The 72089-nt window shown below is 44.8% G+C and overlaps 3 protein-coding genes across 3 annotated transcripts; 2 read left to right on the plus strand and 1 right to left on the minus strand.

Moving 5' to 3' along the window:
• Positions 1-22976: 22976 nt before the first annotated feature.
• On the minus strand, positions 22977-34686 carry LOC109746778 (E3 ubiquitin-protein ligase RSL1). The gene is made up of 3 exons (XM_020305884.4): positions 33734-34686; positions 23641-24377; positions 22977-23485 (listed from the first exon to the last, which is right to left on the minus strand). Exons 1-3 carry the CDS (start codon positions 34571-34573, stop codon positions 23368-23370), a joined length of 1695 nt encoding a protein of 564 aa, XP_020161473.2. The 5' UTR covers positions 34574-34686; the 3' UTR covers positions 22977-23367.
• Positions 34687-44093: 9407 nt separating this feature from the next.
• LOC109746767 (chaperonin-like RBCX protein 1, chloroplastic) lies at positions 44094-46223 on the plus strand. The gene is made up of 6 exons (XM_020305875.4): positions 44094-44335; positions 44682-44776; positions 45208-45325; positions 45627-45643; positions 45727-45789; positions 45882-46223. Exons 1-6 carry the CDS (start codon positions 44113-44115, stop codon positions 45954-45956), a joined length of 591 nt encoding a protein of 196 aa, XP_020161464.1. The 5' UTR covers positions 44094-44112; the 3' UTR covers positions 45957-46223.
• A 10690-nt stretch (positions 46224-56913) lies between these two features.
• Positions 56914-59283, plus strand: LOC109746777 (scarecrow-like protein 34). The gene has a single exon (XM_020305883.4). The coding sequence runs from the start codon at positions 57006-57008 to the stop codon at positions 59193-59195; it is 2190 nt and encodes a 729-aa protein (XP_020161472.1). The 5' UTR covers positions 56914-57005; the 3' UTR covers positions 59196-59283.
• The last annotated feature ends 12806 nt before the right edge of the window (positions 59284-72089 follow it).

Below are 72089 nucleotides of genomic sequence, written 5' to 3' on the forward strand. Positions count from 1 at the left end.
GCATAAAGGAGTGTTTGAAAGGAGTTTTTCAAAGAAAGACCTCGGTGAAGCTGCTTACATATTGAGCATCAAGATCTATAGAGATAGATCAAGACGCTTGATAAGTTTTTTCAATGAGTACATACCTTAACAAGATTTTGAAGTGGTTCAAAATGGAACAGTCAAAGAAAGAGTTTCTTGCCTGTGTTACAAGGTGTGAAATTGAGTAAGACTCAAAGCCTGACCACGGCAGAAGATAGAAAGAGAATGAAAGTCATTCCCTATGCCTTGGCCATAGGTTCTATAAAGTATGCCATGCTGTGTACCAGATCTATTATATACCCTACACTGATTTTGGCAAGGGAGTACAATAATGATCTAGGAGTAGATCACTGGACAGCGGTCAAAATTATCCTTAGTGGAATAAGGAGATGTTTCTCGATTATGGAAGTGACAAAAGGTTCGTCGTAAAGGGTTACGTCGATGCAAGTTTTGACACTAATCTAGATGACTCTAAGTCTCGGTCTAGATACATATTGAAAGTGGGAGCAATTAGCTAGAGTAGCTCCGTGCAGAGCATTGTAGACATAGAAATTTGCAAAATACTTACGGATCTGAATGTGACAGACCCGTTGACTAAAATTATCTCACAAGCAAAACATGATCACACCTTAGTACTCTTTGGGTGTTAATCACATAGCGATGTGAACTAGATTATTGACTCTAGTAAACCCTTTGGGTGTTGGTCACATGACAATGTGAACTATGGGTGTTAATCACATGGTGATGTGAATTATTGATGTTAAATCACATGGCGATGTGAACTAGATTATTGACTCTAGTGCAAGTGGGAGACTGAAGGGAATATGCCCTAGAGGCAATAATAAAGTTATTATTTATTTCCTTATATCATGATAAATGTTTATTATTCATGCTAGAATTGTATTATCCGGAAACATAATACATGTGTGAATACATAGACAAACAGAGTGTCACTAGTATGCCTCTACTTGACTAGCTTGTTGATCAAAGATGGTTATGTTTCCTAGCCATAGACATGAGTTGTCATTTGATTAACGGGATCACATCATTAGGAGAATGATGTGATTGACTTGACCCATTCCGTTAGCTTAGCACTTGATCGTTTAGTATGTTGCTATTGCTTTCTTCATGACTTATACATGTTCCTATGACTATGAGATTATGCAACTCCCGTTTACCGGAGGAACACTTTGTGTGCTACCAAACGTCACAACATAACTGGGTGATTATAAAGGTGCTCTACAGGTGTCTCCAAAGGTACTTGTTGGGTTGGCGTATTTCGAGATTAGGATTTGTCACTCCGATTGTCGGAGAGGTATCTCTGGGCCCACTCGGTAATGCACATCACTATAAGCCTTGCAAGCATTGTAACTAATGAGTTAGTTGCGGGATGATGTATTACGGAACGAATAAAGAGACTTGCCGGTAACGAGATTGAACTAGGTATCGAGATACCGACGATCGAATCTCGGGCAAGTAACATACCGATGACAAAGGAAACAACGTATGTTGTTATGCGGTCTGACCGATAAAGATCTTCGTAGAATATGTGGGAGCCAATATGAGCATCCAGGTTCCGCTATTGGTTATTGACCGGAGAGGTGTCTCGGTCATGTCTACATAGTTCTCGAACCCGTAGGGTCCGCACGCTTAACGTTACGATGACGGTTAAATTATGAGTTTATATGTTTTGATGTACCGAAGGAGGTCGGAGTCCCGGATGAGATCGGGGACATGACGAGGAGTCTCGAAATGGCCGAGATGTAAAGATCGATATATTGGACGACTATATTCGGACATCGGAAAGGTTCCGAGTGATTCGGGTATTTTTCGGAGTACCGGAGAGTTACGGGAATTCGTATTGGGCCTTAATGGGCCATACGGGAAAGGAGAGAAAGGCCCCAAAGGGTGGCCGCACCCCTCCCCATGGACTAGTCCGAATTGGACTAGGGAGGGGGGCGCCCTCTTCCTTCTTTCTCCTTCTCCCTTCCCTTTTCCTACTCCAACAAGGAATGGAGGAGTCCTACTCCCGGTGGGAGTAGGACTCCCCCCTTGGCGCGCCCTCCTCCTAGGCCGGCCGCCTCCCCCTTGCTCCTTTATATACGGGGGCAGGGGGCACCCCATAGACACACAATTGATCATTGATCTTTTAGCCGTGTGCAGTGCCCCCCTCCACCATATTACACCTCGATAATATCGTAGCGGTGCTTAGCCGAAGCCCTGGGTCGGTAGAACATCATCATTGTCACCACGCCATCGTGCTGACGAAACTCTCCCTCAACACTTGGCTGGATCGGAGTTCGAGGGACATCATCGAGCTGAACGTGTGCTGAACTCGGAGGTGCCGTGCGTTCGGTACTTGATCGGTCGGATCGTGAAGACGTACGACTACATCAACCACGTTGTGTTAAACGCTTCCGCTTTCGGTCTACGAGGGTATGTGGACAACACTCTCCCCTCTCGTTGCTATGCATCACCATGATCTTGCGTGTGCGTAGGAATTTTTTTGAAATTACTACGTTCCCCAACAATAATATGAACTCAGAGATAAATAATATCATTTATTATTGCCTCTAGGGCATATCTCCTACAGACTCCCACTTGCACTAGAGTCAATAATCTAGTTAATGCTAATGCACTTTACACCTATGGCATACTGGTGTAAAAAATGCTTCGCATGTGGTATAGCCTGATGTCCATCGGATCTGACAACTTCAGCTCCATGTGTATCTCTGCATATCCTCACATTTTCATGCTTCCACAAAATTCATATTTTGTGTGGACTTGGCTTTGTATATATGTGAATCATTGGTCGAAACCTGATTCCTCAGACTGAGTTATGGAGCAACTATCTGCAATAGTGTCCCATTGACCAAAGCCTTCTTGGAACCATACTAAGTTCATGAATGAACTATATGATTCAACATCTTTGTCTTTGTCGCTTCTAAAGCGGCAACATACTTCGCCTCTGTTATAGGATTCGCCACAGTAACTTGTTTGGAACAATTTCCAACTAACGTGCCACCATATTGTGTATTACACAAAACCCTTAACTTAAATCGAAAATCGCGTGGAGAAAAGATGAAGACTGTATCGATGTAACATTTTACAACGAACTCTTCATGATCTCCGCTTGCGAGAAAACATATCATCAGTACTTACTCTAGTACTCAATGACATCTTTCACTGTTGTCCCATGATCAGTACTTTGATCACATTAGTATCCATACTCATAACACCTTGGGAGTATCGGACGTATCTGGTTGTTTTACATACCATAGAATACATGATTAATCCAAACACAAAAGTGTGTGGAATCTGCATCATGTATTTTGCTCATCAGTGTTTTGGGACATCGAGTCTTGCAAAAAACTCTTCCATGTGACTCCAGCAAGAATCACTCCCTGGCGGTTTTAAATGCTAAAAGGTTTTAGCACCTTGTCAATATGTATTCATTGCTTAGCCCTATTAGGTAAATCTATCTCCATAGATCATTATGCCTAATATTGAGGCTATTTAGCCTAAGCACTTCATCAAAAAACTATTTTCAAATGAAGTCCTAATTCGTGTCAAGAAATTTATTTCCAATTAACAATGTATCAAGCACACAAGGTTTTTAGAAATATTATTACGCTCCCACTTACTTTCTTGAATTACAAGCATCTTCATTACCCATTGATGAAGTCAAACCCCTTTGACCATTTCATCAAAGCACGAAGATTCCAACTCCATTTTGCTCTCTTCTGTCCATCGCTGGAACTCTGAAGTTTGCACCCTTACTAGCATCCTCTGGATAGACAAAATGCCTTGGACTGTAACACATGCAAGTCCTTGGTTTCATTTCCATCAGATGGAAATCCTATTGTCATCCATGTTTCATATCTCATGATTGAAATATGTATTAATTGCTAGTTCAACCCGAACCGACTTTAAGCATCGCTACGATGAAAACAACCTCATCGTAGTCAACTCTTGAACTTGTTATTTCAACAAGTCGAGCTTTATGGATAAAACATTTTTATCCGTATCAGTTTTAAGTTCCATAAATATTCGTTAGACTCTAAGTCTTCCGAAAGGTGTATCAAGGTTTTAATCTTGAATCACTTATATGGAAACTAACTCAGGTTGCATTGGCATTTAGCCAATTCCGGAGTCAGGGCCCATCAACGCTTCCTTGTGTATCGTAGGTATAATGTTGTCTAACAACAATATCTCGTTTGCGCACCTGAGAGGTTTGCACGAGCCTTGCCTACATGGTTCAGCTACAAGTTTGACCGAAGTTCATACATTTTATTGTAGAGACTTCCGTATCAGTCACAGTAGGAAACTCTGGAATTACTTCCAAGGTCTCTTTCCTTTGATCTGATGATGAAGATACTGTTTATCTCGTTGAGTTGCACTATTCTCCCACTCACCTTTTTGAAAGAACCATTCTCTTTAAAAGCACACCGTTTCGCGGCAAAACTATTTGCCTCGGTATAGTGAGGGAGGAATACCCAACATTTTGGTATAACCTACAAAGTAGCACTTGTCTGATTTGGAATAGGTTTGTAACCTTTTACACAAGCCCCATATTCCAAATGTTAAGAAAATATATAACATGGTTGGGCGTACCATACCATGGCTTCATTTCAACAGACCCGGTGTAGCTCTTTTCAGTGTAAAAGCCGCAGTCTCTAAAGCATCACTTTAAAAAGGATAATGGCAAATTTATTTCTGTCATCTTTGACCTTACCATGTCATAAATGGTTAGATTACATCTCCACGGACTTTTCACTTGCAGTGGTGTTCCGGGAGGTGCAAGTTATGAAACCCTTTCACAACTCATCAGACATTCGCTAAACATGTAACTCAAATATTCCTTTGTGCAATCAAATTGCAGAAACATAATTTTCTTGTTACAATAACTTCTACTTCATTTTTGAAAACCTTTCGAATGATTTCAAAAGATCCAGACTTACGTCTCATCAAGCAAATATCCATATATCTACTTGAGTCATTTCTGAAGATATATAAATCCACTACTTGCAACAACATTTATTGAACTACACACATCAAAATGTATGATCACCAATAAGTTTGTTGCTCGTTCCTTATGGCATGTGAACGGTATTTCAGTCACTTCACTTTTCGGAGAAAAGTTGCAAGTGTCAGATGATTCAAAATCAAACGACTTCAAAATCCATCACAATGGAACTTTTCCATCCGGGTTTCTCCAATGTGACCAAATACAGTGCCACACATGTGTGGTATTCTCATAGTCTTGCGACATTTAGCGTCAGTGTTATGGATGTATTATATTACCATCAATATTCATAACATACATCCATCTTGGATGGAAGCATGGCCCTTCATGTTATTCATAATACTTAACAACAATTGTTGTTTTTATGAACAACTCTTTTGCAACAAACATTGTGCAATGGGCTAGAGTGTATGAAACTCTAAAATGAATTATGAAAGTAAACCCAGAGGTATTGTATTATTATCAATATTCATAACATACATCTCATTCATAATGAAAGTATGGCCCTTGTGTTATTCATAACATCGAACATAAAAAGTTCTCTTATGAACAACCTTCTTGCAAGATACCTTATGCAATGGGATAGAGTTTGTAAAACTCTAAATGAATTATGAAAATAAATACAGATGGCAATACACCGATGGAAGGTATAGTAACATTTACTATGTTCCCTATGTATACCTTAACCTCATTTCTGGCTAGCCTTTTAGGCCATAGTAGCTCTTACATTGATTCGTAACAGAATGCAATCGAGTGGGTATCTTTGTGATTAACTCACAATACCCAAGAATTAGTGATTAACATGTTTAACCATAATTCCCAAGAACTATATCTTTGACCAGCCTACTATACATCAAAAACTTGCATGACATTCATACATGAGCTGGATATTCCAGTCATCTTTCTTTCTGCCTTTATACTTCTAACAGTTTAACTTTTAGTATTTCTCCTACTCGCAAACGAAGCACCCAACTTAAGAGTGGCGTTAGCCCCGGACTTCCTAGGCGTGTAAGTCATACTAACACCCTTTGGACACTTCCTTTCTCTTTAAGTTGTTGTTTTATTCACCTTTCATTATATGACAGGCGTTCTTCTGGATCCCTCTCTTATCAGTCTAATGCATAGTAAACACTTTACTAATAATTTGCAATCAAACATTGCTTTGGATATTTCATATCTTTCAGCCTTTGTTTGTATCTGAAAATTAATTTCCAGTTCCATGAATATCACATAACTATCCCAAACTTTCGAAGTTCGAGTTTCATGGAAGCAAACATATTTCACTTGACCATAATAGAATTCTAGCTTTTGGATCGAAGGACGAGAGTCACATGATCCATAGCATTAGCAGGAGGATACGAAAAGCATGCGATAGGACAAAGTCCTTCTCGGCACTTTTGAGGACAATCCTCATATTACGTTACCAATCGTAAAGTTTTAACCAGATATTTAACAGCTATTCAATTTTAATAGGGAAGGTGGAAACGCGAGCCATTATTCTACAACTATTTTGCATATAACACTTAGACAATGTTCATAATTAATTGCACTAAGAATTAAACATGTTAATTCAACAGTGCGCTCCCACTCAAATCAATATCTCTCAAAATTGATTGTGAGTGATACAAGACCCACATTTCAATTGTTCGCCATTGGTGTAACACCACTGATGGCGAAAAATCTCAACCGGTAGGCCAACTTGCCAATCACATCTCTATGTGACTCTTGTTCATCTTTCGATGCGTGTGTTCCGAGCTCATGACGGTCATGCCTGAACGTCAAGACAACCAAGTGATCTCGCTGCGAGGTCTCAACTCACCCGCCTCACACTTCTCTAATTGTCAGTACCCGTGTGACACGGCGCACCCCGAAAAGATAGGTGCCGTGACGGTGCTACACTTGGGAGAACACTAACTACTTGGTACTTTTGTGAGAGATCACCCTAATAAAAAGCGACTACCGCGCAATCAAGAAGGGTGCATCATAAGGGATAAACATCTCAGGCAATTCATAATAGCATGATATGGTATAGCCCTTTCTGACGGAGGAGTATTTCATTTCTTCGTCTTCGGCATTCGTGTTGGTGTTCACCTTCGCGAAGATTGCCACCACCTTGTCGATGCACCAGATAATATTGCTATCTCCATAGCGTATAAAATTAATGCATTACTTAAGGTTGACACACAGGTCATTAAAGTGCAATCATATGGCTCCAGACATCATGCCGAATCATGACACGGAGGTCATGTTAATCAAATTACATCATATAGTCATCTCATACATAATCGAATTAGTATGAGCACTGCTATACCACATCACATGCACATCCTGCAAAACCAAGTTAGATGCCTCTAATCGGTTTATGCAAAATTTATTTTACGTGGCTTCTAAGGTTTTGACTTAAACCGCAGCGACCAACGTTCATCATCAAGTATGATAGTTCATGTCGCTAGATTAACTTTGCAGGGTGTATGAAGCACGAGACAATAAAATCTCGAACCCCATACTAAACTTCGTCATACGCATGACCCCAGTGCAGATCATATCTGCATTGCCCTGTCGTCTGCGAATTTCATCTTTCTTTTAACTACAGCAGAACCTAAAGAACTGATAGCACTTCCATGATCAATCAGGATCACGGATTGCCAGAACTTTGTCAAATTCCACCATGCTGTCTCGAGATTGAGCAAACACAAATTCTAGGGAAGCAACAAGAACATCGGGTAACAGATTTCATCTGTCACCCGCATAAATAATTTTCAGCAATAGATCTCATCTACTACCTAATTATATTATGCAATACCCATACATCTCTATGTATTCTAGATCGCAACCTGCATCTACGCATAGCACGGTTCATGATGCCGCTATAGGGTAACGCAGCAGGAAACAAAAAAATTCCGACCTACGCACCAGCCCAGGACCACTATGGAGACTGCATACAAGGTTTGATCTTTTTCGTTACCGACTCGTAGCGCAGCAGGAAGTAGAGTCGATGACGATCGGCGGTGCAGATCCCCGCAGCTAGGATTTACAACCTCCCAACCACGAGGATGTATACCCTCATCTGCTCCTCAGACAGCCCTCCGGGAGGCGGTCGAACAGCCCCCCGGACGGTGTCGCAAACAGCCCTTCGGGAGGACCTTCGAAACTCGAATGGTCACTCGGACAGCCCTTCGGGAGGACCTTCGAAACTCGGACGGTCACACGGACAGCCCTTCGGGAGGCACTCACGAACTAAGACCGAAACTACGATCTCTCTACAGAGTTGCACACATACGGTGTCATCTATCCGGCAGGGCTTCGCCGTCCAGAACTAGTTCCCACCGGAACCCGGACAGCCTTTCGGCTCTACGAAACTATTTCGCTGGGAGGGAGAGAGAAGCCAGATCATGCATGGCACTTGTATGCGAGAAGGGATGAGTGTGGAGGGCTGCCCCTCCACCTCTAATTATAGGAAATCCCAAGGGGTAGGGTAGTTTAACACAAAAACCCAAAATGCACATGAATGAAGTCCTTCCTCAAGGGCATAAGAGTGAAACCAAGGAACAAGAGGGGCTCCAAGGTGGAGCCCCAAGTGTGGCCGGCCACACCCCTTGGGGGGGGCCCCATGAGGGCCTCCCAATCCATCCATGTCATCCCTAGATCTTTTGAGTAAAGCCCCAAAAGGTGGCTTTCCATAAAATATCCCAAAAAGCACTTTCACTATTCATGACGACATTTTTTAGCGTCCGTTCGAACTAAAAATATTTGTGTGGGCTTAGAACATTTCCAGTACCCACCAAAATTATTTTCAACGCGTTCCAAAACAATTCCGGTTTAGTGATTTTCATCTGCGAAAAGCATCTGAAGTGGTTCCGGCAGCTCCGGAGCATATCCGGTTATTATCCCGGAAAATTCCAGAAAGCTTCCAGAATGATTCTGGCACCCTCCAAGAATTATTAGGCATGTGCCGAAACCAATTTGACTTTATGGTATCCCCTGAAACAACTTTTCAGTTTCATCGAAACTCATTCGATGACCTCTTTCTACGGAACCTTTTCCGCTGTCCGAAACTTTTCCGGTGTCCAAAACTTTTTCGGTGATTTTCTCTCAGACTCCTTGTCTAGTATTTAGTAGATAGATGACCCTTAAGCGTGTGACCCTATAGGTTCGGTGAAGTATAGACATGACTGGAACCCTTTCCGGTCAATGATCAACATCGGAGCCGTGGACACCCATATTGACCCCTATACCCACACGAATAAATATTCGAGTGAACCTCCAGTTGCCGTGTGCTATTCCTGTTGCTTCGCGATATGTTACAAATACCCGAGGTGAGACATGTTGGCATTCCCGTCGATCAACAACTTGTCCACTATGCTAGTTACCTCGTTACCGGTATTGTTTTCTTTTCTCGTTATCGTGTTCCGGCATCCCCATGATCAAATCACAAAGTGTCTGGCCAGACGATGATGGATACCGTAACACTGAGAGGGCCCAGAGATATCTCTCCATTGTCGGAGGAGCAAATCCCAATCTTGAGCTATCAAGTTATTTGACACACTTTTCCATGAACCCGTAAGCCGTCGTAATAGCCACCCATTTACGGATGACGTTTAACAAACCCCAAAGTTCATGAAGCAAGCATGAAGAAACTCGATACTATCATGGTCTAAGGAATCATGCAAATGTTAACCATCTCTGTATTATGTACCATTAACTTGTGATGAATGAATCTCATAGCATAACATCAATCCGGGTCGATTCAACACAAATGTTCTCTTAACATTTTGCCCTCAAAGTTGCTGGCATAGACATGCCCATGATCAGGAAAACAGAACCATCATGCAACACTTGAGCTAGTCTTAGAGGCCAGACTAGGAATACTTCTTACTGTTTATTATTCCACACGTGCATATGAGTCTTCCTCCGAGCCTCGTGGATATTGCAGACTCGAGAATCATTGCAGTTATAGCATGGAACATAAACATAATATGAACTCGGAGATAAATAATATCATTTATTATTGCCTCTAGGGAATATCTCCTACACCGCCTTCGCTCTGTTGGGTTACTTGTGGTTCCTTCAGTGTTGGCCACCCGGGCTCCTGTGTCATCTGCTCGCCTCACTGCTCCACCACTCCTGCCCACTCCTTCAGGGGGGGTGAGCCGTCCTCTTTATGCTGAGAAGAGTACGTCGCGCCGTGACACTTTCTGTGGTTACTGCTCTCGGTCAGGTCACCCAGAGTCTGATTTTCGCCAGAAGAAGCGAGACCAGAGGCGCTCCTCTTCCAGTGGCCCTCCTGCGTCTTCCTTGACTCCGTCACTCATTGACCAGGACATTGTACACCTCAAGCGTCTTCTTGCCTCCTCCGGCTCCTCGTCGACTGGTTCAGCTGCTGCTATGACTGCATCCCCTCCTTCACCATCCCAGGCCTCTACACAGTCAGGTACATCCTCGTGGGTTCTGGATTCTGGAGCCTCCTTTCATATGTATTCTGATTCTTCTGTGCTGTCTTCTCTCCGACCTCCTGATTCACCTGTTAATGTTCTTACTACCGATGGCACACCTCTTCCTGTTGCTAGTCGTGGTCTTCTTTACACTCCATCCTTTTCTGTTCCTAGTGTTTCCCATGTTCCTCGCCTTACCATGAATCTTTTTTCTGCTGCCCAACTCATCGATTCTGGTTGTCGTGTCATTCTTGATATCGACTCTTGCTCCATTCAGGATCGTCGCACCAAGGCTTTGGTTGATGCTGGCCCCCGGCGCCGTGAGTCAGAGGGCCTTTGGGAGGTTGACTGGCTTTGTGTTCCTTCCGCTGCCACCACTTCTGCCAACTCCCATGCTCGTGCTGCCTCTTCGTCTGCGTCATTCCAGCAGTGGCATAATCGTCTTGGTCACATCTGTGGCTCTCGCTTGTCTTTGTTAGTTCGTCAGGGCCTCTTAGGGTCTGTATCTGGAGATGTCTCCTTACATTGTAATGGTTGCAGACTTGGCAAACAGACTCAGTTACCTTATCCTACTAGTGAGTCTGTATCTCAGCGTCCTTTTGACTTAGTTCATTCTGATGTCTGGGGTCCTGCTCCCTTTGATTCGAAAGGTGGCCATCGCTACTATGTTTTGTTTATTGATTATTTCTCTCGCTACACTTGGCTCTACTTCATGAAATATCGTAGCGAGGTTCTCCCTATATACAAACGATTTGTTGCCATGGTTCACACCCAGTTTTCCACACCCATTCGTACCTTTCGTGTTGACTCTGCTGGAGAGTATATCTCTCAGCTGTTGCATGGTTTTCTCGTGGAACAAGGTACTCTTGCCCAGTTCTCATGTCCTGGTGCTCATGCTTAGAATGGCGTTGCCAAACGTAAGCATCGTCATTTTCTTGAGACGGCTCGTGCGCTGATGATTGCTGCTTCCCTTCCACCCCATTTTTGGGCTGAGGCTATTTCTGCATCCACCTATCTCATCAACATTCAGCCATCGACTGCTCTGCAGGGTGATATTCCTCTGGAGTGTCTCACTGGTCGCTCTCCTGACTACTCCGCTCTTCGTATGTTTGGATGTGTGTGCTATGTTCTTCTTGCCCCCCGAGAACGCACCAAACTGACTGCTCAGTCGGTTGAGTGTGTTTTCCTTGGTTACAGTGATGAGCACAAGGGCTATCGATGTTGGGATCCTATGGGTCGTCGCTTGCGCATCTCACGTGATGTGACTTTTGACGAGTCTCGTTCCTACTACCCACGTCCTTCTTCCTCGAGTTTCTCTGTGGACGTTCTTTCTTTCCTTCTGCTTCCCGCTACACCCTGCTATGTGCCTCCTGTGTCACCTCTTCCTCCGGCACCTCTCATTCCTTCTCATTCACCACCGACCCCATCTTCTCCATCCTCCTCCTCCACCTCTCCACCATCATCTCCAGTCTGTCGCCCTCTCTCACCGTTCCCTCTCCACTATTCTCGTCGCCCTCGTCCTGAGGATGTCTCCCCTGACACGCCTTCCACCTCTGGTGCACCTCCCCTCACGCCTTCCCCGGTTCACAACCTCCGGGCGCGGCCTCGCACCCCGCCTGATCTCTACTCTCCTGATCGGTATGGTCTCTCTGTTATTGCTGAGCTCACTTCCTATCGGACTGCCATGACTCAACCTGAATGGCAGCTTGCGATGGCCGAAGAGCTTGCTACCCTTGAGCGCTCTGGCACATGGGAGCTGGTTTCCCTCCTGTCGGGGATATACCTCGCGGTATGACCCGGCCGGAAGTATGACCCGGCCGGACTTGGCATTTCACCGATGACCCGGCCGGACTCATGGGTCCGGCGGCTCATTGGTCAAACAGCTCATGGACCAGACGACTCACTGGAGACCCGGCAGGCGGATCAGACGGACGCCACGGCCCAAGGCCCGGCAGGCTGGCTTATACTCCGGTGGGCCGGCTTAAGATGAAAGGTGTGAGGATTATTTCCTTTACAAGGAAGCAAGACCCGGACTTGTATTCAACTTATAAAGAAAGATAGACTAGTCCTAATCCTACTAGGACTCCGCATGTAACCCGCCCCTCTAACTTATATAAGGAGGGGCAAGGCTCCCCAAAAGGGACGAGTAACAAGAAACAATCTCTAGGGCTAGACACCGAGAGCCAGTTCCCGGCGACTCTCCCGTGATCATACTGAGACCTAGCCCCAAACAGCATGTAGGGTTGTTACCGGATGATGTTTCCCGGGGCCCGAAGCTGTCTAAATCCTTGTCTTGTGTTGCGTCTCTCGATTCCGCTCAACCCCTCTCAAGCTACCACATAGATGCGTTGGCCTCGCGACTAATTCCTGACACTAAGGACATCTGCTGTGACAATTCCACGACAGTTGGCGCCCACCGTGGGGCCTGCGCACGGTGGTGTTGAGTTCTTGAAGGGATCTCTTTAGGGATCGAGAAGCTCGCGAATAGACGGACAAAGAAGAGCCGGCTTTAAGCAATCGCGCAGGGTAACATGAGGCCGGACAACCTTGAGCACAATCGGCGATCAAAATCGTGATTAAACTTCGGAGCCATCGGGTACAAGATTATGATCTTGAGGAAGCTAGGGTTGCGTCGGCTCCGCCACGGCCGTCCAGAAAAGTCGTCGAGACCGAGATTAAAACTTTCCGCTGCAGTTTTTCCTTCTTGGATTAAGGGACGTATACACCGAGGCCGACGCGAAGTCATCCTGTGCTATGGTCAAGTCCATGTAAGCCTCGTTTTCCTCCAATCGATCAATCTAGGGGGAGCAACCAGATCAGATCTTCCTTTGCAAAAATTCATACAGAAAATATACACCAAGAAGACTGAAGCTGTCACGTGGTAAGATAATCCATCATGGTACTAGATGTTATTGCTAATATGCAAGTGGTCAAAGGTCAAAATACCATGAGTCAGCGAGAAAAAAAAAGAGGAAGGCCACGACCCGATCTATTCAATCGGTTACGACTCGGAAGCAACTTCCGCAGCCACGACCTTGCTCAGCCACCGCCGCCGCCGGATTGAGCCGGCCCTACAGCCGCGACCCCGCGGTTGAGCCGCCCTCGTCGGTCCCCGGTCGCTTCAGCTCGTCTTGAGGAGTCTTCCGCGTGTGGTAACTCTGGCGCTTTAGCCGCCCCTTGAATTCGGCCACACCGGCCGTGCTGGCCTCCTGCGCCACCCCATACCATCTCCGCCTCGGACTCGCCAGGCCACACGCGCTTCGCATCATCCGCGGATCCCTCTGTTTCTTCGAGCTGGCCCCGTGTGGTCATGAAGTCTGAAGCCGCTGACCCGGATGAGACTTTCCAACCCGCTGCGCTGGATCGCCCCGTTTTCAACGCCGAGTTCCACTGGTCACCACACCTCGAGCCGCCGTCCGTTTGCAAGTCGCCTCCACGCGTCCGGGCCTCCCTGGTTTCCATGCTCCTCCTGCCGACTCGCCGGCGTGGCCGTGGGTCGTCGTTCTTCGCCCTGCGGTGCTGTGGGTCCTCAACTACAGCTGCGCCTTCGACAGCCACGATCTGACTTGCTCCGGCCGGCGCCGGCTCACAGCTGCTGCTCTTGCTGGCTGCTCCCGTGCCGGTTCATCTCTGCAAGCCTCGCTTTTGAGCTGTCGCACCGGCAAGGGCCAGATGCAGTTTCAGCCTTTTGTTTTAAGATGTCAACGCCTTCCATTCCAACGTCAAGGCCTTTGAGGATTGGGGATAAGGCAAGATTATTCAAAGTTGGATGTATCGTTTCTAGGGAGCTGTTTCAAGCACACGAATGGGTGTCACATCAAACAGAGAAACGAGACTACAAGTTTATAATTATTGGAATATGGCGTTCACCCAACAGAACATCAGCGCTTGTCCGTGCCGTGCTGCTGGACGGATACATGCGCAAGTTGCCGCTCCCGCTACATCAACACACGCGACTGATTCATCGTCTGCGCCCGCGGCCGAGCCGTTTCCAACGCTGCGGGCGACTCTCTCGTCCGCGCCGGCTTACAATGCCGCGGCTGATTCTCTCGTCCGCACCGGCTTACCACGCCCAGGTCGACTCACCCGTCTGCGCCGGTTTACAACATCGCAGACAACTCACCATCCGCCCCCGCGGCCGGTTCACCAGACTGCACCGGGCCGCATCTATGTTGCCTCTGATGATGCGGTCGTTTTTACCGTCCGTCTCTCGCGGCCTGGTTTACATCAACACACTGGGCCGCACCTGTCTGCATGAGCTGTTTGAGCAAGTCACAGCTTGGGTAGCCCGGTTTTCTTTCAACAAAATGGAGGCAAATTATCATATACTATCAACCGTCGTCTGCACTGGGTGGCTCAATGGGAAGGCTCAGAAGTCGCCGCCACTACAGTTTGGTTAACTTCAAAACATCCAGTTGGAAGGAACCATTGGCCGAGTTGCTGCCACGGCTCATACGGGATCATTTATAACCCGCCGCAGTCACTTCAACCTTTTGTGGATTCACATCGCGCTATCAACACCAATGATATACACCTTATGCTATGGTCAATATGGAGAATCTCAAAGCCAACTCCTCGAGTCGTCTTGAGACTCGGGGGCTACAATGATATGACTCGGCATCATTGGTCGATTTCAATGCATTCAAGAACTCCGGGTCATTGGAGGGAAAAATAACCCGATCCCGGAGGCTACCGCCATATTGGTGAAAAGTTTAAAGGCCGTCAGAAAATTTCCGGCTTAAAAAGAAGGATTCCGGTTTAGATCCGGCTCAAGAGACTTGACATCTCCCACAAAGCACTGAAGCTCTTAAATATCCAGTTTAAAATCCGGTTCAAGGGAAATTTACCTGCCACAAAGTTTTGAAGCTCTCAAATCCGGTTCAAAATCCGGTTCAAGGTAAATTTGTTTATCACAAAGCTTTGAAACTTTCAATATCCGGTTTTTCCGGTTCAAAAAGAATTTATCTCTCGCAAAAGTTCGAGTTCTCAGGAAAAATTAAAGGGACCAAAAAGAGTCTGTTACAAAGCACAACCCAACATAGGTACCCTACTTTAAATGACCATTGGGAGCTGATCGTATTCGAATTTAGCTTAACCCTTTTGGTGTGACCCTGATCGTATTCGAATCAGAGTCATTAAATATTCTCATGATCACTAGGGGGCTTCCTGTTCAAACATAGGTCGTATTCGAACCAAAGAGAACATAGCTGTCGATACCCTTTTGATCGGCACACTGCCGAGCTCATTGGGGAGTTTCTTGATCGTATTCGAATCATAGCTCAACCCCTTTTGGGAGCCGACGTGGATCGTATTCGAATCAGCGTCGTTAAACAACTCTCAAGGTCGTTTGGGGGCTTCCTGTTCAAACATAGGTCGTATTCGAACCAAAGAGAACATAGTTGTCGGTGCCCTCTTGATCGGCAACGCCAAAGCCACTGGGGGCTATATGATCGTATTCGAATCTTAGCTTAACCCCTTTGGGACGGTTTTCTGATCGTATTCGAATCAGAAGCCTCAAATTTTTTGAAGTCTCTTTTTGCAAACAATTTTTGGATTTTATTTGAAGCTCTTTTGATCATATCTAAAGTGTATATGAGTGGTTGCTATTTAACCCGGTTTGACTTTGGATGATAAGTATCATAAATATTTGGAAGTCTTGATTTCTAAAGATTGGGTTATCACCCTTACTGCACAGGTCATATAAACCGGCAGTGAAAATTCAATATCACAGGGATCTTGTGATCTAATTATGTGCAGGATAAGACTACATTTGGGTGGTTACCCGCCCTGGTTTTTGACGTTAAGTCGCCAGGGCATATGTTGTTTAAACTCTGCAGGATTTACAGAGCTATGACTTACATAAATGATTAAATTCAAGCCCATCATCATAGATTGAAATTGGTGTCTCAAAAGGGTTATCAATTCTTGATTTTCTCAAAGGCTATAAGCCGCCGGGTTGTACAAATTCCGGCTTACAATGGAGGCGTATTAAATCGCCATCGGCCAAGAGCCGCCGGGTATTTAAACTCCGGATTGACTTATCAGCAGATAAGGTCCCATGTCACTGTCAGCATGCACCATGGCACTTGGGGGCTAATGTAAAGACATTTTTTGCTCAACTTATTGAAGACCTGACTCATCACATTGTAATGAGCCGGCCCTTGGGGGCTACACGTTGCTGGTCAAATTTACATGATCATATTTACAAAGTCCCTGCTCATTATTGCATAATGACCCGGCCCTTGGGGGCTACACTGGTTCAAGTTTTTATGAGCATAAGGCAATTACAAGTCCCAGGTTGCTGCAAGCATGACAACCCGGCACTTGGGGGCTACATATATGGAATATTCAGTTTATGACTAATGATTAAGATGAATAACCCGGATTTCTTCAAGGTTGCATTACTAATATTGAAGCAAGTCTTAAGTTATCACTATGTTCTCCTCTTAAGACTTGGGGGCTACAGGTGATATACATATAAGGGGGAAAATTCTTCAAATTCTCAGTTTTGAGAAGATCAAGTTGACCCGGTGTTTGCAACAATCATGATCCGGTGTCCCCAACAGTTATGACCTAGTGCTATCAATATTTACAAGCCGGCAATTTTGGTTATGATAAACCGGCAAGTTTTACCTCTTCAAGCCGGCTGAAAGTCAAATGAGTATTTCAAAACCAATATCTTTTAAGCCGGTGCTTTGGAAGCCGATTCAAGTGAATTATTTCTTACAATATTTCCCTACAAGAGACCAATGCCAGCAAATTGACTCTGAAGCTGGCCTATTGACCCGGATATTCCAAGAGAAAATGTCAAGGACTTAAGGATGATCAGGTGCCGGATTACAAGAATATTTAACCCGGAGCACAACCTGTCAAATTTGTTCTTCAGTTATTTTGCAGGATCAGTTTAACATGGATAAATCCAAATTAAACTGGGGGCTAATGTCGGGGATATACCCCGCGGTATGACCCGACCGGAAGTATGACCCGGCCGGACTTGGCATTTCACCGATGACCCGGCCGGACTCATGGGTCTGGCGGCTCATTGGTCAAACAGCTCATGGACCAGACGACTCACTGGAGACCCGGCAGGCGGATCAGACGGACGCCACGGCCCAAGGCCCGGCAGGCTGGCTTATACTCCGGTGGGCCGGCTTAAGATGAAAGGTGTGAGGATTATTTCCTTTACAAGGAAGCAAGACCCGGACTTGTATTCAACTTATAAAGAAAGATAGACTAGTCCTAATCCTATTAGGACTCCGCATGTAACCCGCCCCTCTAACTTATATAAGGAGGGGCAAGGCTCCCCAAAAGGGACGAGTAACAAAAAACAATCTCTAGGGCTAGACACCGAGAGCCGGTTCCCGGCGACTCTCCCGTGATCATAATGAGACCTAGCCCCAAACAGCATGTAGGGTTGTTACCGGATGATGTTTCCCGGGGCCCGAAGCTGTCTAAATCCTTGTCTTGTGTTGCGTCTCTCGATTCCGCTCAACCCCTCTCAAGCTACCACATAGATGCGTTGGCCTCGCGACTAAGTCCTGACACTAAGGACATCTGCCGTGACAATTCCACGACACCTCCATCCTGGTGTTCGTCCCATCACCTGCAAGTGGGTCTACAAGATTAAGACTCGCTCCGATGGTTCTCTTGAGCGCTACAAAGCTCGTCTTGTGGCCCATGGTTTCCAGCAGGAGCAGGGACGCGATTATGATGAGACATTCGCTCCTGTGGCTCACATGACCACTGTCCGCACTCTCCTTGTTGTGGCTTCTGTTCGTCAGTGGTCTATCTCTCAACTTGATGTCCAGAACGCCTTTCTCAATGGAGAGTTGCGTGAGGAGGTTTACATGCAGCCACCACCGGGGTACTATGCTCCTGACGGTATGGTCTGTCGACTTTGCCGCTCCCTCTATGGTCTTAAACAGGCCCCTCGCGCCTGGTTTGAGCGCTTCGCCTCTATGGTGACTGCCGCTGGTTTCTTTTTTCTTGCCCAGTGATCATGATCCCGCGTTGTTTGTTCACACGTCTCCTTGTGGTCGGACTCTTCTCCTTCTTTATGTTGATGACATGATCATCACTGGTGAGGACTCTGACTACATTGCCTTTGTTAAGGCCCGCCTTCACGACCAGTTCCTCATGACTGATCTTGGTCCTCTTCGCTATTTTCTTGGAATTGAGATCTCCTTGACCTCTGATGGCTTCTACATCTCTCAAGAGAAATATATTCAGGATCTTCTTGCTTGAGCTGCTCTCAGTGATGACCGCACGGTTGTGACTCCAATGGAGCTCAACGTTCAGCTTCGTGTCTCTGATGGTGACCCTCTTCCTAATCCCACTCGCTATCGTCACCTCGTTGGTAGCCTTGTCTATCTTGCTGTTACGCGTCCTGACATCTCCTATTATGTTCACTGATACGTCTCCAACGTATCTATAATTTATGAAGTATTCATGCTATTATATTATCCTTCTAGGATGTTTTATATGCATTTATATGCTATTTTATATGATTTTTGGGACTAACCTATTAACCTAGAGCCCAGTGCCAGTTTCTGTTTTTTCCTTGTTTTTGAGTTTTACAGAAAAGGAATTCCAAATGGAGTCCAATTGACGTGCCAATTTTTTATGATTTTTTCTGGACCAAAAGAAGCCCCCGGAGTAAAAGAGTTGGGCCAGGAGAGTCCCGAGCTGCCCACGAGGGTGGGGGGCGCGCCCACCCCCCCTGGGCGTGGGCCTTTGCCTCATGGACAACCCGGAGACCCCCCTGACGTGAGACCTACGCCAAAAAATCCTATAAATACTGAAACCTCTAGAAAATAACCTAGATCGGGAGTTCCGCCGCCGCAAGCCTCTGTAGCCACCAAAAACCAATCGGGACCCTGTTCCGGCACCCTGCCGGAGGGGGGATCCCTCACCAATGGCCATCTTCATCATCCCGGCGCTCTCCATGACGAGGAGGGAGTAGTTCACCCTCGGGGCTGAGGGTATGTACCAGTAGCTATGTGTTTGATCTCTCTCTCTCTCTCGTGTTCTTGATTTGGCACGATCTTGATGTATCGCGAGCTTTGCTATTATAGTTGGATCTTATGATGTTTCTCCCCCTCTACTCTCTTTAAATGGATTGAGTTTTCCCTTTGAAGTTCTCTTATCGGATTGAGTCTTTAAGGATTTGAGAACACTTGATGTATGTCTTGCATGTGCTTATCTGCGGTGACAATGGGATATTCACGTGACCCACTTGATGTATGTTTTGGTGATCAACTTGCGAGTTCCGTGACCTCATGAACTTATGCATAGGGGTTGGCACACGTTTTCGTCTTGACTCTCCGGTAGAAACTTTGGGGCACTCTTTGAAGTACTTTGTGTTGGTTTGAATAGATGAATCTGAGATTGTGTGATGCATATCGTATAATCATACCCACGGATACTTGAGGTGACATTGGAGTATCTAGGTGACATTAGGGTTTTGGTTGATATGTGTCTTAAGGTGTTATTCTAGTACGAACTCTTGAATAGATCGATCCGAAAGAATAACTTTGAGGTGGTTTTGTACCCTACCATAATCTCTTCGTTTGTTCTCCGCTATTAGTGACTTTGGAGTGACTCTTTGTTGCATGTTGAGGGATAGTTATATGATCCAATTATGTTATTATTGTTGAGAGAACTTGCACTAGTGAAAGTATGAACCCTAGGCCTTGTTTCAACGCATTGCAATACCGTTTACGCTCACTTTTACCACTTGTTACCTTGCTGTTTTTATATTTTCAGATTACAAAAACCTATATCTACCATCCATATTGCACTTGTATCACCATCTCTTCGCCGAACTAGTGCACCTATACAATTTACCATTGTATTGGGTGTGTTGGGGACACAAGAGACTCTTTGTTATTTGGTTGCAGGGTTGTTTGAGAGAGACCATCTTCATCCTACGCCTCCCACGGATTGATAAACCTTAGGTCATCCACTTGAGGGAAATTTGCTACTGTCCTACAAATCTCTGCACTTGAGGCCCAACAACGTCTACAAGAAGAAGGTTGCGTAGTGGACATCATTCACATCCTGAGTCAGTTTGTTTCAGCCCCCACCTCTGTCCACTATAGTCATCTCCTCCGTGTTCTACGATACCTTCGTGGCACGATCTCTCAGCGTCTTTTCTTTCCCCGCTCCAGCTCTCTTGAGCTCCAGGCCTACTCTGATGCTACCTGGGCTAGTGATCCCTCTGATCGACGCTCGCTCTTTGCTTACTGTGTCTTTCTTGGCGGCTCTCTTATTGCCTGGAAGACAAAGAAACAGACTGCAGTTTCTCGCTCGAGTACAGAGGCTGAGTTGCGGGCCATGGCTATGTTGACGGCTGAGGTGATCTGGTTACGGTGGTTACTTGAGGATTTTGGTGTGTTTGCTACTACCTCGACTCCCTTATTGTCAGACAGTACTGGTGCTATCAGTATTGCGCGTGACCTAGTGAAGCATGAGCTCACCAAGCACATCGGTGTGGATGCCCACTTTGTGCGTGCTGCTGTGCAGGATCAGACTCTCGCTCTTCACTATGTGCCCTCTGAGTTACAGTTGGCTGACTTTTTCACGAAGACACAGACTCGAGCGCGGCATACCTTTTTCCTCTCCAAACTCATCGTTGTTGATCCACCATGAGTTTGAGGGGGGGTTAGATGTGTATAGTCTCTTTTCGGTACATCCCCATTGTATAAGGGGCTTCCTGCACTTTGACATACATGTATATGTAATGGCCTTTGGCCCTCAGTAAAGTTCAGTTGCTGATTATCCAACAGTCGCAACCTCCGCCTCCTCCTCCGCGATGCCGCCGAAGATGACGAGGTCGTCGCCGCCTCCGCCCTCAAGTGCCTCGGCTTCGCGCTCTACCACCCCGTACTCGTCTCCACCATCTCAGGTAGTAGCGCCTCCTGGTAGCCCCTATCTTTTTTTTGAAAGATCCAGCCCTAGCTGGCATTGATTTCATTAGCAGAGAGAAGGCGGGAAACAAGTTTGATCAAGTGATCGATGGGGTGAAATAGAGAAGGTACATGTGGCCAGCCTAGTGGCTATGCTGGCACTGATAGTATCGGGATATCTCTCACGGCATATCCCCGAAGGGGTGCTCTATGCAGGCTGCTCCTGCGATCCTCCATTGCTCCATGTCGCGACGACACGCTTCGATGATGGTGCGAGAGCACGGCATCTTACCGCGGAAGGTGCATGCATTACGCTCAAGCCATATGTGCCAGGCAATGAGTGCAAGAATTGATCTGGTGCCCTTCATGTCGGTTGGGCTTGCCGCGTCCGTCATCAGTCTCACTCTTTCCGTCGTCGTCGTTCCGCAGCTCCAGGTAGCGTGTGCCAGGGAGTGACAGCCCCGCCATGATGCCGCCGTTGTCCAGGCCTGGATAGCAATCGGGCATTCCCAGAAAAGGTGGGAGGAGGACTCCAAGCTTCACAGACAGAGTTGGCAGAAGTAGCTGTTCTCCCAGCCACGCCGCTACAGGCGATCGTTGCACCATAGCCTGTCGAGGTGTAGCATCCAGAGGAACATCTTGAGCTTCCCAGATGCCCAGATACGCCAGACGTTCTTGGAGGGGAAGGGTGCCATTGGCGCCTGGAACTGTGCCGCGTAGGCGGAGCAAGCGGAGTAGTGCCCGGAGGTGGTAGCAGTCCAGCGGATTGTGTCGCTGAGGTCGTCGTTGATGATGTTGCCCGCTCTCCGAATCGCCCTTGCAAGCTGGAGCACAGAGGGCGCAATGCTACTGATTTCCCCGTGGCGGAGATCAAGGATCCGTAGCCCCTATCTCGTCAACTAAATGTGTGGTTTATGTCTGTGCGGAGTTAGGCTTAGGCCCAGTCAAGAAAAATCTTGGTGGAATGTTGGCGACCACCATGTTGTTCTGACAATCTGGCTTCTGTCAGTCCATGCCTTGCACGGCTGTAGGTTTACCTTCCAGTCTTCCACTGATACAATATGGTTAATAAGCCATTGTCTCAGATCCATTTTCCTATCATCTAGCAGTTTCATCCTCACACATTGGCCTTTCAATCAGAGCTGGTAGTTTACATTTTCTTAGGAAAACGTAGAAAATTTTCATTTCATGGCAGGTACTCTGCGTACACATGCTAGAAGTTGGAGAGAGAGAGAGAGCGCTTTGGTGTGAAATATAGCAGAAGTTCATCGTTACATGTTTGAAATTCAAAGTGTGTGTTGATGGAGGTGGAAGGAGAGATTGGGAGCCGGATCTGTTACTAATTGAGGTGGCAAACATGGACCGGGGTTGTGGAGATAGTTGGTGGAGAAAGAAGATGTTGAGTGATTTATTGATAAAAATGTAGATTATATATAGGTATACGTTAACTCAACTAAATCTTCATATTGATTATATATATTGCTTGTGCGGGATGGTTATGAGTTGAGAAATAAATTTTTATTATACTTGCCGAAGTACCATGCAAATGAGCTAAAAACAACATTCCTAACCTTGTACAGGAATACTTAAGTGCATCAAGTATATCTTAGTTTATATTATATGTGGAACATTGCTCTTTATGTATACATCATCAAGTTACATTTGAAGTGAAGTGGATTTTAAAAGAAAAAATTAGTTGTTGCAGCCTATCTTTTCTATACATATGAAATATGATATAAATTATATGCGCAATTAAGTAAAAATCTATATGTGTGAAATTTAATATGCATTGTATTCATAGGTGTAACTAAAAAACCTAAAATAAAAGCCCGTGGCAACGCACGGGCATTCTACTAGTAGACCATAGTCATGGCAATGAACCCCTCCATCACACCGACCATAATCCAGGTTATAATCACAGCTCTCAAGGCCTTGTCCGACATTCAAAAGATTATCATCCTCGTAATCGTCAGTAATGTGATCACCGCCGTCCTCCTCGATCATGGATTATATTGTGTTCATCCCACAGCCGGCAGGAGCAAGTCGCCTTCTTGTCCTTCCATTCTTTCCCACAGGTGTAGCAAAATTCATAGCCGCACCTGCAAGAAGCGGGAACAGATCCAGCAAAGGTTAACAGGAAACAAGTCTTGAGGCTCCAGGTCCAGAATGAGCATTAGCACACAGAAGACATATAAAGTCACTGAACATAGTAAAGATGTGTATGAGAATGGCACAGCCAGAAGTAAATACTTACACGCAAGTTATATGGTAGCAACCCTCTGCGAGTTCAATCATGTGGTTGCATTTGACACACTTGCGCCACGACCGCTGCTGTGCAAGGTTCTGCAGCTTGGCATCTTCTGGACGAACATGAGGATACTTTCTCTTGTAGTCACAGCAACTCATCCCAGCATGCCATGGGACCTTACAGCTGATGCAGAACAAACCCTTGCATTTGATACACTTTCTCAACGTTGGACCTCCAGCAACAGTGTACATTAAGGCCCATGAGCTTATCACTTCTCTCAAAGACATCAAGGCTGAACACTTGGAGTACGGGCAATAGATCTTCTGAGTAGGAGGGATTTGTCCTTCCCTGATACGTTGCACCATGATCTCTAACAGTTGTGGCGACAGGAATATCTTTGAATCCTTCATGGTTAGTTTGGTAGTGCAACCATCTTGTGGACAAGCTGGGAGAGTTCCACCAAGTAGCTTAATTTTCACATGCTCTTTCATGCAGGAGAAGCAAAACCGATGTGCACAACCTTCAACTGCGTAAATCTTAGAAAGATCAGTGTCTTCCAAACAGATGGCGCAGGTCTCTCTCTTCTTGGTACCTACCAACTCTGTTGCTAATTTTGTTGCATAACCGACTTGGCCTCGAGGAATAAGTGAGAATTCACATTGCTTGAATTTCCTCATCAGTGAAAGAGCCTCATTTACCATATCTTCAATCTTATTCTTTGTCTGACGCCAGGTTCCAAGCATCTGGATGAATATGACAACGTAATAAGATCAGTGCAGTTCAAATGAATTCAATCACTTGACCATTAAATCTATCTATTACATAGTTAACGCAATAAAAACAATTGTTCAGATTAATAAGATATCAGTAATAGAAAAAAACAGCTCAAACTAATCTTCTACAACAACTGAATATATATGTCCTGTTGGAGCTTGTGTTCAGCAACCTGACGACAGGAAATACAAAGAGTAATGTAGTGTCCTATAAAAAGACACATCGCACAGAGATGAAAAGATGGAGGAAAAAGGGTCCATGCAAAGCAGACACAAGTACTCGCATAGGTGACGTAAATTGTAGTAAGGCTGCTCCTCTTGTTTACTACTCCCTCCGTCCCAAAATAAGTGTCTCAACTTTGTACTAACTCTAGTACAAATTTGTACTAAGCTCAAGACACTTATTTTGGGACGGAGGGAGTAGATACTAGGCTTATTCCAAGAATTTCTTGACGGGACATTGCTAGCTGAAATCCACATCAAAAAAAGCATGCATACCAAAAAGGAGGAAACGAGAAGCAAAATAATCAAAACTGGCAGAAAACAAGTGTGTACTATGGCCTAAAGTGATTGGTAAGTTTAACTATCCTGATTGTAGAATACACAATCAGTGTGAGATGGTAAATAACTGCTAGGATAAGTGAATAACCTGCACGTAGCTACCATGTTTGATATAAAGAACTGAAAACTCTTAATTAACGGGAAAGATGAGAAAAGACTACAGGTAGGTCAAGATTATAACAACTTTGATTGATTAGACTACATTAATGATATTAAATCGAATATAAATCTTGTTTGAGATTTTTCAAATATATTGGCAACAAATTTTATACTATATACAAAGGGAGTCCATAATTGGTATGCGTGGCATACTCAGTTTGGAATCCGGTGAAGCAAACATAAAAGGCCCTAGCACTATGTGATCTGCGCAAGTATGCTATCCAATTTCCAATGGTTCTTGGCAAAACTGTTAGTTTCAGATGGATTACAAACTCAAACAATGCAAGATCTCTGCTGGCTAACATGCTTAGCACTTTTGTCCCTTAAAGTGATAACGTTTTATTTTTCTTTAAACGCATTTGTTTACAGAAACAGGAGATGAATTTGAATTAATGCCGAAGGTGGTTTTAGACAAGAAAAATAAATAGGACTAGAGTTTGAAGCTCAAGGTTCGAGCTAGCACTACAGATATTACTTATAACAAGCATGGTAGGATACAAGAATGGATCCGAAATTACAATTTAAGGCTCAAGATTCAAACTAAAGCAAGATACTTGAACTGTCATCGGGCTTTACCCTTAGTGGGGGGTGATCTACAATCTAGTCAAAGGTTGGATCTCAAAATCATGAATGTCTTGAGACTAAAATTCTTGCATTAATATGCTATGTAATCAGAATATCAGTCGATAACCAAACTCATGTGTAAAAGGGCAACCCGGTGCATGTAGCTCCCGTTTGCGCAGGGTCCGACCACTTTGGGTCTATTGTACGCAGCCTTTCCCTACATTTCTGCAAGAGGCTGTTTCCAGGACTTGAACCCGTGACCTCATGGTCACAAGACAACAGCTTTACCAAACTCATGTGTATCCAGCTTATACCAAGGTTGGACGTTAGACACGTAGCACTTTAGTCAAGCTTACACAGTGGATGTTGCACACTGATCTCTCCTTGTACTTGTAGTATCATTTGCTTGCAGTCTCATGCGAAATGTCAGAGCATTTCTAAACGTAGGTGCATTTCTGGCGTCTCTTTGGATAGAAACAGAAAATGTACACGAATAGGATAGAAGTGACAGTGCAATCCTATATGATCACAAACAAGAGTAACTGTTCTAAAGATATACGGATGCATCATAGTAATTTTGCATAATTAAGAAGAGAATGCAAGGAAACAATGTTTTGTTTCTTTCAATATGCCTAACCTCAAATAAGAATTCCTTGAAGACTCCCATGGGTTCATAAATTTGGCAGGCACAAAAGTCCTATAAGCTAATTGTGTAACACAGTAATAGGATGACAAACATATAAACCACAACTGATGGTGATCTCATTTATTTTTACAGAAAATTATATAGGAGCATTGCTGTTGACGAAATATTTGCAAAGAAACTGGTCCTAGGACTTGAACTGCGTAGGTATGACACAAAGACACCTCTTCATCAACTAAACTATTATTACAACACATATTTATTAGATAATACGATGTGCGCTTCAATAAAAAAAATCTTAGATAATGATGAATATTAGCATACCAGGTCAAGTTGCACTCTTAACGTCTAGAAGCAAACTCAATTTCTACAAAAGTAACTCAACTGAGATCATATGCATGCAGAGGGGTTGATGAACGATAAGCAAAGAGATCTACAATATACATAAACTTCCCCTAATTTTGTGTGCCTATGAGGTAGGTTCCTCTGTTGATGAAGAGACCTATGATGTGGGGGGGGGGGGGGGGGGGGGGGGTAGTATAGTGGAACGCTTCTCAGGCATAATGTCATGCTACTCAAAGATGCATCGCACTGAATCTTTTTAAGTTCTGCATCATTCATGGAGCAGTGGATAAGTCAAAGCTACAGAAGAGAAGACTTCGTATGGTCTTGCATGCTGGATGACGCCTACTTGCATGCCATCAGTCTTCAACATGGTACATATTGAGCTGATCTTGACTTGTGCTTAGTTGACTATTGACAAAGAACAATGCACGAATAACACAAGTAAAGAAGAAATAAAGCTAATGACAGGAGACTAGCTTTTAGGAAAGTTCTTATAGCTAAAATTAATGGAAGATCGGTGTATTGACGAAATGAAAATTTTCATACAGTAACTTTAATGATGTTTTCTCAAGATGATTTCCAGCTACGATCTTTCTACAATTTTGAAAGTCGATGCAAAGTCACACGAAACATATAAAATATTGTATAATAATCAGTAAAATAGGCTACAATCAAAGAAAGCAAGCTAACAGCCTTGAGAAAAAGGAAACACCACATATGGTAATGCACAATGAATCTAACTGCTTTAATGTGAGGACCAGCTTGCTAGTTTACATGTACATCAAGTATCTCCTCCTGTACGCAAATTGTAGAATGCGAGTGAGCAAGTACTTCTACACCGAACTTAGAACCAAAATTCCCTTCCTACAGATGTCCCATGTTAGTCTTGACCTAGTAAGCATGAAACATGAACTCGAGTACTAGTAACAATTTTGTATGAACATGATAATACAAAAAAGAACATGTGCACCAAACAATGTTGGAAAGACGAATGATCAATAGAGAAGCACCTGCACTAAGAAAATTTCACACAAAACTGATTGGTTACTTCTACTTTTCTTGCAGTGCGATAAGAAAGAACAGCAGATAGTGGAACTGAATGTTTGTACAACTAATTATAATGAGCATTGAAATAGTGCTACAAATTTATGTTTCGCCTACATTTAGCTAGAGATGGGACTATGTGATGATTTAATCATCTCTTTATATAACTCTAGCAGTCTAGAATTCCTTGAACATTGCAAATAAACACCGAAATCTCCATATCGACAATGTTAGACCTTTGAACCTGAGCACTGATAGTTGTGGATGACACTAGGAGAGTTGGGACAATTTTCGTTGGTTTATTTCTCACACAATGCCATGCCAACCTGAGGGGTTGGGGTTACATACTTATAGGCTGCTAGCCAGCCAAGCATATGCTGAGATGCTGCTAAGATGCCAGTCCAAGATGCTAGTCTAAGATGCCAGTCTAAGATGCTATCCTAAATGACAGTCCTTGATGGTCAGGAACTCTATCCTAACTGCCACAAGGACCATGTGCTGCAGCCCCACAACGACCCTAGTACACAGACTTATCCATCATTCTCCCCCTAAGTCTTGTACGTCGTCTTGTGGGAGAGTTGAATCATCCCAATCCTGGAGCAAAGTTCGAGGAACTTGACCCTCCCAAGAGGCTTGGTGAGCAGGTCTGCGAGCTGATCTGTGGTGTTAATGTAGCTCGCCTCGATGCTCCCTTCTTCCACACAGCTGCGGACGAAGTGATACCTCAGTCGGATGTGCTTGCTCCGTTCGTGGAACACGGGGTTCTTTGCCAGGGCCAGGGCGGACTTGCTGTCCACCAGGAGCTGCACCGTTCTGGTGTCTTGAATGAGAAGATCACCAAGCAGTCAAGCGAGCCAGAGCGCCTGAGTGCAGGCGGTGGAGGCCGCGATGTACTCAGCCTCACAGCTGGACAGGGCCACCACCTGCTGCTTGACTGATTGCCAGCTCACGAGACACTTGCCGAGGAAGAAGAGGATCCCGCTCGTGCTCTTGCTGGTGTCGATGTCGCCGGCGTGGTCGCTGTCGCTGTACCCGACGAAGTGTGCCGCCCCCGGACACCTAGGGTAGTGGAGACCGTGGTCGAGGGTCCCTGCTATGTAGCGGACGATCCTCTTCACTGCCTGCTGGTGTTCCGACGTCGGTCGCTCCATGAACCGACTGACATAGCCGACGGAGAATGCCAAGTCCGGCTGTGTGTGGGTGAGGTAGCGAAGGCTCCCCACAAGGCGTCGGTACTGCGTAGCATCCACTTCCTTCGTCGTGCTGTCACGGCTCAGTTTCAGCCTCTCCTCCATTGGAGTGAGAGCTGGATGGCAGTCGGTGAGCCCAGCTAGCTCAACGATGCGCTTGGCGTAGGAGGACTGTCGAAGCGCGATCCCGGAGTGGTCCTGGTGCACCTCAATCCCTAGATAGAAGGAGAGGAGCCCCAGATCACTCATGTGGAAGGTCGCCTTCATGTCTTCCTTGAACGCCGCCACTTCTGCATCTTTGGTGCCGGTGATCACCAAGTCGTCAACATAGACGCCCACCAGCAAGGCATTTCCTCCACTGCCCCGTCGGTAGACGGCAGCCTCATGCGGGCTTTGCTCGAAGCCCATCTTCTTTAGCGTGGAGTCCAGCTTGGCGTTCCACGCCCTAGGTGCCTGCCGTAGGCCATAGAGGGCCTTGCGCAGGCGGAGCACCTTACCCTCCTGGCCGGGAATCGCAAAACCCGGTGGCTGATGCACGTAGACTTCCTCCTTCAAGTCACCGTTGAGGAATGCCGACTTGACATCCATGTGATGGACATGCCAGCCCTCCTGGGCAGCCAGCGCAAGGAGAAGTCGCACGGACTCCATCCGTGCCACGGGGGCGAAGGCGTCGTCGAAGTCGACTCCTTCCTGCTGCAAGAAGCCTCGGGCCACCAGGCGAGCCTTGTGCTTGATGATGGCGCCGGCTCCATCCCTCTTCAGCTTGAACACCCACTTAAGGGTGATTGCGTGGTGACCACGAGGGAGGTCAGCGAGCTCCCAGGTGCTGTTTTGCTCGACCGCATCCATCTCCAACTGCATCGCGGCGCGCCATGCCGCATCTCTCTCGGCCTCTGCAAAGGACCGTGGTTCGCCGTCCTCACACGCAAGTTGTAGCTGCGCCTCCAGGTCACGTGCCATCAGTCCCGGCACCGGCTGGTCGCCGAGTAGATCATCCATCATGCGATACCGCAGCTGTTCGCCTCCATAATACGCGTCGACCCGCTCCTCGTCGTGAGTGAGCGGGGAAGCGAACTTCATCGGGTTGTGCTCTGCGTGAGCTGGTGCTGATGAAGACGAACCCGGAGTGGTGACTGCCGGGGCTGGAGTATGCGGCGTCGCCAGTTGTGGTGCCGTCGGCGTAGCAGGCACCGGAGTCGATGTAGTTTTGGGGGCCGGGGTAGATGTGCCCGGCGAAGAGGAGCTGCTTGCTCCCCCGGCTTCCTTGAAGTGGGCGTACTCGACAATGAAGTCGTCATACGTCGGCGTCGAGCCGTCGTCCACCGCCTTGTCCCATTGCCACCCTCGCCCTTCGTTGAACACGACGTCTCGCGCCGTGCGCACACGCTGTGTCTTTGGGTCGAGGATGCGGTAGGCCTTTGAGCCCTCCGCGTAGCCGATGAAGACTCCCGGAGTGCTCCTGTCGTCGAGCTTGCCGATGTGGCCGAGCTCCTTAGCGAACGCAAGACAGCCAAAGACCCGCAAATGGGAGACCGCCGGCTTCCGCCCATGCCAGGCCTCGTACGGTGTCCTGCCGTCGAGTGCCTTTGTAGGCGAGCGGTTGAGGATGTAGACGGCCGTCAGCACCGCCTCTCCCCAGAAAACAGCCGGCATCCCTCTCTGCTTGAGGAGAGCCCGAGCCATCCCCACAACCGTCTGGTTGCGCCGCTTGACGACTCCGTTTTGCTGCGGGCTGCACGGCGCGGAGTAGTGGCGCTGGATGCCCTCATCGGCGCAGTACGACGCGAATTCAGCCGCCGTGAATTCACCGCCGTTGTCAGTGCGCAACACGCGCAATTTGCGGCCGCTCTCCGCCTCCACACCAACCTGCGCGCGCCTGATGGCGTCCGCCGCTTCTCCCTTGCTGCCGAGAATCATCGCCCACATGTAGCGAGAGAGATCGTCGACGAGCAGCAGGAAGTAGCGTCGACCTCCTGGTGTGGCTGGCGTCACCGGGCCGCACAAGTCTCCGTGCACGAGCTCCAGCTGCTCATTGGCCCGAAAACTCGCCTGTTGGGGAAAGGGGAGTCATCTCTGCTTCGTCAGTACGCAGATGTCGCAGAACTGCTCCACATGGTCGAGGCATGGCAGGCCTCGTACCATCTCCTTGGCACTTAGACGCTTCAGGGCCTCAAAATGAAGGTGCCCAAAGCGCTCATGCCATTGCCACGCCTCGTCGTCCCGACGGACAGCGAGACAGACCGGTTGTGCCACCTGCACATCAAGGACGTAAAGTCGATTTCCACCTCTGGGTACCTTGGCGAGAAGGCGACCCTGGCGATCCCAGATGCGTAGAACCCCATGCTCAATCAGCACGCGTGAGCCATTCTCATCCAGCTGTCCCAAGCTGATGATGGAGTTCCTTAGCGCGGGGATGTAGTAGACACCGGTGAGCAGCCGGTGCTCTCCCGTCTTGGTGGTGAAGATGACGGAGCCGACGCCCTTAATTTCCACAGCGGAGGCATCCCCAAACTTGACGGAGCCTCGCGCATCAGAGTCGAGCTCGGCGAAGAATTCCCTTCGACCGGTCATGTGGTGGGTGGCGCCGGTGTCGAGGCACCACCCCGTAGTCTTGTCCTTCCCGGAGCCATCGCCGAGAAGAGCGTGCGCTTTTGGCTCGTCGAGGTGGATGAGAGCTTTTTGCGACTGGTGTCGCTGAGGATAGCTCAATGCTTGCATGAGCCATGAACAGAGCCGTCTCTTCCTCCTTCGCCTGTGCGACGGGAGCCTGGCCTTGTCGTGGTTGCCGACACTCATTGGCCCAATGGCCAAACCGGCCACGGTTGTGGCAACTGTTGTCTTGTGCCGGCTTGGGCTTGCCAGCGGCGCCGTCCTTGGCGCCTCCGCGGGCGTCACCTTCGGCACGTCCTTGTGCCCTGCCCGGGGGGCCTCTTCGCGTCTTACGCTACTTGCCACGCTTGCGGCCGCCCGTCATGGAAGAAGGCTCCCCCTTCTTCCTGTCACCAAGGCTGGCATCCCACGGCTCCCGAGCTAGGAGCAGCTTCCCGCCGGTGGTGATGGGCCCCGAGGAAGGCTGTGGCTCGTCGGTGTCGACGACCTTGAGGCGACCTATCGCCTCCTCGATTGTCATCGTGGAGAGGTCCAGCAAAGACTCGATCGACCGAGCCATCTGCTTGTACTTCTCGGGGATGCACCGAAAAAGCTTCTCGACAGCTCTCTCCTCGGTGTAGGTGGCATCACCAAACTTCACCAACTTCTGCAGCAGAGTGTTGAGACAGCAGAGTGTTGAGACGGAGAGCAAAGTCATCAACGTCCTCACCTGGCTTGAAAGCCAGGCTCTCCCACTCCTTACGAAGTGCCTGCAGAGTGGACTTGCGAGCACGGTCGCTGCCGATGCGTGCCGCGGCGATGGCGTCCCAAGCTTCCTTGGCAGTCCGCTTGCTGGAAAGCGAGAACTGCATCTCGGGCGGGACTGCGGCGATGAGGGCGTCCAGCGCCCGTCGGTCCTCTTGGTGGTCGACGTTGTTGTCCTGGACTGCCTCCCACATGCGCCGCACCTGGAGCCTGACCTTCATAATCCCGGCCCACTCGACGTAGTTGGTTTTAGTGAGGGTAGGCCACCCAGCACTGGGACCAACATCCCTGACCACAGTCCGGACCACGTAGAGGCCGCGGTCCTGGTCGTTGCAGCCGCCGTCGCGGTGCGCACCTCCACCCGGAGCGCGGGCGTGCTCGGCTGCCCACTGCGCTGTCCGCTCTTGCGCCACTTTGGCGCGGTCTGCGTCCGCAGGCGCGGAGCTGTTGGAGCTGCCGGAGCCGCCGCGGAGTACCTTGGCATCCGACGTAGCCTCACGTGCTGCGTCTGCTGCTGCTGCTGCTTCTACCTCCGCCCTGGCTGCTTCTACCTCCGCTCTGGCTGTTGCCAGCTCTGCTGCAGCCAGCCTCGACACCCTTGCTGCCGCAGCAGCTGCTGCTACAGCTGCTCGCTCACGCTCCTCTGCCACGGCGCGCTCGGCCTCCTGCCGACGCCGTATGCTCGAGGTAGCCGTGTGCTGAGAGCGACCTGCAGACATGGCTTGCTGCAGGGGGGCTGTTGCGTGAAGACGAGGCTGTTGAAGACGAACTGCTGCTCGACAGTTCGGAGGGAGGAAGGTAACCAGAGACAGACGGAGCAGCTGCTGCTACCGACTTAGGCTGCTCACAGGAAATGCTCAGGGTACAAGATAACCTGGCTCTGATACCACTTGTTAGACCTTTGAACCTGAGCATTGATAATTGTGGATGACACTAGGAGAGTTGGGACAATTTTCGTTGGTTTATTTCTCACACAATGCCATGCCAACCTGAGGGGTTGGGGTTACATACTTATAGGCTGCTAGCCAGCCAAGCATATGCTGAGATGCTGCTAAGATGCCAGTCCAAGATGCTAGTCTAAGATGCCAGTCTAAGATGCTATCCTAACTGATAGTCCTTGATGGTCAGGAACTCTATCCTAACTGCCACAAGGACCATGTGCTGCAGCCCCACAACGACCCTAGTACACAGACTTATCCATCAGACAAATCATCCATTATATTTAACATTTCCACTTATGTGACATTTCTAGTAAGACATCGCAGTCGCGGAGAAACTGTCGAGTACACTAAACATGAATACCAAACATGTATACTGCGACAGCAACCTTATAGAAGCAGATCCTCTGACTATATGGACCTGTAATTTCAAGCCCTTCAAATAAACATCTACTTACCTTGAAAGAAGTAATAATGCATTAAGATAGACGACATATGCACAGATCTAGAGGTTTCATTAAGGCATACATATTTGTGCAGCGCCTTGAAGTCGGAGACAATGTTGACGCATCGGATCCCCAGCTCGAGCGCAGCGTGGATGCCTTCCATGAGCGCCAGCACCTCGAGCTCCATGCGCCCGCCCTCAAAACTTTCCACGCGCTTCTGTGTGGTGCGCATCACCTTCCCCCGGGGATCGTACACGGCCACCGCGAGCACCGCGTCGCGGGGGTCCGGGACGCCCCACCTCCCCGCGCCCTCCTTGTTCGACAACCCCTTGTAGAAGACGCGGAAGAGAGGGGTGCGGCTTGGATCCAGAGGTCGCTCGAAGTGGTCTCCGCCGTGGGCCCGTCGGCGATCTGGAGTGTCGGCGAGCTCGCGCGCCAAGAGGGCGCCGCGGGAGACAACGCGGGCAGAGGTGTTTGCCTGGGCGTGGGCGCCGCGGAAGGCATGGGCGTCGCGGCGGTTCTTCTCTTGGCGCGCGATTTCAGCGAATGCAGCTTCGGAGGACCAGAGCGCAGGGGCGGGTTGACATAAGCGGCAAGAGCAGGGTGCGGTGGCGGCGGCGGCGGCGGCGCTGGAAGAGGGCCGATTGGGAGTTGGGACGCGGAGGGAAGCTTGGATGGCCTCGTTGAGCTGGAGTTGGAACGCGAAGTCGTGGTCGGAGGCGAGGGCGACTTGCTGGCGGAGGCATCGGGAGGCGAGGTCGCCGTCGCCGGCCATGATCGGAGCCGGCGGTCGGGCGGTGCCACAGCCCACAGCCCACAAAGACGAGGGTTTTGAGTGTGATGCCAAATGTCGGGATGGAATGGGATCTTTTGTTCGTTTATGGGCGCATTTTGGCCCATCTCGTCTGGGCTTTCCAATCATCTCTCGGGCTTTCTTTGTGACTGTAATTATGGTCCAAATGAGTCGGGAGCAACTAGTTAACGAGCGCTTCTTCGGGAGCCTCGCAATGATCAGCGCCACTTGGCGCGCTCTCAGCCATTCGCCACGTGTCGCGCTCTGGATGCTCCCTTCAGATTTTGTTTTTTTTATTTTTTCGCACGCGTTTTCGGCTTTGTAAACGGTTTTTTTTCCGGTTTTTTCTGACGTTTTGGTTTTTCCCCGGTCTTCCTTAGCGTTTCGACCAAAAAAAATTTTTGCGCGAAAAAACGCGTTTACTTTTTTCTTTCTTTCGTGAAAAGTCACGTTTTTTTCGCGAGAGGCACGGTTGTGCTTTAGCGAGAGTCACGGCCGTGCCTTTCGGAAACGAAAAAAACGTGTTTTCTGTTTTTTTTTCTTTCGCGAGAGTCACGGTTTTACTTCCGCGAGAGGCACGGTTGTGTTTCGTGAGAGTCACGGCCGTGCCTCTCGGAAAGGCAAAAACAAAACGCGTTTTCTGTTTTTTTTTCTTTTGCGAGAGTCACGGTTTTGCTTCCGCGAGAGGCACGGTTGTGCTTTTGCGAGAGTCACGGCCGTGCCTTTCGAAAACGAAAAAAACGCGTTTTCTTTTTTTTCGCGAGAGTCACGGTTTTACTTCCGCGAGAGGCACGGTTGTGCTTTCGTGAGAGTCACGGCCGTGCCTCTCGGAAAGGAAAAAACAAAACGCGTTTTCTTGCGAGAGTCACGGTTTTGCTTCCACGAGAGGAACGGTTGTGCTTTTGCGAGAGTCACGGCCGTGCCTCTTGGAAAGGGAAAAAATATGCGTTTTCTGTTTTTTTTTCTTTCGCGAGAGTCACGGTTTTGCTTTTGCCAGAGGCACGGTTGTGCTTTCGCGAGAGTCACGGGCGTGCCTTTTTCAGAAAGGGAAAAAACACATTTTCTGTTTTTTTTCTTTCCACGAGAGTCACGGTTTTGCTTTCACGAGAGGCACGGTTGTGATTTCGCGAGAGGTACGGGCGTGCCTCTTTCGGAAAGGGAAAAAACCGTGCTCCCGGTTTGGTTTTTCGTCAGGTTTTTTCGTGAAAAGAAAGTTCATCAAAACCTATCAACATGGGATCTAGTTTTGAAGATCTCGACGCGAGGGTGGAAACGATTTAAGATTTGGACGCACGGTTTAAGAGATAAAACGTTTTGAATAAACGAATCTATGAAAAAAAAGGAAAACTCCCAGGTTGCGACAAATGGCGCGCTGCATGGGCGCCACTTGTCGTGACCTGGGAAGATGGAGTGTTCTTTGCAACGAGTACTCCTTAATTAGTGATTTCGAAATAAGTCGCCAGTACGCATAAAGATTTCTCAAAAAGAAAAAGGAAAACCCAATACGCATAAAAATAATCCTACTTGTCAAGAAAATCCTACTTGGTTCTGATTTAATGGTCGCCTCATATTTTGGATCAAAATTTCATCATAGATTTGATCAGGAAAAGGTAAGTTATAGTATATCATAAAATTATGTTGTTTGATTCGTTTTCGAAAAAAGTTTTCAATGGGGCCATTCTTGTAGTCGTCACTAGGTGATCTACGAATTTGGATGTAATTTTCATTATTTTGGTGTTTATTGTACTGTCATGATTGAAAATGAATAGATTGAAAAATGTTCTCACAATTTTTTTATGTGGCATATATCTTTTATTTTGCCAATCAAATTTATGATCAAAATTTAACATAAAATACGTGAGGGGCTAATAAACCCTAGTGGAGGAAGTATTTGCGGAGCGCACATACGAAAGCATCTCGTACCCTGAGCTTTAATGGGTTCAGCCACCACGCCCGAGACAACGGCGACCGGCTAAAATGGAACCGAAGGCAACGCGGTTGACCTTGGAGGGGAGTCACAAATCGAGCCAGAGCTGGAGACGCCGAGGTTGACCGCGATGTCACCATCCATAGAAAGACAAAAATGAGATGAAGATCGAGTTGACATGGCTGGATTGTGTCATCTTTGGCTGATGCGAGAAGGGAACAAGCAGAAGATGACAATGTGGCGAATCGAAGAATGCGGGCGACCGGTGGGGGCTTCGGCTGGCTGCCTTGTGACGACGTCTGGCCAACTGTTTGGCATGTCCGGCAGGGTTCTCGTGTGTCTGTTGGTTGGACACAATGAAATCGAAGTCACTTGCTTGGGGAGAAGTGTCACGATGACAGTCTATGGGCAACCCTGACGGTGTTTCTTTCTTCAATGACGTGTGTGGGTCTTGTGGGTAGCCAGACCAGCTAGTAATGTCATCGGTGGGCATGTTATGATGGTTTTCGCCCTATTTTGTGTAATTAGCTGGGCAATTCTTTTTTCTTAGCTTTAGCTTTTTTAGAAAGGAGTAAAATCTTCGGCCTCTACATCGCAATGATACGTGCATACATACATATTATTAAACGAAGTCTCCAACAAGTATGAGGTGCGGTACAAAATGACGAAAAGAGATACAAAAAAGATGAACAAGGTCACAACCGGCACAAATAAGACTAGATGCCTATACACATATCCTATTGTTGGACCGTCATCCAAATCGGTTGTAAGTATCCCGTGCTATCATCTATCAACGGTTGCAGCCATAAGCCATATGCTCATTGACTTCCGCACCGCTGAGTAACGACCACGTACAGATCCATGAAGTTGCTCTGTATACAACCAGCAAAAACATGTAATTTTTTGTCTGTTAAACATAACGACATTTTGTCAGTTCCATATTGCCCAAAGTAATGCACACACTGTGACTTGAATATGCGCTGCTAGTTTACGCTCTACCCCATTTAGCCATGTCCCAAATAGAATGTCTATGTTATTTGTCGGACTGATATTGAAGGGCATATTCTCTGTGCGCCAAAGTAGTCTGGCTAGTGGGCAGTCTAGAAATAGGTGTTGAATTGATTCATCATGATCGCAGAAACAAAACCTTCTACCCTCCTAACGATGTTTTGTCAGGTTGTTTTTAGTCAGATCATTTTATTTGTTTTAACTTCATGTACACTTTTGAAATTGGCGAACATTATTTAAATTCATGAACAGTTATTTTATTTTAACTTCATGTACACCTAGCGATGCTTAGAGCGGTCAACTTTCTGCATATTATCTCACAAAAAAAAACTGTCTGCATATTGATAATTTGTATGCACGTAGTTGATATGCCTAACATTAAGGGTGCACAATTATGCGCTAGTACAAGAAGATAATCTTACGGTAGAAAGCCTATATAGACTAAACATACGGACTACATTCCACGTCTCCCACAAAACCGGGACAACACTTTGTCTCGCCTATTGCAAGACCGAGTATGTGCTCACCTCAACGCAACCTCTAGTGAGCCGACTCAACAGGACCTGTCGCCATGTTCTTTGTTTTTTTAATAATTTTGTAATATTCTAAATACATATATTTCAGTAATTCATTTCCTAAATCTATAAAAGCATTTGTCGCACATATAAAATGTTCATGACATTCTGAAAAGTATTGGTAGCATTAGAAAGAAATTCATGACATTTTACGTTTGTGACATTTACAAAATATGTTAATACAATGTAAAAAAATTGTCCGCGTAATCTGAAAAAACAAATCCTACCAAGATCAATTTGGATTGGCTCTAGGTCGTTTACAACATGCAGTTCAAAAAACTATTCGTAGAGTATTCATACGTCAAACGAAACTGACCACCCAAACTTTGGTAACTCCAACTTCAACTTCAATTTTATTAATAACTACTTATGAGACCTTTTTTGGCACATACCCGTTATCTCAAGTTTTTGATCAAATGAATCCATTGACACAAATTGTTCATGAGCGAAATGTGAGTTGTTTAGGTCATGAAGGGTTGACCGGGAGAACCGCAAGTTTTTCAGAGCCGAGCTATTCATCCGAGTCACTATGGGCATATTTGTCCAATTGACACGTCTGAAGGAACCAGTGTTGGACTTACTGGATCCTTAGCAATTCATGTGAAAATTGATCACTCGTGGGGATCCTTAGAGAGTCCATTTTATGAAATATCTGCTTAGAAAGCAAAAAAAAGACAGGTGGTTTATCTATCACCAAATAGAGATGAATATTATATGATAGCAGTAGGAAAGTCTTTGTCCTTGAATCAAGGTATTTAGGAAGAACAAGTTGTTCAAGCTAGATACCGTCAAGAATTCTTGGTTGTTGCATGGGAACAGATTCATGTTAGAAGTATTTTTCCTTTCCAATATTTTTCTATGGGGGGTTCTCTCATTCCTTTTATTGAGCACAATGATGCAAATCGAGCTTTAAAATATGTTTGTGACATTAAAAAAAAGAAAAATTCTTCCTTTTCAAGAAATGATCATGACATTCTTTAAAAAAATTATGCAATGTAAAAAATGTTTGTGTAAGTAAAAAAAATGTTTATACCATTCAAAAAATCTATGTGACATTTGAAAAAACTATTCACACATTTAAAAAATATGTCCATAACTTATTTAAAAAAAGATGTTAATATAATGTAAAAAATGTTCGCATATTATAAAGAATATGTTTCATACCATTCAAAAAAAGTTCAATGTGTATTTGAAAATGATTACCATTTATTTAGAAAAATTAATAATTTTATTTGAAAAAATGTCCATCATGTATTTAAAAATATTCAATGCGTATCAGAAAAATGTTACATGCGTATACAAAAAAATGAAAATGTGTAACAAAAATTGTAGACATGTATTTGGTAAAGCAAAAAAAAAGGGAAAAAGAAAACTTGTGAAAAAAATCAGTAAGAAATCAGGTAGAAATAAAAATAAGAAAAAACCATATGAAAAGTTATAAAACCGGCCCGAACCGGTTACAGAACCTTTCTATAGTCGCTTTGATGCGCCGGCCTACTAAGGCGAGGGCGCACTAATCGCCGGAGGCGAGACGTTTGCTTCCCTCTTGCTGCGGGCGAGATATAGCCCTAATGCAAAAAAAAAAAAAACGCCTTCTGATTTCAACTCCTTCCCTGGTGTCATCCCATGTGCTTAATCCATAACAAAATTCCATATGCCCCCCCTAGTGATGTCAAAATCTATTATTTTTACATCTACATTATCTTATTGGAGATGGTCTTAATCCATAAAAATATAGCCGTACGCGCATTATTACTCCTAAATAAATGAGCTAGTGGCTGATCTTTCAACGAAAAAATGTCATATTACAAACTCAAACATTAAGCTTTCCGATCAGGAACAGAAATATGGCCAACACACTCTCCTAGTACTTTTCCTGTACACGTTCTCATTCACCTCCTCTCGCAACACTGCAACATGGTATAGAAATCAACAAAGTTACTTTCGCCTGCGGATGTGAAGTTTCTACACCCAGGCTCAAATGCTCCTGGGTGGACAGTAAATTCGAAAAAATAGAAAAAAAATCTAAAAGATTTTGATTTTTTGTGTGTGGAAACATTCAAGGAATGTTTGGAGTGTATGCAAAAATTAATCACGAAATCACATTGGTGGAAGGCGTGGTAAAAAAATAAAATCGATGCTCTGGGAATTTTACTTTCAAACGCATTCTGGAGCTTTGATTTTGTTTTTTTCACGACTTCCACCAATGGGGTTCCGTGATAAAATGTTGCATGCACAACAAAAAATTCCTAACGTAAGCCACAAAAAAAATCAGATTTTTTTATTTTTTTGATTTTACTGTTCACACAGGGAGCATTTGAGCCCGAATGAGCTACTTTCGCTTGCTGTGGCACTTCATCGAGCACCAAGCAAATCAATCGACGACATCTTAGGGCGCGTTTGGTTGCCCGCATGCAGCCCAACCAGGCCCGTGCGGGATGTGCATGGCCTTTTTGGTTGGTTGGGCTGCATGCGATTCGTGGCCCGTACGTAACTTAAAGCAGGCCTGAGCCCGACGAAAACTGCCGAATCGGCAGTTTCTCGCGAGCCTGGCTCGGCGCGGCCACGCGTGCGAGGAGGCTGCACGCCTCGGGCAGCGCGGGAGATGGAGGGGACGTCTCATAACTCCACCCCCACTCTCCTGTCACCGCCCCGCTCGCACTGTTCCCACCGCTCCTCTCTGCCTCACCGCCCCTCCCTCTCCTCTCCTCCGATGGCTCCGCCTCGCCCACCGTCGCGCCGTTCTCTGACCCCCGTCGACCAGCGCATCGCCAGCATCCAGGAGTGCTGGGTGGCCGGGCTCCAGAACTCGGGCAGGGACCTAGCGTCGGTGCTGCGAGCGCCGTCCCCCATCTACTGCCGGCCACCACGAGGGCCGGCCAATGCGGTGCTGGCCGTTCCTGCTCCGCTGCTGTTTCCGGACCTCGTGGTCGTGGGCTCGGCGCCGACGCCGTCCACGAAGCCGCTGCTTCTTGGGACCCCATTGGGCAGGGGGGTTTTCTTGACCCATGTCCAAGGGTTTTCTCCTGTCGGCGGGCAGTCCTCCTCAACCTCCGGCGTGGCCATGAGCACGGGGCCGATGCCGCCGGCCATCACCAGGGCCGGCTCCTCCTCTGCTCCGCCACCTCTCTCCTTCCCGCCGGGGTTTTCACCCCGACCTTGGTTCGCTGCGACTGCGCAAGCTCCGGTGAGTCAAAGAATCCGCAATGCTTGCTCATAGATGTAGATTAGGGGTTTCTTTCTTAGGCATGTGCTAGTACTTAGTGGATTCGATAAGATTAGATAGGATTCGAGTAGATCCGATTCGATGCGATCCCAATCGAATCGAATCCGACCGATCTGTTCTTGTTTGCTACAGTGTGTGTTCTAGGATAATGTTCTTCTGCTAGTGCTTTCCTAAGATCTGTGTTCATGCTAGAATCCCCAATGCTAGTGTGCTCTGCTAGGATCTGTGTTCATGCTAGGGTCTTTCTAGGATCTGTGTTCATGCAAATGGCATGTTCATGTTCAAGCTAGGATCATGTTCATGTTGATGTTCATGTTGCATGCTCTAGATTGTTATACATGTTCAAGCTAGGGTTTGTGTTGCATGCTCTAGATTGTTATACGTGCATGTAGTAGGACCATTTTAGGATGCTGCCAAATGTGCATGGGTGCACATGGGTGCTATTTTTAGATGTTTCCATGCTTAGGATAGTGCACTGATGAGTGGCAGTTGCAGAAAAGCAGATGCCACTGATCAGTGGAATTTGCTCATGGGCAACTACCACTGATCAGTGCCACTTGCTGTTGGGCAAGTCCCCAATAACAAATGGCACTGATCAGTGGCACTTGCCGAAGAGCAAATGGCACTGATCAGTGGCATTTGCCCAAGAGCAAGTGCCATTGATAAGTGGCATTTGGCAAAGAGTTTGTGCACTGATCAGTGGCATTTTCTCTTGGGCAAATGTCTCTGATCAGTGCCATTTGCTGTAGTGCTAGTGCAACTGATCAGTGGCATTTGCAGAAGAGCTAATGCCACTGATCAGTGGTTGTTCATTTTGCAAGCACCTCTAATACTTGTCATCTTACCTGACAAGATATTGAATAGTGACTGGGACGTAGCGGGTGGAGGAGCTCAGGTGGTGGCCGGAGTTGAGGGCGCCGAGGATCTCATCCCCACGAATAGGTGGCTCAAGAGGGTGGACCTGCCTGGCAGGGTCACCTTCATGAGTCTGCCTCTTGTTCAAGGGGACGATCTCCGAGGACCGGCCACGAGGAGGGGGCCCGGGAACCGCTGCGCTTCTACCAGTAGATCAAGGACAACGAGGACCTCGCCATGCTCGTCATCCCTCGCAAGAACGTGGAGGTGATGAACGAGTGGCTGGTCATCAAGCGACTCCCGCGCGTGGTCAGGCTGTCGGCGAACAAGCGGTGCGCGTTCTGGGTGCAGGTCCAGAACTTCGAGGGGCACATGGTGCTTGGCCGGGGCTGGAACTACTTTTGCTGCCGCCACCGGATCGTCCCCGGCGACCTCGTCGTTATGCGCATCTCAGGACTCGCCCTGAAGGTCCAAATCTACAACCACGACTCCTTGGTCATGTGCAGGTTTCGTTGCACCAGGCACAACTGCGTTGGTAACATTTAGCATGCAATGTAGTTAACTAAGGTGTTAGTGTTGAACTTGTTATGGTCTGTCGCTAGAACTTATGGTACTTATGTTGTGAACTTGATAATATTTTGGCCAGGAGCAGCACCCTGGCGTGGAGCAGGGAAGGAGGATGCCCCTGCTGTTAATCTAAGTAGTTTGCTGTCATTTCCGTTGTTTGCTTTGTTTGATCTCATTTGGTTGCTTGTTTTGTTTGCTGTCAGTGCTTGCCTCTTTGATATGCTGTCAGTTGTGCTTGCTGTTGTGCTGATCATGTGGTGGTAAGGCCACCACATTTGAATGGGGTGAGCAGAACATAAACGTTGTTTGCAACCAAACAGATTAAGTTTGCATCTGCTCACACCCTAAGCACAAAAACGGCAACCAAATAGCAGGGGGTAAATGCCCCTTCATGCGACGCAGGCAACCAAACAGGTTGCATCTACTGCATATGAAGAACCAGGCTAGCTGGAAATGGACATGCAATGGGGGTACTGTAGCAAACTGCAACTAAACACACCCTTATTCTTTTTTTTTGCAAAACGACATCTTATTCTTACCTGAGGAGGAGGCAGGGGAGAAGGTCCGGTCAGGTAGGCCACAGAGAGTTTGCCAGGTACTTCTTCCATCTTGTTTCTCAAATAGATGTATCTAGCATTTCCATTTGAATGACAAACTTTTTTGGACGGAGGGAGTACTAAGACAAATTCTGAGTCCTTCTGGATCAATTGAGTCCTCTGATGCGTGACAGAATTATCTTTATCTTTTGGAGAGCCTGACATTTGAGAAATGATTTGATTTTTGGTAAGGGGAAGGAATCCGTCACAGGCTCCGCTAATTTTGTGGATAATTACGGGTCGTTGTTTGTTGCTTGCCATTCCTATCCACTGGTGGACTCGAAGAATAAAGGTAAATGTACCGCTCCTGGTCTAAGATAGTTCCTAATACCTTGGGAACTCAGGTGGCTTGGCAACCCCCTCCTTCGGATTATATCAAGATAAATGTCGACGCAAGCTTTGTGGAGAGCATTAGCGCTGCAAGTGTGGGTGTGGTGGCTAGGGTCTCCTTTGGAAATGTCATTGTTTCCTCTTGGGATTTCATTGGGCGTTGTAAAAGCGCGGAGGAAGCGGAACTCCGGGCTTGCATTGCTGGTCTCTATATAGGTATTACGCTCCACATCCTATAATTTTAGAGACTGACTGTGTGCTTGTTGCTACGTCTCTTGCAAAGGAAAGTTTTGACATTTGATTTGAAGAAGGAAGCAATGAGTATCTACAAGATGCTACCTATGGTCAAAATTTCAAAGATTAACCGTTCAGTCAATGTGGTGGCTCATCTTATTGCTTAGTTTTGACAATAGGTCAGACGGTATTCTTGTTAATGATGTTTCGGCCTGTGTGGTGAATTTTGTAATGAGTGATTGTAACAAATCTGTTGGTTAATTAATATATGAGGTGGTTTTAAAAAAAAAATCTGAGTCCGAAATGCAGAGACTTGACTTCTCCTCATCAAATACCCAAAATACCCTGGCATGCAAATATCTCCCGCTGGGTGCAACCCGTGGCGCACGTTGGTTACCATTCCAGACGCCATGGTGTCCTCTCGCTGCGCCGTCCTGCCCCACCCTGCCGGAGTGGCCCCTCGTCGCCGGCAACACCTACCCGCACAGGCGTTCTGGGGGACGGAGAGGAGGCGGCGGCGGCGGCTCGTGAGCTTCGAGGCGCCGCCTCGGTGCCACAAGATGTATGTTCCCGGTAATTCTGCACTACTTTGCCTTCATCTTCAATTCTCGAGCCCCCTGTTCCCCGAGGGAAAAGCAATTGGATTGATCCGCTCGGCCATTATATTTCTGTAGCAGCTAAAGCAGAGTAGCCACGTGTAGTTGTGAAAGAGACAAATTTCAACAATTACCAAGCAAATTTCTGTTCTTCCGTGTGCTAAAACCACGAAAATCTTATGGTTCGACATATGCAAATCGGTTTCAAATCTCAGTCAGGAGTTCGAAGCATGCTCAAATTAATTCATTCACTGTAACACTAACAATACTACTGTAAATAGCTTTTGCCAAATGATGTGGACTGAGCCAGTGACATGTTTCAGGCTTTGGAGAGGGCTCACCAGAGAAAAAGGCGGCGATTAGTCTGCTGAACTTCTTCAATTACCTGGCCGTCAGGATTGTGCTGGCACAGCTTGAGGTTACCTACCTTCTAATTCCTCTCATAATCTCCATTGAGAGTCTTAGATTTAGTAAAAGCAACACAATACTTCAGTAGTAGTGATACTCTTTTTCTTTGCAACTTGATTTGGACTGAGACAACACTACCGTATTTGTTATACTCGATGCACAAATTATTACAGCACCACTGAGAGTAGGATTTTCGCAGCCCATTGAGAGAAATAAACATACCCTAATAATACTGTTGGGTACCTGATTCTTTATTTATTTTATACTCCCTCCGTTCGGAATTACTTGTCGCAGAAATGGATGTATCTAGACGTATTTTAGTTCTAGATACATCCATTTCCGAGACAAGTAATTCCGAACGGAGGGAGTATGTTTGAGGGACGTTTTGGTGCCATCTAATAGCTGTCCTTTTTATCTTCCTGTGAACAATTTTACCGTCAGAGTTACAACCGAGAAGCCTATGTTGAGCTCAAGGAGTTCACCAGCCGCAACTCCGTGAACGACGCTGATAGTTTCTGCAAAAACCTGATCCGCGAGTCGCCAAGACACAAGGCATTAGGTAACTTTTCTTACCCCTTTTCCAGATTTAGGATGATATACGGGGTAACCTTTGCCTATCCGAGTACATGCTTATCGCTGAAGAATTGAGTGTCGTAGCAGGTTTATGATGCCTGTTTTGTTGATCAGAACTTAATCTAAGACAAGTATCAGTTCTGAACTAACTGTCATGCACTACAGTGGTGAAGTGTTGGTGCTCTTTTAGTTTTCATTTGATTGTCGGCTTACCATTTCTCATGATGAACATTAGTCTTGGACAAATTTACTGACACCTCATTACCTTTGTTTCACCATGGTGACAGCTATGAGGATTTTGGAGGTAAGCACCTAGAACAATTTAGAAATGGCAATCTTCTGAACTTTGGTCTGGCCCAGGGTTTGCTCATGCATCTGCGACCGCAGGTTCGATCGGCTTATATGAAGAATGATTTCGAGTGGGACAACCTGAAGAAGCTATCGTTCAAGGTTGGTTTTTTCCACCCCGAAGTATTATTATCACCATCAAGAAGAGACCATTCATTGATGTTTATTTCTTGCCTTCCATTGTGCATGGGCAGATGGTTGATGAAGCCAACATAAAGCTCATGAGGGATTATGTCCTGGAGACCAGCCACATAGAAGACGACGAGTGAAGATATCACATGTATCCTCGGCACGTCCGCCGTGCAGGCCTCGATCGATCGACAGCTCTGCACACGCACATGATTTGATTATGTTCTTTATTACCAAGTGCAGTTCAAACTCCGTGTATTTGGGACTGGAAATGATCAGACAACATGACGATGCGCGCTAATGGGTTATACCACGCTGAAACTGAACCAGTGGTTAGGTCATATAGATATCACGGTCTCAGAGGTTGCTTATACGACATCCTGAATCAAGTATTATTCCCGGTGTTTCACAATGTTATTTTTTTTTTCTTTTTCACTAAGAAGGTTGGAACCCCGCCCTCTATATCAATTGATGCACGCAACAATCTTTATTAAAGTTGATGCAACGCAGCAAGGCCAATGTCAGCAACAAGTGGATCAAGTATTATTCCCCCTGTTTCACAATGTAATTCATTTTAGTTTTGTCCCAAGTCAAACTATATTAAAATTGGTCACCTTTATAGAAAATTAATATCCATGTCTACAATACAAAAAATAAACACTATGAAAACATGTTCAATGAAGCCCCCGCAAAACAAAAACATGTTCAATGAAGAATCTAAATGATACTAGTACTAATTGGGTGTGCACATGATGGTATTTTTCCTATAAACTTGGTCAAATTTAAATATCTTTTGACTTTACACAAAATGGAGTTCCTTATATTGCGAATTTTCGTGCGTGATCAAAATTGGACCGGGTTCCACTATCAAGCACGGCAATGGAACAACACAAAAGTAATGGGATCCCAGGTTTTAAAACGTTGCCTAACGCTAACATCATGATAACTAGAAGTTCAACAAGGCTAGAGAAAGTGTCCAGAATCCTGTGGTTGTACAAGCCACCAAAAGGTTTAGTTTTAGGACACCGATATTCACCACACGTCCGTTCTGGGGTTTCCCAGACCGAACGACTCGTTCGCCAGGAGAGGGACGTTCGACCGAACAAAATCGTTCGGTGGAAGAACCCCTACAGCACGAACGACCCCAGCGATCCAAAAAGGCCCAACAACCAATTTTGTCGGGCCTCTTCCCAGACGTGAATAAAAAACAAGGAAAAACAAAAAAGAACAAAAAACAGTAAAAAGAAATGAAGAAGAAAAAGGAACTCCTTGCCATAAAAAAAAGTTTAGTGTAAAATTGCTATGGTTGCTGATCTGTTGGAGAGAAAATAAAACGTCAGCTGCTAATCCATTTTCTTGTCCCCGTTGTCCTCGGTAACATGAAAGAAAAATGCTATGGATTTTGCCATGAGGCCTTAAATGAATATTTGCCATGCTATGAACAAAATAACCTATAGAAAAAGGAAAATGTGAAGAATGTGCCATGTGACAATAATATAATTTGCTGTATGAACAAAAAATGAATTTGCCATGTGACAATAATGGAATTTGCTGTATGAACAAAAAAATGAATTTGCTATGTTATGAAGACGCATAAGAATAATTTGCCACTATACATGGCAAGACTTGTATGAAATCCTATGCAAATGAAGGCAAAAATGCCATGGGTGTAAAAAACTAAAGTGGATCACGAATTTGCCATGGCCAAAATTATCATTAGTTGATGTAGTGTCGTTGCAAAAATTTCCAAAAATTGTCATGGCAACAAAAATATGTTCGGAAAATATCATGGCGAAGAAATACAAATGAATAGAATGAACATTGCACAAAACAAAATTGACAAAATTACCATGGCAGATGCATATTTAAAAATTGACATGCTTATATAAAAGAAATTTGCAATGTATATAAAGTAACACAAAAATATGATTAAAAATTGCCATGACAAATGTATATTAAAATTGTTGTGGCATTTAAACTAAAATGACATGGTTTGTAATGGCATTTTAAGTTAATTTGCCATGCCATCACATATATAGTGAGATTTTGCCATGGCAAATTTTGTATTTATGACATGGCAAAAGTTGTAAGATTTTTTGCCATGGCAAAGTTTGGTATTGATGACATGACAAATGTTTTGATATATTTTGCCATGACTACATTTGCCATGTTATGAAGTATGAATTTTCCATGCCCCGTAAACTACAACCGCCATGCCCCGTAAATAAATAAATTTGCCATGTAATGAAGTATGAATTTGCCATGGTTAAAATAATAAAAATGCCATGGTCAGAAAGATTTGTCTGATTAAAAAATTGTCATGAAAAATGTATATTAAAATTGCCGTGTCATTAAACTAAAATGACATGCTTTGTAATGGCATTTTAAGTTAATTTGCCATGCCATGGCGAATGTAGTGAGATTTTGACATGGCAAAATTCATTTTGGTAGCATGGAAAATTTTGTATTTATGACGTGGCAAAAGTTGTAAGATTTTTTTCATGGCAAAGTTTGGTATTGATGACATGACAAAAGTTTTGATATTTTCCATGACTCCATTTGCCATGTGATGAAGTACGAATTTGCCATGCCTCGTAAACTGCAATTTTCCATGCCCCGTAAAATAAAAAATAAATTTTCCACGACTACATTTGCCATGTTATGATGTATGAATTTGCCATGCTCCGTAAACTACAATTTCCATGCCCCATAAATAAATAAATTTGCCAATTTATGAAGTATGAATTTGCCATGGTTAAAATAATAAAAATCCCATGGTCAGGAAGATTTATTTGCCATGGTTATGAAAGTAAATTTCCATCGCAACACTTTTTTTGCATTGTCTAACTTACATAATTGCCATGTGCAAACAATAACTTTGGCATGGTTGAAGGAAAAAATAGACATTAAAAATCAGTTTTTCATGGTTAAAAGGGAGGTTAAATTGCCATGTTTTCAGAAATAAATATGTCATGGTCTCAGAAAAAACTTTGCCGTGGTTTTAAAAATAATAATTTGCCATGGCAAAAAATATAAATTTTCCATGATGTAACTTCAAAAATTGTCATGTTTAGAAACAATAACTTTGCCATGGCAATAAACATCTTAAGAAACCATGGCAACATACTTCGAATAAAGATATGACAACGACACTATGAAAGTTGCCACCATGGTAACATATGCAAAAAAAATGTATGGCGAACAATGTTTCTCTAGACATATGGAAAAATTTGAAAATGGAGAAAACATCTTACGTTGTAGCGATATCATGCATGTAATCGCCATGGCAAAACAAAATTCATAGGATAAACACTTTTTGCCATGGCAAAACAAATTTGAAATATCAAACTTGTCGTGTTTTCAAAGTAATGTGTAACTGCCATGGCAACATTCTTCGGATGGACATGGCAAAAGACACAATGGATCATGGCAACACGTGATTTTAGTTGCCATGGCAAAAAAAAATACACATATACAAATTTACCAATTTTAGTTGCCATGGCAAAAAAACACATATATAAATTTCACTGATTTTAGTTGCCATGACAAGTGCAGAAACTTTTGATATGTAGGCAATGGCAATTGTATGAAAAAACAACATGGCAAATATACGAAAAACAACATGGAAAATGTATGAAAACAACATGGCAAGTTACTGATTTTTTTTTGCAAAATGAACAGTCGTGGCAAAATGTATCAAAGTCACATGAATTTTGTCGTATATAGCAGTAATCCAATCACAAGTCTCGTGATGGAAAAATTAATCCCAAACGATGGCAAGAAAAGTACATATTATAGCGACATTAGTACCCCTGTATCATGGCAAAATGAATTGATTCTTCTTCCAACTGACTATGAATAATGTCTACCATTCAATTCATACATACATCAACAAAAAGCAAAAAACAGCAGAAAATCTGAGCTGTTGAGAAATAAGGCGGCTCGCAGTAAAAATGGTGTTGTTGGGGCCGAAGGCAGCCACAACACCATTGAACCATCGCCAAGCACCCACTGGACCAGGCTAATGCTCCATGAAGACGATGCACCCTTTTCCCCCTGCACCTCCTCTTCATCCATCAACGGCCCCAACGTGATGTTGCTGCTGCTTGTTCCGCGGGTGGCACTGAGATCATGATTTGGGTAGAAATCTCTATCGGGATGCACTGCAGAAGAGTGGCAACAACAATGCCTACATACTTTAAGCAGTGTAGTTGGCCAGGCGACAAGGCCGGCCTCCCCCGATGCGACACCACGCTGCCGTCACCGTGGCATCGACTACTGCCTGGCCAAGTGATATGTCTCCAACGTATCTATAATTCTTTATTGTTTCATGCTATTATATTATCAATCTTGGATGTTTTATATGCACTATTATGCTATTTTATATCATTTTTGGGGACTAATCTATTAACCTAGTGCCAAGTATTAGTTGTTGTTTTTTCCTTATTTTTGTCTTTGTAGAAAATCAATACCAAACGGAGTCCAAACGAAACGGAATTTTTTGATGATTTTTCTTGGACCACTAGACACCCTGGAAGCTTTGGGAGGAGGCCAGAAGAGCCACGATGTGGCCACAAGCTCAGGGGGCGCGCCCTCCAAGCTTGCCCCCCCACCCCCGTGGAACTTTCAACCCTAATTCTTCTTCTATAAATACATGAATATTCCTCGTAGACCAGAGGGCACACCAAAAATATTTTTTCGCCGCCGCAAGTTTCTGTCTTCGCAAGATCTCATCTGGAGGCCTTTTCCGGTACTCTGCCGAAGAGGGATTCGATCACGGAGGGCTTCTACATCAACCTTGCTGCCTCTCCGATGATGTGTGAGTAGTTTACCATAGACCTACAGGTCCATAGCAAGTAGCTAGATGGTTTCTTCTCTGTCTTTGATCTTCAATACAATGCTCTCCTCGATGTTCTTGGAGATCTATTCGATGTAATCTTCTTTTGCAGTGCGTTTGTTGAGATCCGATGAATTATGGATTTATGACCAGATTATCTATGAATATTATTTAAGTCTTCTCTGAACTCTTTTATGCATGATTAAAATAGCTTTGTATCTCTCTTCAATCTATTGATTTGGTTTGGCCAACTAGATTGATTTTTCTTGCCATGGGAGAGGTGCTTTGTAATGAGTTCAATCTTGCAGTGCTTATTCTCGGTGACAGAAAGGGACATGACATGTATTTGTATTGTTGCCATTAAGGATAAAACGATGGGGTTTATTCATATTGTTTGCATCTATCCCTCTACATTATGTCATCTTGCTTAAGGCGTTACTCCGTTCTTGTTAACTTAATACATTATATGCATGCTGGATAGCGGTCGATGTGTGGAGTAATAGTAGTAGATGCAGGCAGGAGTCGGTCTACTTGTCACGAACGTGATGCCTATATACATGATCATTGCCTTAGATATCGTCATAACTATGTGCTTTTCTATCAATTGCTCAAGAGTGGTTTGTTTACCGACTGTATGCTTTCTTTCAAGAGAGAAGCCTCTAGTGAAAACTATGGGTCTATCTTTTATCATATTATTTTCAGATCTATAAAATAAAAAACACAAAAATACCGTGCTGCAATTTATTTACTTTTATTTTATTTCACACTTTTACTTATCTTTTATATCTATCACTATCAAATCTCATCCTTCCAAGTAATCGTGAAGGGATTGACAACCCCTTTATCGCATTGGGTGCAAGTATTTGTTTGTTTGTGTAGGTGCAATCATTGGTGACTTGTGTGTTCCTTCTACTGGATTGATACCTTGGTTCTCAACTGAGAGAAATACGTATCTCTACTTGCTGCATCACCCTTTTCTCTTCAAGGGAAAAACCAACGCAAGCTCAAGAAGTAGCACTAAGCACAACCACTTCTTCTCCTCCCCGCCATGGCATGCTGGTGCAGGAGCACGTGAAGAGTGTCTGACCACAGGTGCCACCGCATCTGCTTGGATCGGGACCGAGCGCCAGCCATGGCGAGCGGCTGGGTTTAGGAGCTGCAGGCATAAAAATTGCAGGTCGTCCTGCTGGCGTAGGTATCCTGTAGGGGTGGTGACGGTTGCAAGGCGAGCCCCACCTCCGCCGTGTCGGCCCGCATCTGGTGACCTCCTGCCTCTCAAGCCCTCCATCGCGCGCGATGTGGCACCTCTGTCGTCGCGACCTCTTCCCTCGTGTCAGCGGCCTCCTGCCTTTTGGCCGGGATCCGGGGTCCTCCTCCCCTCCTCATCGGGATTCGGCCTCCTGCTGCGAGAGAATAGTAGAGAGAATATTGCAGAGTGAGATGATGAGCGGGTGAGTGTGAGGAGAGAGATGGGGAGAAGCGGAGTGGAGGATGGAGGGGTTGTTTGGTGCGACGGCTCGTGAGCCCGAACACCTGGGGACAAACGTGGCAAATATCGCGCTGGTTTGTTTCAAAATTTGTGTTAACTAGCAAAAGGCGCATGCATTGCAACGGGAAAAAATATACCACACGTCCCAACAGAATAATCATGACTGGAGACCTTAATGGGTCCACGTGCATCACATCTATGTTGCCGCTTACCCTCTTTCCCATTCTTGTCGACGGCGGCCTCAGTTAGGGCTGGAATTCGAGCCGAGTCGAGCTCGACTCTCTAGAGCTCATTTCGTTAACAAGCTAGCTCGACTCGACTCGTTACTATAACGAGCTCAAACCCAAGATTGGCTCGACTCGTATAACTCACGAGCTGGCTCGTTTAGCTTGTTAAGCTCGTTAAAGATATAAACATAAAACCCTCAAATATGATAAAAATGATTATGTATATATTAAACACATATATCACTAAACAATTGTAATTTCCTTGTAACGCATGAGTCTCCTAGGCGGCTGGGCCTTCAATGGTTGGGCCTTGTGTTGTGCGCTTGGGACATAGGGTGCTAAGTGGCTGATCTTTTTTTGTATTGGGAGTGACTGATCTTTTGTACCGAGCCTAACGAGTTACACGAGTACTCGTGAGATTGACTTGTTTAACTTGGTCTATAAACGATCTTAAACTAAAGCTCGGCTCGACTCGTTATTCTTCGAGCTCGAGTCGATTCGAGCCGAGTCACAAGCTACTCGTTTAGCTCGCGAGCTTCGAGTTTTTTTTCCAGCCCTAGCCTCAGTGCTCACAATCACAACTCGCTTGAATGTGATCAATTCTAAGGTGTCTCTCTTTCTCTCCGCATAAGATGAGAAATCTACTTTTTCTAACCTGGAGGTTTTACTGAGTCGTGCATGCGTGGTTATAAATGGTTTCTTTCTTCTCCAAACTAATTTTGCTGAGGTGTTGATTTCTAACCCGTCTACACCGGTACGAAGGAAAGATGAATTGTGCGCTATTTATTATTATTGTCCCCTAAATAGCATTTAAGAAATGTTTACCAGGTAAAAGAACATCATATTCAAATTCTACACATATTTCTAATCAATTTCCATATATAAAATGTCAAAATTGGAGTTAGGGTTTAGAAGATATGAATATTTTTAAAAAAGCATTTGAATCACATTTTTAAAAATATTTAAGAGGTAAAATAACATCATATTTAGTTTCTATAAATTTTTCTAATCAATTTTCATATATGACATGCCAGAATTGAAGTTAGAGTTTAAAAGATATGGATATTTAAAAAAAACACCTCAACCTATCCAAAAATTTTAATAGATGGACGGCGGGTTGATTAACTAAAACATCAGGGGGTTTTCCAAAAAAAGCAAATTGTTTTTTCACTTAAATTTAGGACTACGGGTTGATTAACTAAAAGATCAAGGGGTTTTCTGAAAAACAAAAAAACAAACCATTTTTTCACTTAAAATAGGACCGCGGGTTGAATTCTCAGAAATAGAGGGTCTTTTTTTTGCAAAATTGATGACAACGTACAACCAGAAATGGTAGGTGCTTTATTATTACTAGCAAAAGGGTCCGTGCGTTGCAACGGGAGAAAGAAATCATAATCTCCAATGGCTATGACCACATTTTGTTCACATTTGATCGCATGATTTTGAAAATTTGTTTAGAAATAAAAGAAAATGTTCATTTTTAAAATTTATTCACATATTGAAGCAGTGTTCACATTTTCGAAAAAATATCGTGGTGGTAAAAAACATGGTAATTCAAAGAATTATTTTGAATTTCAAGAAATGGTTTTCAAAAAAACATACTATAATATTCCGATCTACACCCCAATAAATTCTTCAAAATTCACGCGGTATATAGTCACAAAGAATCAGAAGCATTACTACTTAACTACATATCATCGATCATTCGTAAACATTTTTACAAATTTGGGCACATTATTAAGAATCATGAACATTTTTTCTATTTGCGTGGTTGATGCACTTTCTTCTACAACGCGTTATCCGCATCGAAGTTAGCCAGGTTCCTACCGCTTCTTGATATTATGGATTTTGCAATCCCTGAACGCCAATGCTTCTACAACCAACGGATACTATTTAACATAAATAATAAGTAGAAATGGACAAACGAGTGTGGCTACACAGAGTGAGGAAAAAAACATGGTGGTACCAGCATTGCGTATCACTATAATATTCCGATCTACACCCCAATAAATTCTTCAAAATTCACGCGGTATATAGTCACAAAGAATCAGAAGCATTACTATTTAACTACATATCATCGATCATTCGTAAACATTTTTACAAATTTGGGCACATTATGAAGAATCATGAACATTTTTTCTATTTGCAAACATTTTTTATAAAATTGTGAACATTTTTTAAGTTTTTTATTTTGAATCGGCGAACAATTCTAGAATACACGAACATTTTTTTTCAAAATTTGTGGAGTTTTCTAAAATTCATAAACATTTTTTGAATCAGCAAACACTTTATGAATCAATAAACTCTTTTGTAATTCATGCACTGTTTTTAAACATTTAGGACATTTTAAAATTCATGATTTTTTTGAATTCAACACCAAACAAGCTATTTAGTCCACTGTTCAGTTCATTAAACAACAACACAAGTACATTGGTCTGCACTTTTTGATGTAATCAAACAAATCAGAAACACTAAATCTACTTACCTTAGTAGCACATCCTATTAATCTCCTGCCTGTGTCAGTGCCTTCAAAAGCCACAAACTTGTCTGCCCTCTGCCTGTGCAGGATGCACTTTGCCTCAGATTTAGCCACAAGCCCACAAAAACTTGGGTCTATCACAGTGTGAGGGGTTTGCTCCAGCAGCAAAACCAGATATATCAACCACATCAGCTAAAAGATATGAACTTAAATGGAGAAAATCCAAAGTACCTTCAAACCCTAACCCTAACCCTAGCAGAGGAGAGGATAGGAGAGAGTGAGTTGACTTACAAAATACTCCATTTGTATGCTGCTAAACTCGCTCATGTACTCGTTACCATCGAAGCTCTCGTTGTTGTTAGGCCATGACGGCATGGTGGCGGCGCGTCCCCTTCGCCAAAGTGAGAGCAGACTAGTGAGCTCAGGAGAGAAAGTGATGGAGGAGAAGAGTTAGGCGACCGGACGGTTGGACCTGGTCCGACTAGATCATGACGAGCCAACGAGCTAACGGCCATCAGGTGCCAGCTGTTAGGCATCCGCGCCATGTGGCCTTGAAATGTGGGCCACACCTGTCAGTCTTTTGTTTAAACCCAGTAAAATGTCCATCAACCAAAAGTGGTAGTTTTTAAGGACAAATTAAAAAATGGTAGTTTTCGGTCAAAATTTAGACATGGTAGTTCTGTGGGACGGTGACCCCAAAATTGGTAGTTTTTTTCAATTACCCCGTTCCAAAATATAAGTTTTTTTAGAGATATTAATATGGACTACATATAAATGAATATAGACGTATTTTAGAGTCTAGATTCACTTTTTTGTTCTGTATGTAGTCTATATTGCAATATGTAAAAGGACTTATATTTGGAAATGGAGAGAGTAGATTGCAAACATTGTTTGTCCCTTCGATTATTTCGGCCGAGGAGATCACGTACGACTACGAAGGAGCTATCAATTCCCATGTCCCAAGTCTCATGACGAACCTTGTTGTTCATAGTCCTTGCTGCCCGTGGACTTTGACCGGATAAGGTATTTTGTGTGCTTCAACAAAACCGAGAAAAGGAATCTGAGAGAAGAGAGAGGGAAAGGTGAAAGCAACGCTCACGGTCGATCGATATTCCTTGGATGAAATGGCAGTAGATCGATGTCATAGGCTATAGCTTGTGTAAGGTCATGGCACCGTTTGATTGGCCACACCCAGACCACGGACAAATACTCCCTAGAAGAGAAGAGAAGCATCAAGTTACAGAAGAGGTCAAGCACGTGCGGTAATTACAAGTCAAACAATCACCTTGCTTAATTACAAATTATCTGTCTTGTTCTGCAAGGACCAACAAGGAAGTGGAATCTGGCTTGATCCAGACTCCACAGGATTGCTCTCCAAGCACCCGCAGACAAGTTGGCTAGCCAGATCGATCACTCCGGCTGGTCAGTGGGCCAGTGCATCATCTGATGTGGACGCAATTGGTTGCATACAAAACCAGATAGCTTTTCCTCGCAGAACTTTTCTCTGTGTCGCCATTAAAGAACTAGTACATCACATCCGAGTCTACGATGAGGACGATGGTGGTTCACTCGAAGAAATAAGCGGTCCTAGGTTACAATGGCAACATTTGACCCGTTCTGTACTGCCCTCCGCTTTTGTGGTTTGGTCGGATCGGACGGCTCCGGGACGCCCAATAACGACCGAATTTGTCTGTCTCAACTCTGAAGCTCACTGCACTTTCGTGGAAACCAACGCCAACATTGAGCATACCACGAATTAGGTTCCTGGATAGATATTGCATGGAGTGCCAAAAAGATTACTCTACGTGAGTTCATCTCACCATGCATGCTTGTCACTCCGTGGGAGAGACGAGAGTGATCTGGACTGGAGGCCATCGTCTGCGCCGGATCGCATGTCGTCTCCTCCCTCCGTCGCCTCAGCCAGCCAGAGTCGCATTCTAGTCTCCGTGCCGGGCCGCGCCCTTCCTTCCTCGAACCTTCGCTCAGGTTGGACTTTCAAGCCCAGAGCCGCCATTTTTATAGCCCCCAACCCCTGTCCGTCCGTCCCCCAACCCCAGTAACTCCACCCATGTCTCCATCCAGACCAGTCAATCCATAGCTCCATACTCGTCGCACTTAGCACTTAGCACGCCTCGCCTAAGCCAGAGGTTGCCAGCCATGGACGAGGAGTTCTCGCCGCTCTCGCCGTCCCTCTTCCTCGACCTGCCGCCCACCCCGCCCCCCGCCGCCGACGTCGACCTCGACTTCATCTCGCGCATGCTCATGGAGGAGGATATCGACGACAAGTTCTTCTACCAGTACCCCGACCAGCCCGCCATCCTCGACGCCCAGCGCCCCTATGAGCAGATCATATCCGACACCACCACCACCTCCTCCGGCTCGCCGAACGGCACCACCTCCTCCGACGGCAACGCCGCCACGTCCTCCTCCGAGGAGACCAACAACTCGAGCTGGCCCTACGACCCGCTCGAGCTCTCCCAGCTCCTCCGCTCCCCGCCCTACCTCGACGACATGCTGTTCGGCGGCCTCGTCCCCGACTCCCCCGCCGACGAGGATGCCAGGGACTCGTTCCTTGCTGACGCACCGGCTGCGGGGTTCCAGCAGAGTCCGGCGCAATTCAAGGGCGCGGCCGACTGGGCCGGCGCGTTCTCCGGCCAGAACGGCGGTAGCCCGGGCACCCAGAGTTCGGCGGTCTTAAATGGCCCGGCGGAGGAGAAGGGGGCCGAGCGGAAGCCGGCGATGTTTTCCGCTGGCGACGGTGGCCAGGGCGGGCTGCTCTCGGCCTTCTTCAGCAACGGCGGCGACATGGACATGCTCAACTCGGCCTTCCTCAAGGGCATGGAGGAGGCCAACAAGTTCCTGCCGACCAACAACACCCTCCTCGAGGCCATCCCCGGCAAGGAGCGCGGCTTCACGGTGAAGAAGGACGAGGTGGCGAATGGGACACCGACGTCCGGCAATGGCCGGGGCCGCAAGTACAGGTACGACGAGGACGACCTGGAGGCGGAGACCGCCAGGAGCAGCAAGCTGATGATGCCGGACAACGAGGAGACCGGCGCGCGCGAGATGTTCGACGAAATAATGCTGGAGGGGTACGAGACGTGCATGCAGGGGATAGAGGAGCTGCGCCTCGCCATGGACAGCGAGGCCAAGAAGAAAAACGGGAAGGCGGCGCGCGGGAAGAAGAGTGAGGCGGTCGACCTGCGCACCATGCTCATCCACTGCGCTCAGGCCGTGGCCGCAGGCGACCGCCGGGGCGCGACGGAGCTGCTGAGGCAGATCAAGCAGCACTCCGGGCCGACGGGAGACGCCACGCAGAGGCTGGCGCACTGCTTCGCCGAGGGGCTGGAGGCGCGGCTGGCGGGCACGGGGAGCCAGGTCTACCAGTCGCTGGTGGCCAAGCGCACCTCGGTGGTGGAGTTCCTCAAGGCCTACAAGCTGTTCATGGCGGCGTGCTGCTTCAAGAAGGCCAACTTCGGGTTCGCCAACAAGACCATCCTGAACGCCGTGACCGGGAAGCCGCGGCTGCACATCGTGGACTTCGGGGTGCAGTACGGGCTCCAGTGGCCGGGGCTGATGCGGTGGCTGGCGCAGAGGGACGGCGGGCCCCCGGAGGTGAGGATCACGGGCATCGACCTCCCGCAGCCCGGGTTCCGCCCGGCGCGCCAGGTCGAGGAGACAGGCCGCCGGCTCAGCAGCTGCGCCCGCGAGCTGGGCGTGCCGTTCAAGTTCCACGGCGTCGCGGCCAAGTGGGACACCGTGCGCGCCGAGGACCTGCGCATCGACCCGGAGGAGGTGCTCGTCGTGCACTGCCAGTGCGGCCTCCGGAACCTGATGGACGACAGCGTCGCGGTGACCACGAGCAGCTCCAGCCCGAGGGACGTGGTGCTGCGGAACATCCGCGACATGAGGCCCGACGTGTTCGTGGAGTGCGTGGCGAACGGCGGCTACGGCGCGCCCTTCTTCGTGACGCGGTTCAGGGAGGCCATGTTCTTCTACTCGGCGCACTTCGACATGCTGGACGCGACCATCCCGCGGGACAACGACGTGCGGCTGCTGATCGAGCAGGACCTCATCGGGCCGGGCGCGCTGAACGTGATCGCCTGCGAGGGCGCGGACCGGGTGGAGCGCCCGGAGACGTACCGGCAGTGGCAGGCGCGGAACCGCCGGGCGGGGCTCCGGCAGCTGCCGCTGGACCCGGAGGTGGTTGGGATGGTGAGGGAGAAGGTGAGGGAGCACTACCACAAGGACTTCCTCATCGACGTGGATCACCAGTGGCTGCTGCAGGGGTGGAAGGGCAGGGTGCTCTACGCTCTCTCCACATGGGTCGCTGACGATAATAGCTAGTATAAAGTCTTTCTTTTGTGTGTTATTACCAACAGAGATCTATGGTTCAGTGGACTGCCGTTTCAAATAAGTAGAGATGCAACAAGAATACTACTCCCTCCTTTCATTTATATAGGGCCAAATGCGTTTTTCAAAACCAACTTTGACTATTGACAAGATTAATAGTACATCAGATGTATAATGTGAAAATTATATTATTGAAAAATCCTTTCACATATGAATTTGACCGTATACTTCGTGTAAGTTGCATGTCATATATTATTACTCTAACATTTGGTCAAAGTTAGCCTCGAAAATCGCATTAGACCGGAAGGAGGGAGTATGTAAATTAGATGCTTATTAGAGATGTAATAGCATTTGTTTAGGCATTTATTTATGGACATTGCTCCAGAGCTGCGCTAATGTACTGCAAATGAAGAACCCTGGTTTTGTTGTCCTTTTGTATGGCTCCTTGTTGGCGGCGACTTGGTTGGGTCTTCAGGCCGGCCACGGTTACCAGGTTGCGGGCGGCACGGTTTCAGATGCGGCGCGTCGGCAGCTGGGCGGATCTTGGTTCGGTCTTCCGGCCACACTAGGGTACGTCTTTACGGCACGGCTCCGCGCGGATTTAGTCAGCTGCGGGATCAGAGTGGGGAGACTGCCGGTGAAAATCGCACCGACTTTGGTCATGGTGAACGATGGCGGCATCTTTTGCATCATTGTTGTAGTCCGTCTCACCTTGCTCGGGCTGCTATGGGGAAACCCTAGATTTGGGTCTCTCGGATTGGAAGATGACGACGCCTTTGGTGTTGTTCTCCCTCACCAAGGCATCGTTTTTGAGCAGGTGCTAGCTGGAGGGGCCAAGAAGTGGAGTGGTGTTATATCTACCGCATCAACGGCAGCGGGTCTCGACAGCGTGGCACAACGAGATCTCAGCGATGGACGCGCGCAGGATGGTTGTGTGTCTCGCCGCGTGGCACAACGAGATCTCGTCTAAGGATGGCATGTCATCCTGGATAGATAATGCAAGAATAATCATTGAAATGTGCCATTTTTTACCTAGCGACTTCTAACATCAGCTTGATGCAAAACCCCATTTTGTACATTATAACACTACTAATTGTAAATAAAAAAGACAAAGGAGTAGAGGTTTTCCCTATTGTAGTTGATCAAAAAAAAATCAGGGAACAATGGTTATGAGAAACACTATGTACATCTCAATTTATTATCAACCACAAACAATTAATCGAAGAATTATGAAGCCTAACAAACAAATCCTACACAAATAAGAGAGTGATCCCACTACTTCTAATTATCTCAACATGTGTGCTTTGGCATCCTCAAAATTGTTCTAGCCATTAGATTTACTAGGACATATGCCCGTGCATTGTAAGGAGAGAGAATTGTTTTTGTGAGAAGCAACGGGAGAGTAAATTGATGTGTCCGCCAAAAACGGTCTCTGCGGCGAGGAGCCGCAATCTTCTCACGGATCATGTTTGTCCTCTGATATATTGATAATGGCGTGGTTGGTTGGTGTGGCGGCCACCACCCAACTCATGCCTTTTCTTTTCCTCCGGGTCCATCTCCGTCTCGGGGTTCTGGCTGCCCAGCGACCTTCAGGACACGGTTGCTTCGACCACTCTCAACGGCATAATCGGATGAATTACTAACTGTAGCGCACAAATCTTGTTTCATTAGCACAATCAACGCATAACCAGGCATGAACGCCCCTTCTTTATCAGGGTTTATCTCGGCCAGCCCACTGGCCGGCACCGAAACAGCTTGTGTTTGTAAGACACGAGTAAAAATTCAAAAAAAGGCGTGTTGAAGAATCATACTAGCGACCTCAAAGACCCGACACGTGCTGCTAGCCATTTGAACAAACGTGTCCTGCTAATCCAGTGCGAGCACGAATATTTAAGAACATACTGTAGTGTAAGATTGGAAAAAAAAATCTTTTTATTGATTCATTTTGAACTTTTCAAAATAATGATAATAACTATGGATTGTCGAATATTTTTGAAAATGTGAACAAAATTTCTATTCCCGATCATTTATTTCAAATGCGAACAATCTTTTGAAAATTCCGTAGATTTTTTGAAAAATACAAACAAGATTCTAAATGAGAACATTTTTTTAAATTAACGAAAAAAATTTGAAAACAAAAACACGATTTTTTGAATTTGTTAATAATTATTAAAATAGAAACATGTTTTGAACATTCAGAACAATTTTAGAAAATGTTTTCTAATGCAGAAGTTATTTTGAATCTTTTTTTTCACTAAAATAAGAATTTAATCGAATTTGGAAAAAATTAAATGAATTTTGAAAAATTGTAACATTTTTTAAATTTTAACTTTTTTCCAAAATTTAAAACAGTACCTAACATTTTAATAAATTTGGGAATTATGAATAATTTTTGAAAACTTGAATAAAATTTGAAATTGTGAAATATTTTTAAAAATATTTAATTTAGAAAATGGGAAAAATAAAGTTGGAAGGAAAAAATAGAAACAGGAAACAAAAAGATAATGGAACAGAAAAATAAAAAAATAAAAGTGGGTCGGCCCAGTCTTGGGCGACCACGCGAAGCTCTGACTATTTGCCGCATTGTGCGGCAAAATAGGGTTTTCCCAGGTGCGTGGGCAGGAAAATAAGTGGGCTGGCATCACTGGGCCACAACACGCGCGGCCCACATATGAAATTCTGGAGAAAACATTCTATCTTTTGTAACAGACGGACACATAAAAATTTAGTACCACCTCGGATAATTCTTTTTCTTTTCGACGATGAATGACCACAAAATCGGAGAAATACACCTCCCTTTAATATTAGGTATAGGTATAGACTAGGTTCATCCACTAGCATCCGTTTGATCAACACATAAGAATCCCTACCATACTATATGTCTAGGTGCATTCAAAGAGCATCTAAAGCCGGAATTAGCAAATATGGCCCCTTAACGCCCGGGGACGCACCCGGTCAGTGAACGAGGCGTACCTGTTTTGAGCCATTATTTGGAGTAAATTGCATAAAACCACCACTTTGAGGGTTAGGTTTGCGAAAAACACTAGGATACATTTTCCCTTCAGAAGACACCACATCTTGCGTAATTGTTTTGCAAAAATCACCGGTCGATGGATCTGGCCCTGTTAAGTGAGATTATGACAGGTGGGTCCCATTTTTGCGTATGTGGCATAATGGCTCCAGCCAAATGACGTTTGATGATGAATTTTTCTAGCTTTGCAAACCAGTCCCTGTAATTTTACAAGGACGCCCTTCAATCAAAATAAGAAAAGCAATAAGCTCTTTGTCGGCCCAAGCACGCGAGCAGAGAAGTAGTACGACGTGTCTCGTCGCCGATGAGGGGGTGCACCGTCGGGACCTGGGAGGAGTGGCTGCGGCGCAGCAAGCTGTGGATGCTTGGGGCGGTAGCGAGGGAGATGGTCGTCAGCGGGCGGCATGGCTGCGCGGGCAAGGCGGTGACGTCCATGGCGCTCGCCCGTGGCGTTGTGGTTCAGCGGCTGCGACTAGGGGCCACGAACCGGCCGACTAGGAGGAGCAGAGGGAGGGGAGAGGAGCCGCAGGGCCGTCGGGCGCCGGTGACGTGATGACCCACAAGTATAGGGGATCTATCGTAGTCCTTTAGATAAGTAAGAGTGTCGAACCCAACAAGGAGCAGAAGGAAATAACAAGCGGTTTTCAGTAAGGTATTCTCTGCAAGCACTGAAATTATCGGTAACACATAGTTTTGTGATAAGGTAATTTGTAACGGGTAACAAGTAATAAAAGTAAACAAGGTGCAGCAAGGTGGCCCAATCCTTTTTGTAGCAAAGGACAAGCCTGGACAACTCTTATATAAAGGAAAATGCTCCCGAGGACACATGGGAATTATCATCAAGCTAGTTTTCATCATGCTCATATGATTCGCGTTCGTTACTTTGATAATTTGATATGTGGGTGGACCGGTGCTTGGGTGCTGCCCTTCCTTGGACAAGCATCCCACTTACGATTAACCCCTATTGCAAGCATCCGCAACTACAAAAGAAGTATTAAGGTAAAGCTAACCATAGCATGAAACATGTCGATCCAAATCAGCCCCTTACGAAGAAACGCATAAACTAGGGTTTAAGCTTCTATCGCTCTAGCAACCCATCATCTACTTATTACTTTCCAATGCCTTCCTCTAGGCCCAAATAATGGTGAAGTGTCATGTAGTCGACGTTCACATAACACCCTAGAGGAGAGACAACATACATCTCATCAAAATATCGAACGAATACCAAATTCACATGACTACTTATAGCAAGACTTCTCCCATGTCCTCAGAAACAAACGTAACTACTCACAAATCATATTCATGTTCATAACCAGAGGAGTATTAATATGCATGAAGGATCTGAACATATGATCTTCCACCAAATAAACCAACTAGCATCAACTACAAGGAGTAATCAACACTACTAGCAACCCACAGGTACCAATCTGAGGTTTTGAGACAAAGATTGGATACAAGAGATGAACTAGGGTTTGAGAGGAGATGGTGCTGGTGAAGATGTTGAAAGAGATTGACCCCCTCCCGATGAGAGGATCAATGGTGATGACGATGGTGACGATTTCCCCCTCCCGGAGGGATGTTTCCCCGGCAGAACAGCTCCGCCGGAGCCCTAGATTGGTTTCGCCAGGTTCCGCCTCGAGACGGCGGTGTTTCGTCCCGAAACCTTCCTTCTGATTTTTTCCAGGGCGAAAGACTTCATATAGCAGAAGATGGGCACTGGAGGCCTGCCAGGGACCCACGAGACAGGGGGACGCGCCCCCCACCCTCGTGGCCAGGGTGTGGGCCCCCTCTAGTTGATTCTTTCGCCAGTATTTTTTATTAATTCCAAAAAGTGCCTCCGTCAGTTTCAGGACTTTTGGAGTTGTGCAGAATAGGTCTCTAATATTTGCTCGTTTTCCAGCCCAGGATTCCAGCTGCCGGCATTCTCCCTCTTCATGTAAACCTTGTAATATAAGAGAGAATAGGCATAAGTATTGTGACATAACGTGTAATAACAACTCATAATGTAATAAATATCAATATAAAAGCATGATGCAAAATGGACGTATCAACTCCCCCAAGCTTAGACCTCGCTTGTCCTCAAGCGGAAGCCGATAACGAAAAATATGTCCACATGTTTAGAGATAGAGATGTCGATAAAATAAAATACGGACATGAGGGCATCATGATCATTCTTATAACAGCAACACACACACATATATATATATATATATATATATAGGGAAAATCCATCCTACCACCCGGTGGTAATTACCCCACATATCTCATATACTACCAAGTGGTACTATATATACTATTTTATTATTTTAAATATGTTCATATACTATATCTAAGATATTTCAAAGCAAGTTACGTGAAAAAATTGCATATGAGCCCATAGTTTTTTTTATATTTATGAAATACGTACATATTTATACGTAAAAAAAAGCATACTAAAAAATGGTACATACTACCTAAAAATTTATATATATAGTACCTAATCATTGTTATATACTACATACTACACGTACATACTCTCGGTTTCGACAGATACTACATACAACATACAAAACGCAAGTGGTGGTAACTACCACTGCTTGTAGGAAACATTTGTCTCATATATATATATATATATATATATATATATATATATATATATATATATATATATATATATATATATATATAATTATCTGGGACACCTAGGTGCTCGGGCACCTAGCTTGTTTTAGGTAGGTATCGCTGCACAATGATTGTTTGATTTCTTTCCTAACTATTCTTCATGCAAGGCATTCTTACATTTTGTTTCCATTTTTAAATATCAGGCATGCAAAACTTGCCATACAATAAATCATATTATTGTTTATTTTTTCTGACCTACTATGGGTATCTAATACACGTATTTTTGTCTCCTAACTATCTAATACGGGTATCAAATACTTACTAACGAAATTATGCACATAAGCGGGTATTATATACCCAATAAATTATTTTCTGAACTACTATGTTTTTTTTGTTTCCTAACAATTCAATATGAGTATCTAATACGCGGGTATGTATATAATAAATTATTCTATGTTCTAGCTAGTAACGAAATTATATACATACGCGGGTATGCATATACCTACTAACAAAATTATATACATACGTGGGTATGCATATACCTACTAAAAATTTATTGACATATGTGGGTATGCATATACCAAGTAACGAAATTATGTATGTATGTGGTTACCATGCAAAAAAGTATATGTACGAGTATGTATATACCCAATTATGTGGTGTGTATGTCTATGCCTACTACTGAAATTATGTAAAATACACGAGTATTTACATACCTAGTGACTTATTCAACGAAACAATAAGTGCTAATTTTTATTTAGTATGGTATTTTAATCTCCTTCCTTTTCTATGAGGTGACATGCATGCATGGGATGGTTAAAGAATTAAAGCCTGCCAAATTAACTAGTAATTAAGGCATTTACATTTGTTGCCAAATCAGTCGCTGAACACGATCCAACGACGGATAGGCAAGGTGCCTGGGCACCTAGGTGTCCCAAACCGTCGTCCTATATATATATGATTTCTTATGCTAAAGTAACAATCTATTCACAATTTCAAGTATGAATCCGAAACTTCATTGAAAACTAACAAACTATAATCCTGGTCATTGAAGCAATTGCAATTTATCATAACATCAGAAAGAGTCAATATAAGAGCTTTTCAGCAAGTCCACATACTCAACTATCATTTAGTCTTTCACAATTGCTAACACTCACGCAATACTTATGGGTATGGAGTTTTAATCGGACACAGAGAAAGATAGGGGCTTATAGTGTTGCCTCCCAACCTTTTACCTCGAGGGTAATGTCAACAATAATAGTTTATGATAACTTACATCCAATTGGATATATATATATATATATATATATATATATATATATATATATATATATATATATATATATATATATATATATATATATATATATATATATATATATATCAGGATTTTTCCAACACAATGTGCTTTCCAAAGGATAAAATGTAAAAAGGAAAAGGTGAAGATCACCATGACTCTTGCATAAGGTATAAGATAATAATAAAAGATAGGCCCTTCATAGAGGGAAGCAGAGGTTGTCATGCACTTTTATGGTTGGATGCACGAAATCTTAATGCAAAAGAACGTTATATTGCCACTTGTGATGTGGACCTTTATTATGCAGTCTATCGCTTTTATTGCTTCCACATCACAAGATCGTATAAAGCTTATTTTCTCCACACTAATAAATCATACATATTTAGAGAGCAATTTTTATTGTATGCAACAATGACAACTTACTTGAAGGATCTTACTCAATCCATAGGTAGGTATGGTGGACACTTATGGCAAAACTGGGTTTAAGGATATTCGGAAGCACAAGTAGTATCTCTACTTGGTGCAGAGAATTTGGCTAGCATGAGGGGGAAAGGCAAGCTCAACATGTTGGATGATCCATGACAATATACTTATTTCGGATATAAGAAAACATAACCCATTACGTTGACTTTCTTGTCCAACATCAACTTTTTAGCATGTCATATTTTAATGAGTGCTCACAATCATAAAAGATGTCCAAGATAGTATATTTATATGTGAAAACCTCTCTTTCTTTATTACTTCCTATTAATTGCAACGATGACCAAAAACTATGTTTGTCAACTCTCAACAACTTTTATTCATCATACTCTTTATATGTGAAGTCATTACTCTCCATAAGATCAATATGATCTCTTTAATTCTTTTTATTCTTTTCTCTTTTCTTTTATTCACTCAAGATCATAGCAAGATAATCAAGCTCTTGACTCAACACTAATCTTTATTATAAGCTCACGGACTCGATTACATAGAGAGATCATAAAGCAAAACTCAAAACTAGATCATGCCAAAGCTTTTATTCTATTGGATCAAAATACTACTAATAGGATCGAGCTAGAAAAACGATAAAGATAGGAGATGTGGTTGTGATACGATACCAGGGCACCTCCCCCAAGCTTGGCAGTTGCAAAGGGGAGTGCCCATAACCATGTGATTATGTCTCCTTCTTCGGGGATGGTGATGTGATATTCTTGGCGATAATGCCCCTCAGGATACGATTCTCTTCCTCGAGCTTATTGAGTTGCCGCTTGAGATCCATTATCTCCTTATGAAGCTTTCCTGTAACGGCTAAAGCTCCTTGCACCCAAGGGTGTTGCATAGCTGCGGGAGAACAAGTGACACTCTTCTTCATATTTTCATAAGAAAGAAATCTAACATTGGAAGGGATAACCGAGTTTGGAATGGCTGAGCTATGTAGTTCCCCAATCGTGAACCCAGCTTGGAAGCGAGAAGTGACTTCTTGATCATCCATGGCATCTATCCTCATTAAATCAGCCTCCATCTCTTCCTCCGTTGCTGGCCCAAAGTGGTCAGCATCGCTGTTTGTCCTTGGTCTCGATGCCGGGTGAGACACCCGGCTCTCCCCGACTGACTCCTGAGAAGACATTTTGCTCTAATCGGCAACAGCAACAGCTCGAAACAAGAACAGAGGATATTTGCGTGATATAGGAGTCAAAACCTTCGGGAGAATATATAATGAATTTTTACCGACCAAAATACGTAACGTGCAAGAAAACGGAGTCTGGAGAGCACACGAGGTGCCCATGAGGTAGGGGGGCGCGCCCAGTAGGGTAGGGCGCGCCCTCCACCCTCGTGGAGGCCTCGTGTCCTTCCCGGACTGCTTCTTATTTTTCTATTTTTCTAAATATTCCAGAACAGAGAAATATTGCCATAAAAACTGTTTTGGAGTCGGTCTACTTACCGTACCACATACCTATTCCTTTTCGGAGTCTGAAACGTTCCGGAAAGTGTCTCTTATGTATTCCTCCGGGGTTACGGTTTCAATAACATTGGTTAAACATCTTCCATAATTTCTTTTTTGTTCAATTCTGGACAAAAAAGAAAAGGAAAAAGGAATTTATAGGGACAGTGTTACCCCCTATATCCCCTAGTTTATATTGTAGGAATAATAAAACAATTTAGCAGTCTGACACACTTACGTCCTTGCAAAGTAAATAATTATTATTGTAGTCGTAACCGTAGAATAGGATCCTAATCAAAATAAATACATTTGGTTCAACATTTATAGGATTACCTGAGATATAATGTTTGATTCTTTGACCGTTTACCACCTTTGGATTTGTGCCTTCGAAGTTGTTGATTTTTATAGCACCGGAACGATAGACCTCCTCGATAACGTAAGGGCCTTCCCATTTAGAGAGAAATTTTCCTGCAAAAAATCTTAAACGAGAGTTGTATAGCTATACATAATCACCTACATTAAACTCACGCTTTTGTATTCTTTTGTCATGCCATCTTTTAACTTTTTCTTTAAACAATTTGGCATTTTCATAAGCTTGGGTTCTCCATTCATCAAGTGAGCTAATGTTAAATAACCTCTTCTCACCGACAAGTTTGAAATCATAATTGAGCTCTTTAATAGCCCAATAAGCCTTATGTTCTAGTTCGAGAGGTAAGCGACATGCTTTTCCATAAACCATTTTATACGGAGACATACCCATAGGGTTTTTATATGCAGTTCTATAGGCCCATAATGCATCATCAAGTTTCTTGGACCAATTCTTTCTAGATCTATTAACAGTCTTTTGCAAAATTAATTTGAGCTCTCTGTTGCTCAATTCCACTTGACCACTAGACTGCGGGTGATAAGGAGATGCAATTCTATGATTAACGTCATACTTAGCAAGCATTTTTTGGAAAGCACCATGAATAAAATGTGAACCACCATCAGTCATTAAATATCTAGGGACTCCAAACCTCGGAAAAATAACTTCTTTAAGCATTTTAATAGATGTGTTATGATCAGCACTACTAGTTGGAATAGCTTCTACCCACTTAGTAACGTAATCAACAACAACTAAAATATGTGTATATCCATTAGAGGCAGGAAAAGGTCCCATATAATCAAAGCCCCAAACATCAAATGGTTCAATAACAAGTGAATAGTTCATAGGCATTTCTTGCCGTCTGCTAATATTACCAATTCTTTGACATTCATCACAAGATAAAACAAACTTACGGGCATCCTTGAAGAGAGTAGGCCAATAAAAACCGGATTGCAATACCTTATGTGTAGTTCTATCTCCAGCGTGGTGTCCTCCATAAGCTTCAGAGTGACACTTGTGTAGGATCTGTTCCTGTTCATGCTCAGGTACACAACGTCTAATAACACCATCTACTCCTTTATAAAGATGTGGGTCATCCCAGAAGTAATGCCTCAAATCATAGAAAAACCTTTTCTTTTGCTGGTATGTGAAACTAGGTGGTATAAATTTAGCAATGATGTAATTAGCATAATCAGCATACCATGGAGCAGTACGAGAAGCATTTATGACATTTAATTGCTCATCAGGAAAGCTATCATCAATAGGTAGTGGGTCATCAAGAACATTTTCTAACCTAGACAAGTTGTCTGCAACGGGGTTCTCACCTCCCTTTCTATCAACAATATGCAAATCAAATTCTTGTAGCAAGAGAACCCATCTAATAAGTCTAGGTTTAGCATCTTTTTTTCCATAAGATATTTAATAGCAGCATGATCCGTGTGAATAGTTACTTTAGAATCAACAATATAAGGTCTGAACTTATCACAAGAAAATACAACTGCTAAGAATTCTTTTTCAGTAGTAGCATAATTTCTTTGAGCATTGTCTAGAGTTTTACTAGCATATTGAATAACATTTAATTTCTTATCAACTCTTTGCCCTAGAACAGCACCTACAGCATAATCACTAGCATCACACATAATTTCAAAGGGTAAATTCAATCAGGTGGCTGAACAATAGGTGCAGAGATCAATGCTTTCTTAAGTATTTGAAATGCTTCTACACAATCATCATCAAAGACAAATGGTATATCTTTTTTTAATAAATTAGTTAGAGGCCGAGAAATTTTTGAGAAGTCCTTAATGAACCTCCTATAAAAACCGGCGTGACCGAGGAAACTTCTTATACCTTTGATGTCCTTGGGACATGGCATCTTTTCAATAGCATCAACCTTGGCTTTATCAACTTCAATACCTCTTTCAGAAACTTTATGCCCCAGGACAATACCTTCATTAACCATAAAGTGGCACTTTTCCCAATTCAAGACAAGATTAGTCTCTTCACATCTCTGCAAAACTCGATCAAGGTTGCTCAAGCAATCGTCAAAAGAGGATCCATAGACGGAGAAGTCGTCCATGAAAACCTCACAAATCTTTTCACAAAAGTCAGAGAATATAGCCATCATGCATCTTTGAAAGGTAGCAGTTGCATTACATAAACCAAAAGGCATACGTCTATAAGCAAAAGTACCAAAAGGGTAAGTAAAAGTAGTCTTTGATTGATCATTGGCTGACACAGGTATTTGAGAGAAACCAGAATAACCATCTAGAAAGCAAAAATGTGTATGTTTAGATAATCTTTCTAGCATTTGATCGATAAAAGGTAAGGGGTAATGATCCTTTTTAGTAGCTTTATTTAATTTGCAGAAATCAATTACCATCCTATAACCTGTAATAATTCTTTGCGGGATCAATTCATCTTTATCATTAGGAACGACGGTAATACCTCCTTTCTTAGGGACACAATGGACAGGACATACCCACTGACTATCAGCAACGGGATAAATTATACCTGCCTCAAGGAGCTTTAGTATTTCTTTTCTTACCACTTCCTTCATCTTAGGATTCAGCCGTCGTTGATGATCACAAACTTGTTTGGCATCTCCCTCCAAATTTATTTTGTGTTGACATAGAGTGGGACTAATGCCCTTAAGATCATCAAGAGTATATCCAATAGCAGCACGGTGCTTCTTCAGAGTTTTCAATAATCTTTCTTCTTCATGCTCTGAAAGGTTAGCACTAATAATAACAGGATATATCTTTTTCTCATCAAGATAAGCATATTTAAGAGTATCAGGCAACGGTTTAAGCTCAAACACGGGATCACCCTTGGGTGGAGGAGGATCCCCTAGGATTTCAATAGGCAAATTGTGTTTCAGGATAGGTTCCTGTTTAAAGAATACTTCATCTATTTCCCTTCTTTCATTCATAAACATATCATTTTCATGGTCTAGCAAATATTGGTCTAAAGGATCACTAGGAGGTACGACAATATAAGCAAGACCAATAATTTCATCCTTACTAGGCAATTCTTCTTCACGGTGTTGTCTACTAAATTTAGAGAAATTAAACTCATGAGACATATCACCCAAGCCAATAGTAACAACATTCTTTTCGCAGTCTATCCTAGCATTAACTGTGTTCAAGAAGGGTCTACCAAATATAATGGGACAAAAGCTATCTTGTGGGGAACCAAGAACAAGAAAATCAGCAGTATATTTAGTTTTCCCACACAAGACTTCAACATCTCTAACAATTCCCATTGGTGAAATAGTATCTTTATTGGCAAGTTTGATGGTGACATCAATACCTTCTATCTCAGCAGGTGCAATTTCATGCATAATTTCTTTGTATAAGTCAATAGGTATTGCACTAGCACTAGCACCCATATCATATAAGCCATGATAACAATGATCTCCTATTTTAACGGAAATAACAGGCATGCCTACCACAGGTCTATGTTTACCCTTAGTATCGGGTCTAGCAATTCTAGCAGCTTCATCACAGAAGTAAATAACATGCCCATCAATATTATCAGCCAAGAGATCTTTAACCATAGCAATACTAGGTTCAACTTTAATTTGCTCAGGGGGTGTGGGTGTTCTAGTATTACTCTTACGAACCACAGTTGAAGCTTTAGCATGATCCTTTATCCTTTATTCTAACAGGGAAAGG

Source organism: Aegilops tauschii, chromosome 7 (assembly GCF_002575655.3).
Source record: "Aegilops tauschii subsp. strangulata cultivar AL8/78 chromosome 7, Aet v6.0, whole genome shotgun sequence".
NCBI classification, from domain to species: Eukaryota; Viridiplantae; Streptophyta; class Magnoliopsida; order Poales; family Poaceae; genus Aegilops; species Aegilops tauschii.

Coding starts and splice junctions, on each gene's coding strand:
- LOC109746778 (XM_020305884.4), bottom strand. CDS start 34,573: ATGATTGGAAAGCCCAGACGAGATGGGCCAAAATGCGCCCATAAACGA. Junction 24,378..33,733: donor TCAAGGCGCTGCACAAATAT/GTATGCCTTAAT, acceptor ATATTCATCCAG/ATGCTTGGAACCTGGCGTCA. Junction 23,486..23,640: donor TGCTACCATATAACTTGCGT/GTAAGTATTTAC, acceptor CGCTTCTTGCAG/GTGCGGCTATGAATTTTGCT.
- LOC109746767 (XM_020305875.4), top strand. CDS start 44,113: ATGCAAATATCTCCCGCTGGGTGCAACCCGTGGCGCACGTTGGTTACC. Junction 44,336..44,681: donor CCACAAGATGTATGTTCCCG/GTAATTCTGCAC, acceptor GACATGTTTCAG/GCTTTGGAGAGGGCTCACCA. Junction 45,790..45,881: donor TGAAGAAGCTATCGTTCAAG/GTTGGTTTTTTC, acceptor GTGCATGGGCAG/ATGGTTGATGAAGCCAACAT.
- LOC109746777 (XM_020305883.4), top strand. CDS start 57,006: ATGGACGAGGAGTTCTCGCCGCTCTCGCCGTCCCTCTTCCTCGACCTG.